Source organism: Arachis ipaensis, chromosome B3 (genome assembly GCF_059453495.1).
Source record: "Arachis ipaensis isolate K30076 ecotype BB chromosome B3, ASM5945349v1, whole genome shotgun sequence".
In the NCBI taxonomy this organism is placed as follows: domain Eukaryota; kingdom Viridiplantae; phylum Streptophyta; class Magnoliopsida; order Fabales; family Fabaceae; genus Arachis; species Arachis ipaensis.
The window spans coordinates 18,398,064-18,460,011 of record NC_142438.1 but is presented as its reverse complement, the minus strand read 5'-3'; the positions used below and the strand labels follow the sequence as shown (position 1 = coordinate 18,460,011).

Below are 61,948 nucleotides of genomic sequence, written 5' to 3'. Positions count from 1 at the left end.
AAATTTATTGCAAAACGTCAGTGACGTTTTGTGCTACTACCACAACCCTGTAGAACACCAAAATCATCAAATATTTTTGTATTTCACATTAAAATTATTCATATATAAAAATTTTAGCCCTGAATTCCCTTAATTATAAAGGGTTCCCTATATTTGCAAGTAAAAACTGGCATTTCACAATCATCATTACACAAACTTGCAAATTTGGCACTCGTTGCATTTTCCTTTAAGAAGAAGAGGCCCCATTCTATTTCACTAGTAGCATTACATCACAGTCATTTCGGAAATAAATGAATGAAAATGAAACAATGTATTCTACAAGAAACCATCAATGCGATTCAGCGATTGGATTGGTGCTTATTGCTGCCTTCGCTAATCTGATCCCTGTTATCAATCCCCTTCAGAACTCAACAAATCATATACGACTACGATAAACGCCAAGTACCCTACATAATAATAATAATAATAATAATAATAATAATAATAATAATAATAATAATAATGATGATGATGATTATATTAAAAACTATTGTTTACATAAAAATTTAACAATCAAATTAGTTATTATGTATTTATGTTATATATTTTTTTAACTAAATAATTAATTATCAGAATAATCATTTTTTTTTTATAATAGAACAATAAAATTTGTTTACAGAATAATATAATAAATGTTTTTTATAAAATGCTAAATATATATTTTATAGGAGGTAACTGATGTTTTTTTATATACATGTAATACATTGATGATGACATAGAGCTTTATAAACAAATGACATTCGTATAACTAAACTAAAATGTTTTATTTTTATAAGTTTCATTTATAGGTATTAGTTAGATTATAGTCTCCATTTATTGATAAAAATACATTCCAAATTAAAGGACACATAATGTTTCATTAATTTAATAAATTATGTGTACGTACAAAATTAGTCACCAAATAAATTTTATGTAATACATTTTAAAATATAAAATATATATTAAAAATAAATTAAATAATATATATTAATATCTTATATATAAATACATAATAATTAATTTAATAGTTAAATTTTTATATATATGTGATTTTTTTATTTTATTTGAACTATTTTGGTGAATTGGAGCCACAGAGCGACAACCTAGAAGAGTTCAACAATGGGTACTATTCCGGCAAGAGTTCTGGTGTTGTGCCGCCATGCCTTGCGTACAAATGGTGTCCGGACGCTTGTCAGCTTGCCCATGTGTCCTAAGCTTAATAATTTAATTTGAATTTTTTTCTTTTTTTAATTAAATATTAGCTTGTTTTATATAATTTTATTTTAAATATGAGTTTAATTTTAATACTGTAAAATCATTGAGTCATGGAATTATGTTATTGTAAAATATAATTATATTTGTCTTTTGTTGACGCATTATATAATTAAATGCACATATAAAATTATTTTAAATTAAAATTAAATTTTTTAAATATTTTAAAACCAAAAATATATATATACAAAAAATTAATTATAAAATTAATTATTGTATATTTATATATAAAGATATTTATTATTTAATTTATTTTTTATTTATATTTTAATATATATTTTTTATTAATAATTAATTTAATAGCTAATTTTTATCTACAATTAGTGTGGTTTATTTTGAAAACATATCCAAAGGCTGCGCTGTATTCGAATATTGCAAATCTTCTGACGTTAATAATTTTAAAATTTATTTGAGATCTAAAATTCGTAAAAATATAAATATTTACTCCTTATTTTTTTGTTCACCTAAGATGAAGAGTACACATTCATAATTGAAAAACCAACAACCATTTAGCCATAACTCTCAGCCTGGTCATTATTAACTTTCTTGTTAGCCAATAAACATAAAATTTGCTTTTGCGTCCAAAATATATTGAGTTAAATTCTAAAGTAGCTTTTGAGTTTACGAATTACACTAATTTAATCTTTAATTTATTAATTGTATTATTTATAATTTTAAAATTATAAAAAATATATTTAGTTAGTCCTTTATTTTATTTTTAGTTATTTAATTTTGTCACCAGTAGTGACAAAACAAATGAGTATTACGTTGGAGTTTGTTTGTCTCTGCCATTCTTGAACCCGAATTTCGTCGGAATTTGTCTCTATCATTGTTCAAATAAGAGTCATTTTCACCAAATACATGCCTTTATACTTACTACAGGTCTTGTTGAAGATGACATACTCCTCTCGCAATTCATACACGCCTCTTCGTCGCTTGATTTTTCCTCTTATACCTACTCCGTATTTTTCAATACCCACATGCACTGTCCCGGTATTTTTGTCTACAACAACATTATATGAGCTCTCTTTTCCTCCAATGTCCCTCTTGACCAGTGGAGCTATCGAATTGGCCTTTTTAGCGGCACTGTCGATCTTCCGGAACTTTTTGGAATCAAGCTGGAGCCATCTCAATCGGACTCTAATTCCTCATCGGCAAATACTGTGGCGTTGGGCTCAAACATAGTGGTGCAGTTATCGAGTTAGAAATTGTCAGAAGAAAAGGTTTGAGAGGTGTCGCCGCGAATTATGAAGATGAGATGGTGTCCTACGAAGTGCGGTTGACGTAGAAAAGAATCTAGAAGAGCTCCAAGGAGATGCTAAAGGCGGAGACAAACTCCGACGGAATCAGAATTCCAGAGCGGCCGAGACAAGTTCCAGCATGGTACTCATTTTTTACGTGATTGCCGACAACATAATTAAATGGCCAAAAATAAGATAAAAGACTAGTTAAATACATCCTTTACAACTTTAAAAACGCAAATAATACAATTAATAAGTCAGAAATTAATTCAATACATTTTATAAATTTCAAAAACTACTTTAAAATTTAACTCAAAATATATTTGCATATTTTGCCAAGGCCGTCTCAAATCACGTGGAAGGTGAAAGGTGTCCTTGAAATGGTAAGAAGTGAAGCGTGGATAAATAAATAGGCAACTATTCAAATGAAATATGCTAAAAACATCTTTTTATGAAGATTTTTGAATTAAAAGTGTACTTTGTTTGTTTAGCCACACTTTAAAAAAAATAACACTTTTATAACACATCAAAATTAAACTATACATTTTATCATTAATAGTACAAAAGAAGCATCTTCATATGAAGACCATAATAAAATCTTCGTGGTAGTATCCACCAAATAAATATCTTATGCCACATTGCAGAATCTGTACAAAAACTTTTACATGATTTATTAACCCAAAAAAAAAAAAAAAGTTAAAGTGATAGAATCATATTTTATGGGTCTGCGCAGCTCACGGCTTTCAGCCTTTCAGTGCCTCATCATGAAAAAGGCTTCAACTACGACCCGTACAATAATTGTACAATACGGCCTAAGCCAAATCGCACATGTTAGTATGTATTTTACCAAACTCGTATTGCCGTTATGGGATAATGGGATAAATCGGAAAAAAAAAAAGATTTTCAATAATCCTGTTTTTCTTTTTCGTTTTTTTTTTCAATTCCCATGTAGTTTATTTAGGTCTAATAGTTGAAAAATAGGTGTTTTTTTTTTTTTTTTTGCATAAGAGTAAAGTTGAAATATGTTTTAAAGATACAATTGTGAGATTCATCTTTTCATAAATTAGATAATAATATAGGAAGAATTTCAGGTATGCTATGTATTTTTTTAGAAGTCTGAAATTTCAGTTGTGATCATCATTGAGATATAATATTAAAGAAAACATAAAGTTCAGATTTGTTGATAAAATATACTATGGACATAAAAATTTAGAGTGCTTGTAGATCATATAACCGTTTCTTCCTTTATCAAATTTTTTTTAGGTTAAAATTCTCAATTTGTCCTCCACTCCTCCCTCCTGCAAGTTTGAAAAGCCACCCCAACCATATGGTTTCGGCTGAAATGTAGTCGTGTTAGAAGTTTTTTGTTTATTCTTTTTTTTTTTAATGTGTCTCATGTTAATGTTTAATCATGTTGTTCATATACCAAAAATTAGATATTGTGTAGAAAAATTATATATTTAGTATTTGATAAAAAAAATATTGTTATATTATTATAAACAGATTTTAATTAGACGAATACTAATATTTTTAGATGAAAATCGCATATTAATCAAAGATACTACAAAAGAAAAAAATATAAAAAATCCAAAAAATATCTTCAAATGAAAAATTTATATACAAAGATAAAAAAAAGAATAGTACAAAATTCAAACAAGTTAATATTATAAAACATTTAATTTCTACAAAAATATATGAGAGAAAGAACAAATAAATAACTTTAATAGAAAGCAAAAAAAAAAACAAATACCACATAAAAAAATTAATAAATCTGTTAACTACAAATAATATAAAATAAAAACAAAAAATTAATATGTAATTTTCTACTATTACAATATCAAACACCTATATCTTTTTTTTAAATACATAATATTTCACTTTATATTCTCTTCTAATTGAATAACTATATTAAATTATATACAAATCACAAAATTAATACTTTATACAGTATTTTTAAATTTAATATTAATTTATATATTATTTAATCAATTTATAAATAATTAACATTTTTAAATTTATATTATAAATTGTTTTTTTTTTTGCACATCGTACAAATTTTAGTCTAGTTATTATAATGTCATTTAATAATATTATAAAATTTTTATTATTCATTAATATCATGATTAATTTAATTCATTATCAATGTATCTATTTCACTTAGCAGTAGAAGAGATTCTAATAACAAAAAATTAAAAACTTATTTTTAACGAAAATAAATAAACATTGTTCACGTTGATGATTATAGATAGAGTAAGTTCACCTTAGTGAAACATAACCTTTGTTTCAACAAAATTTTATTAAACTTATTTTATTTAGGATGCAAAATTATTCGTCATCATGCCTTAGATTAAACAAAATTATTAGTCTTAATTATAGTAAGTTAGTGCTAATTAATTTATGACTGGATTGAGATTTAAGAAAAGTTTTATGTAACATTATTTTAGTTTTCTAATAAATTTTAATTGGATAAAATACTATAATAAGCCAAGGAGAATGAAATTTTACACAAATAAGCCAAATGGAAAACTAGTTCATGAATCTACCAATGCACATTACTATATAGTTCGAATCAGGATCATTCGAACTCTATTCACACATAATTTGAATCATGTTGATTCGAATTATACACAAACGCGCACACACACTAATTCGAATCATGTTGATTCGAATTACACTCACACACGCTGCAGATAGTAATTCGAATTGACCAGATTCGAATTACTCATGATTTAATTCTGCCCATTTTTTATTAAAAAATTAATAATTGATTAAAAAAATTAATAATTTAAAAATAAAAAAATATATATTTTATTTTAAGCATTAAAAAAAAGCTAACAAAATATTTTATTTTATACAAAATAATTTTAAAAAATGGTTTAAAAGATATTAGGAGTACTATACAAATTTGTAATGTCCTAATAATTTAGGATATTAAAGAAATACTCTACATAGTCAATAATAATTTAGAAATTAAAAAAAATATAGTTATAACCAATATTTACCTAAATTACTAGAATATTACAAACTTTTATAGTACTCTTAACATTTTTTAAGCTATTTTTTAAAATTATTTTGTATAGAAAATTGCTTAAAATGGCTTAAAATTCCCTTTGTTCTAGGCAAAACAATTTTTAAAAAATGGCTTAAAAAAATGTTAGGAGTACTATAAAAATTTGTAATGTGCTAGTAATTTAGGTAAATATCGGTTGTAACTATATTTTTTTTAATTTCTAAATTATTATTGACTATGTAGAGTATTTCTTTAATGTCCTAAGTCATTAGGACATTACAAATTTTTATAGTACTCCTAACATTTTTTTTAAATTGTTTTGCCTAGAATAAAGGGCATTTTAAGCCATTTTAAACCATTTTCAATGCAAAACAATTTAAAAAAATAGCTTAAAAAATGTTAGGAGTACTATAAAAGTTTGTAATATTCTAGTAATTTAGGTAAATACTGGTTATAACTATATTTTTTTTAATTTCTAAATTATTATTGACTATGTAGAGTATTTCTTTAATGTCCTAAGTCATTAGGACATTGCAAATTTTTATAGTGCTCCTAACATCTTTTAAGCCATTTTTTAAAATTATTTTGTATAGAATAAAATATTTTTTTGGTATAATTTAAATAAATTTATTTAAAAAATTTATAAAAAAATATTCATGAGCTATTAAAAATGCGCAAAAGAGTATTGTATGAAATTCGAATTGATAGCTCATTAATATTTTAAAAAAGTCTCATAATAAAATATTTTGTTAGCTTTTTTTTAATGCATGAAATAAAATATATATTTTTTAATTTTAAATTATTAATTTTTTTAATCAATTATTAATTTTTTAATAAAAAATGGGCAGAATTAAATCATGAGTAATTCGAATCTGGTCAATTCGAATTACTATGTGCAACTTGTGTTAGTGTAATTCGAATCAACATGATTCGAATGAATGTGTGTGCGTTTGTGTATAATTCGAATCAAGATTATTCGAATTTTGTGTGAATAGAGTTCGAATGAACCTGATTCGAACTATATAGTAATGCGCATTGGTGGATTCATGAACCAGTTTTCTATTTGGCTTATTTGTGTAAAATTTCATTCTCCTTGGCTTATTATAGTGTTTTACCCATTTTAATTATCAAATCATTCTTTAAACATTTATTTTGTTAAAAAATTAATTTTTATATTAAATTATTTGCTCTCTATAGATATTCAAATTTTTATTAAATAATAAAAAAAATACTAAAAGATGATCATAATTTATTATTTTTGGTCATCACTTAGTTATTAATGTTTGAAAGTATGGGATAAAGTATGTTCTTGAATTATTAGATTAAAAAGATTATACTAAAAAAATTAAACTAATAGTTAAATAATGATAAAAAATCATAAATTTTGATAGCTTTCTAACATTTTCCTAAATAATAATAAAGGTTGATTTGTCTATTTATTACAGAGTTTAACATGAGAAAAAAATTAATTTGTGCAATAAGTTTAGTAACTAATTTAATAATTAAAATTTGCTGAAAATTAAACTTTTCGACTAAAAAAATTTAAAAACGAATTTACTAGTAAATAATTAATTATTGTTTCCTTCAGAATAGGTAAATAATTAATTATATAACCTATATATGTATTCGGGTAAAAAACTGAAATGAGTCAAGGGTAGCTCATATTTATCCAAATCCGCCAAATTAAATTTTGCTACAAGAATCTACCAGATCAAATTTTTATGTAATTCGAATCGAAAGGATTCGAAATAGCTTTGCAAGTAATTCGAGTTGATTGAATTCGAATTAATCCCTATCACTCTTACCAAGTAATTCGAATAAAGTTGTACTGAATTATGCATGGAAAATTGTCACGTAATTCGAGTGGAGTTCATTCGAATTATAAAGGAGTAGTTCGAGTTATATTAATTCGAATTACATGGAGAAGGACACACGAGTGTAGTTCGAATCATATTGATTCGAATTACTTGATTTTGGCTACACTTAGTAATTCGAGTCGAGTTGTTTCGAATTACAATGGATTCGCCTATATAAGGAGTTCAAACCAAGTTCATTCGAATCACTATCTCATTCTCATACCCCACCAAATCCCAGAGAGAACGACCAACATTCGGGCCGAGTAAGACCGGAGCGGCATATTCAGGCGATGGGGGACGATCCGGGGAGGCTTTATCGTTTGGATGGAATTGCTCATATCGCCGGGGTGATCAACGACGAGGTTAGTGGTCGCTGATGTTGCGCTGTTTATAGTGTTTTCTGTTAAGATAGTGGTTTTATGATAGTGGTTATATGATAGTAGTTTTATGATATTGGTTTTATGATAGTGGTTTTATGATAGTGGTTTTTGTTAACAGTTTTTTATAGTGGTTTATGTTATTGTTAGTGGTTTAGGATAGTGGTTTGAAAATAGTGGTTTAGGAAAGTGGAGTTGGCCAGTGGTTTTTGTTAATGGTTTTTGATAGTGGTTTATGTTATTGTTAGTGGTTTAGGATAGTGGTTTGAAAATAGTGGTTTAGGAAAGTGGTGTTGGCCAGCGATTTTTGTTAATGGTTTTTGACAGTGGGTTATGTTAGTGTTAGCGGTTTAGGATAGTGGTATAGGCTAGTGGTTTTTGTCATCGGTTTTTGTTAGTAGTTTTTGTTAATGGTTTTTGATAGTGGTTTTAGTGTTTGTTAGCGGTTTAGGGAAGTGGTTTAGGGTAGAGGAATAGGCTAGCGGTTTTTGTTAACTTTTTTTAGTGGTTAATGTTTGTTGTTTTTTGTTAATGGTTTTTGCATCGAACGATAAAAATTTTTTTCTTTATGAAATGAATTGTATATGTTAGTGGTTTGTGAAAATATTCTAATTATGCGGTTCATCTACTGTCCAGCCTCGGCGTTGCATATCCAGCGTTAGGCGGCAGCAGGGGATGCGTCTTGATGAGAGGTACGTTCCGTACTTGCAAATGGCCAGCTTGTACCATCTTGCGAGACTGAACGACAGATGGTTCCGACTAGACGAGCCGCTAGTCAGTGCATTCGTGGAGAGGTGGCGGCTTGAGACGCACACCTTTCACATGCCGTTCGGAGAGTGCACCATCACACTTCAGGACATCGCATACCAGCTGGGGTTGCCGGTGGACGGTCATTACTTCAGTGGTTGCCTCACAGACTTCCACCTATACATTGAGGGTGGGAGGCCTGCTTGGACGTGGTTCCATGAGTTGCTTGGTGTCTTACCACCTGAAAACCAAATTCAAAAATTTGCAGTCAACTGCACATGGTTCCAGGAGACATTTGGAGAGTGTCCCGACGGGGCCGACGATGAGACAGTTAGGCGCTTTACCCGTGCCTATATCATGATGTTGTTGGGGACGCAGCTGTTTGCCGACAAGTCCGGCAATCCTATACACATCAGATGGCTACCCTTTATTGCTAGACTTGAGGAGATGGGTGGCTACAGTTGGGGGTCGGCGGCACTAGCATGGTTGTACCGATGCATATGCCGAGTCGCCAACAAACATGTAGTGAAGTTAGCTGGGCCTCTACAGTTACTGCAGTCTTGGATCTTTTGGAGGTTTCCTTCCTTTAGGCCTCCTGGGTATGATGCATTTAGCTGGCCCCTTGCCTCGAGGTACCTTTATTGTTTTGTATTATGTATCGTTATGGTATTCACTTTCAATTATGCAAGCAATTTGATGTCCGTTAGAATGACTCACGAATGCATTAACAAGTTTAACTTGTTACGCAGGTGGTCTGGTTACAATCCTGGGATTAGCAACAAGGGACCTCGGGTGCAGATGGCTCGCCTGAAGATCGACTTGTTACAGCCTCGGGATGTAAGTACACTGAGCTCATATCTATATCTAGTCGTTCTTTCAGTTTATATTTTCTAAAAGAGACCTCTTATTGATTTTATATGGTTTTTTCAGTTCATATGGATGCCCTATAGCGCACTCGACGTCATCCAAGTTGTCCATCCGGAGGTCTTGGAGCCTCGGCATACGATGTTATGGCGGTGTGTGATGTCCCTAATATATTTTGCGGTTGTTGAGTGGCATCAGGTTGATAGAGTGTTACCCCAGTTTGGTGGCGTACAGGCCCCACCGCATCCCCCCTGAACATCGACTTCTTGATGTCGAAGGACAGGAGAGGAGGTGACCGTTGGTTCCCGGCGCACTTACCTGACTGGCATCTTCACTGGCAGCATCGTGCGGAGCACATTTTACAGTTCGACATTGTGGCCGACCCTGGTCCCTCGCATGATTTCTTGGCATGGTGGCATCAGCATGGGAAGAGATTCCTGTCGCAAGAGATGTACTTGGGGGATCCACGAGGTATTCCTATTCCGGAGGAGGCGACTCAGAGGGGGTGCAGGCCGAGTTCTTGAGATGGACCGAGTCCACGATGTTCCTGATAGACGTCGTGTAGAGAGGAGAGCTCGAGTCGGGACACGTCGTAGCCAGCGTGAGCATGCCTGGCTCGATCATGCTATGGAGGAGGTTGAGGACGCAGGTAGGGGTCGCGGGAGACGACGTGGGCGTGGAGGCAGGAGGAGGGGGGCTGATGCTAGAGATGATGCACATCAGGCTGGGAGGGTTGCAGCTGGAGGAGGTGAGGCAGTTGGGGTTGAAAGGCCCCATCAGGGGGGCATGATGGTGAGTGGTATGGATCAGGTATGGGAGATCCCTCTACTCACACTGACGCTGGGCTTGGAGATTATTTCGTCGGTGTTCCCGGTGACGATCAGACACTTCAGAACAGTACTCCATGGGTGAGTTCGGACTCCATGTTTCCAGACTTCCTTGGTAGTGACGGGATTGTGGCAGAGTTCGGAGGACCGCATTTCCTTGAGGATATCCAAACCATCATGCAGGAGGATGATGCTGCACGAGGACGGGCTCAGCCGACGGCGACACAGGCACCGTTAGATGTAGATCTGAACGAGCTTGCCACGGTGCCTCCTGTGCAGACTTTTGCACTGGGTGGGACGCCAGCATCCGCACATACTCTAGGGTCACATTCAGTTGCCGGCCCATCATCATCCAGACCGGTACATGTCTCGCCCAGGACACCGACAGAGGATGCTGAGGATGATGACCACGACTCGATTGAGGATGAGGAGCCGATGATTCGGAGAGGTCATAGGACACGGGTTCCACGCCGTTGTTTCACGGGTTCTCACCTCCTTAGATGATTCGGGGATCGTCATGTATTTCTTGTAGTCATGTTTTTATTTTGTTTCTTCTTAGTTGGTTATCGGTGTTATGTATGAGCTACTTTATGTTTTTGTGCATCCAGCAGTTACTTTGATGTTATTCAGTGTTTTATCAGACACCTAGTTAGAAGGTGTACTTTGGTTATGTAACTTAACTCCATAATTATAAAGACATTCAACAAACATATTTGGTACGAAATACAACTTTCATGAATTATAAAACAGAACTTAGTTTCACCTAGAACATTGGTTGCTAAGTTAAATAAAATACACGTGCTGAAGTTAATACAATTAAAAACAGAGAAACCAACGTTCCTATTCATTCCCCCCTGTGCCTGTGGGTCATCCGGCCTGCGGACAACTATGACGAGTGTGTCCAGGTTGCCTGCAGAGGCCACACCTCTTTGGTCGGTTTGGATCTGCATCATCCATGTTGGTGCGTATGCGAGTAGACCTCGGCCGACCCTCCCTCGCACGCCTCATGTTCGGATCAGGTATAACGGTGGGCCCGACATATGGTGGCCAGAAACCCTCCGGAATGAGAGGTGTGAATCCCATCTGATAGACACCGAAAACAGAACTCAGGCGATATACTTCGTGGACGTAAGGCTGCCAAGTTAGACGTGAATAAGCACAGCATGCAAGTGCGTGAGGACACGGCAAATGAAGTGCTTGGAAGTATCCACAATCACAAGTCTGAGACCCTAGTGAGACCCTGTAGGTACCAAGTGAGAAGGGACCTGTCGGAGTCGTTTCAGCCACGGTGTACTCCGAGTTATCCCTGTCATAAACAGTCACCTTGAAGCACCTGGCCGTCTTCAGGTTTGCCTCGATACACTTTACCAGGTATTGACTGAATTGTTGTCCGGTACCCATCTGAGCCTGGGCCTCCCTCCCCTTACGGACAAATAGTTCCGCAAGCCTTCCGTATGTGGCCTTCACCAGCGAGCACACAGGGAGGTTCCTTACCCCCTTCAGGATTGAATTCACACACTCAGATATGTTGGTCGTCATGTGCCCAAATCTCCGACCCTCATCATAGTACTGTGTCCACAACGAGTACTCAATCCGGTTCGCCCAGTCACACATTGCCGGATTCTCAGACCGCAGAATGTCAAACCAGTAGTCAAACTCCACCTCGGTCTTCGCATATGCAGCGTTCACAAGAAGCCTCCGGGCATCTTTGCCCTTGAAGGTGAGGGCGAAATTTGCTGCAACGTGTCGAATGCAGAATGCTCGGTATGCAGCCGGAGGTAGCCATCCCCCATCGGGTGCCTCGAGTGCTGCCTTGATGTCGTTATGCCTATCTGAAATAACTAACAGACCTGGCTGAGGTGTCACGTGCTGACGGAGGTAGGAGAGAAAGAAGGACCATGACTCAGCATTCTCACCCTCAACTAGTGCGAATGCCACAGGGAGTATGTTGGAATTCCCGTCCTGTGCAATCGCCACAAGCAACGTTCTACCATACTTGCCATATAGATGGGTGCCGTCGATACTCACCAATGGCTTGCAGTGACGAAATGTCTCGATACAAGGGGAAAAGTCCAGAACATCCTATGAAAATAAGCCTGGGACTCGTCCACCTGTCCCCCAACTCGAACAGGGCAAGTCCTGATGACTGCTACAGTACCAGGCATCGTCAACTGAACTCCTAACACCCACCGAGGGAGCTCGTTGTACGACTCATCCCAGTCCCCATAGATGATTGCAACCGCCTTCTCCTTCGCCATCTACACCCTCCTATATGTAGGCCTGAAGCCAAAGTGTTCAGCCGTGGCATTTAGAAGCACCTTGATGTTGATGGATGCGTCAGCCCTAACCATTGGCATAATGAATGTCGCTATCACATGGTAGTCCAAACTCCTATGGTCGCTGGAGATGGAATTGGCGAGACAGGTATGCGGTCCGTTGTACCGCTTGACTTTCCAAATGCCCTTGCGTTGCCGGAGACTCAACCGAATCAACCATGTGCACCCATTCCCAAACTCAGAACACTTTCCCACGTACCTGCGATAGTCAGACTCAACTACCTTGTACTGTACCCCTCAGCGGATGCTGTACGTCTTCACACTCAACAGCGCCTCATCTTTATCCTTAAATTGTTGACCAACCTGGAACTCTATCATACCGGTAGACCCTTCCGTATCTCTAGCGCCAAATCCAGCAAGCTGGCCAGGATATTCGTCCTGCCTCATGGCATCCAGGTCCAAAGATGAAAAATGGGGTGGGTACTGCTGTGTGCCAGAACTTGATCCACCAGTAGCCCTTATCGGATCACTCACTCCAACATCATCGCCGCTTTCATCAGCGATCATATCCGGCTCGACATCATCGTCATCTGGATCATCAAACAATCCCTCTCCAACACCAGCCGGTGTAGGACACTGTACTTCGGTCGGAAGATGTTCCCCATGTCCAACCTCGTCTCCAACGTTGCCGCTGAGATCAACAGCAAACGATGGGGAGGCGGCAAGTTGGATCGCTGGCTCATACACTGGGACGGAGGATGAAGCAACCACAGGTCTCGAGCTCGAACCGGCCACCGCGGCTATAGTGTTGGCATTCCGGTTCGACCCACCCGAGCTGGATACGACGTCAACCAACTTTACCAACAGCTCTGGTGTCCTGACCTCGGGAAACTGCCTACGAGAAATAAACATGACCTGCAAGTCCTCATCACTCCCGATCGTGAAACAATCATACTTCACCGTATCATGGAGCACCGTGATTGGAATGCGATAGAAAAACTTCTTAACCCTTTTCACTCCTTCCAGACCAAGCTTCACCAGCACGGAGCTAACGAGAGCATCGTAGCTGGTCGTTGGGCTCACGATAATACATAGAATATCCTTATCAGTGAACTTCACGCCAGACCGAGTTTTTCTCTTAATCGATCCTCTGTGGTGTACTAGCACTAAAAAACTATCCTCACTAGCCATCTCACCTCTTTGTTGGTTGCAACATGAGTTCACAGCATATATATAGAGCTCCGCTCCATACTAATTCGAATCAACTTCATTTGCACCATATATATATAATTCGAATAAATTCCATTCGAATTACCATGTATTAGTAATTCGAATCTATATGTCTCGAAATATGCAATTCATCACCATTTCATACTAATTCGAATTAACATAGTTCGATTTATATTTGTATAATCGATTCTTATTGATTTGAATTACGTGACAATTTTCCATGCATAATTCGGTACAACTTGATTCGAATTACGTGGTAAGAGTGATAGGGAGTAATTCGAATTCAATCAACTCGAATTACTTGCAAAGCTATTTCGAATCCTTTCGATTCGAATTACATAAAAATTTGATTTGGTGGATTGGTGTAGCAAAATTTAATTTGGCGGATTTGGGTAAATATGAGCTACCCTTGGCTCATTTCAGTTTTTTACCTTATGTATTCTGTTGGGGTCATTATAACATATTAGAACACTAATTAAAAAATTATCTATTCCTTTTGGACATACATCAGTATTAAAAAATAATTATCTATTTATCCATCTTAATTTCATAATAAATGTTATCTTTTATCTGCAATAATAATTGAATTGCTTTTATCAATTGAAAGTTATTAAAAAATTTAACTTATTTTAATTATTCTTTTAATTTTTAAATTAAAAACTTTAAATTTCTTATCGTTTTGTTTTTTTTTTAAATATATATTGAAACTTAACTTATTAAATATTAAAAAGACAATTAAAAAATATATTAAAACCCTTAATTTTCTTTTAGGTGTTCTCATAACAATTCCATACAATACTCGTGTTTTATTTTATTAATTGCCTTTCATATTACTATATATAGTGGATTCATTATTATTTTTTATTTTTATTTAAAAAGATTAATAAACAAAACCTACAAAAAATATTAGATGAAAAATTTATTTTTGTAATAATCAAATTTTAATCGAATCGTGTTAGTTATATGCACATATACGTAAGTATCTTTTTTCTTTTTTTTTTTCATCCTCTTTCTCTAGTCTTTTTCTCTTTCTCTGTTTTTACCTCCTTTTTTAAATTTGTAAAATTTAAAATATTTTTATAATTTTCAAATAAATTTATGTATTTTATTATGTTATTTTTTATTATATCTTTATATAATTTAACTTAAAAACTAATTTATTTGAATAAAATTTACTATTTTTAAGAGAAATATATGAAGACACATAAATTGTTTTATGTCAATAATAAAACATATAAAAGAGAAAAAAAAAGATATAAAAAAGTATTTGCACTATTTAAAATAATTTTTTGTGTTATGAAACTAAATTTTTGTATTTTTTTATTGTTATTCAACAAAAAATTACACAATTTAAAATAAATTTATTTTATATAACTAAAATTCTTGGGTTTTTTTTTATTAAAAAAAAACTTTGTACTTTTCTATTTTATTTCCTTTTCTTGTTTTATATTTCTTGGCACTTTTTACATGATAATATTTAATAGGTTCATTTTTTACATGTTCTAAAATGTCACTTACTTTTTTTTATAATTAAATTCATAATACACTCTGAATAATTTTAGTTTTTTTCTTACTTAATATTATTTATATTTTTTAATAAAAATATAAGATTTTAAAATTAAATTGAGTTTGTTTTCGTATACATATTATAACTTTTTAAAAATATATTGGTATTTAAAATTTTTTCTATTTCATAAATATGATTTGGAATAGATTAACTTAGCATAATTTTACTATGTATACATAATGACTTGAGAATTTTATTAAAAATAATAGTATATATAATTTTAATATTTAATAATATTTATCAATTACTATCAATGTTAGAAAATACACATATAACGAATTAAAGTTATGCCAAATGGAACTTCATAGCATGATTGGATTTGCACTAGACTTGGGTTCAAGCCTTCAACTTTGTGCTCATTGTTCAGCATCGACTGCAACATAATTACCAAATCTTGAGGGATGTTTATAGTAATTTATTGCACACAATATGACAAAATTTTTAACTTTTACCGGACCGTACTTGGCATATCAGTGTTACAATAAAGTGAATGGCACATTTAAAAGTTTTCCAATAATATATAGTATAAATTATTTTATGATATGTTATTATTTAATTTATGAAATGATTATTTTAGTTTACTATTATTTTTAAATTATAATTTTTAAATTATAAATTTTCAATCTTAAATTATATAACTCTAAATTTGGAGTAGTTTAAAAATTTTGAATAATTTTGTAATGAAGTTAGTAAAAGTTTATAAACTAGATCCCATTTTTATAAGTATGATTTCATTTTTTTTTCGAAAATAAATTGTTTAGATTTAAAACATTTGTGAAAAGAAATAGTAGTTTAATCTATAAGTTAGTTTTTGAACAAAATAAAATTTTACACATTAAACATGAACCCGTATAACTTTCCTACTGTATACATATAAATAGGATTTTTTATTTTAATAAATAAATTAATTATAATAATTACTGAAATAAATAATTTAAAAAATATTTATCGAAATAAATATTCTTCTTGCCAATGAGTAATAGCTCAAATGGCATAGTCTCCCCATACTCAATTAAGAGGTTGCGGGTTCGAGTCTCCTATCTTTAGTAAAAAAAATAAAATAAATATTCTTCTTTAATTTTGTTTACACTGTAAACGAGATAATTTTGTATGTATCTTACTTATATATGTATTTATAAATAATTAAATATAATTTTTGAAAATAATAAAAAATATTAATGATTTAAATTGGACCAAACTCTTAAAAATGAAATGTTTCAAATAATAGAAAAGATTGACGATTTTAAATAATAAAAAAGATAAACAGTCAATCTTAAATAATAGAAAAAATAAACTGTCATTTAAAATAAACACGTTAACTAGTTTACTGGGATGGACTCTTATTCATGAATGGAAATTATCTAACCAATCAATCCATATCCATTGAATTCTTTTTGGGATAAGATTATTTAAATTATATTTTAAATTTTATATATTTCTATACAACAAATGAAATTTTTATGTACTCCCATATAACAAATAAAATTTTAAATTTTTATATAAATCCTAATAAAAAGCCGTCCATGGAGGTAAGTAAGTGAATGGAAAAAACACTAATGAGTTATAGTTCAAATGACATAGTCTCCTCATACTTATTTAAGAGGTTGCCGGTTCGAGTCTCTATATCTTTGTAAAAATTTAAACTGTAAATGAGATAAGAAAAGGGTAAATATTTTTTAAATTATTTATTTCAATAATTATTATAATTAATTTATTTATTAAAATAAAAAATCCCATATAAATAACAAACAATAGAAAATGTAAATATCTTTAGTCATACATATATCAATAAATAATAAAATCACCAAAAAATATAAATAATATGATATTTATTTTATTTATGTTAAAAATATTCGTTGAAGCTGTTGTCTTTAAATAAATAGTAAATAACAGGTTAAATTATTTTATTAATTTTATTAAATTTATAATAAAAATTTTTATATTTTGTTCAGTTGAGTCTCTAAACCAATTTAATTTTTGTAATTAAATTCTTATTATAATAAATATTAAAAAATATTTATAAAGTGTTAATTTATTATTATATTTATTTTTTATTACGATTGATAAAAATAAAAGAGTGTGCTAAATGGATAGACCTAATTATAAAATTTAAAATAATTTAAAATTTTAACTTAAAATATATATACATATATAAATTTAATTATAAATTTGATAAAATTAATAAAACTAACAGAATAATTAAATCTAAATAAAGTTAAAATTTAAAATAAGAAATATCATAAAATTAACATTAAATTGTGAGAAGAAGAAAAAAACTTAGAAAGAGAGACAGAAATGAAATGAGAACATTAGAATTCGAAGAAAGATAACCCCACGGCATGGTGAATCCTCATCTTTCATGAAATTCAGAAACAATGAATGAAGGGGATAGGGCCACAGAGCCATACATTGCGAGACACGCGTCTCCGTACCCGCGCAATGATGCCGTGAAATGAAATGTCTCACAACCACCCACTGTCCTCGGTGTCTTCAACATCCATCCATTGCTAATTTGCTACATTTCTATTTTCCATTTTTTCCTGCAACTAATTTTTCCTCTAAATTTTTAAATTCCAATTTTGTTTCACAAACTAAAATTATTGTTAAGTTTATTAATATTAAAAATGTTAAATTTTTGTTTTGACAAATGATTTATATGGTATTGAAAATTTTAGTTGTTTTATAATTTTTTTTTCTATTAAACATTTAACCAGCGCTATAAAACAATTGAATAAGAGTTTATCATTTTTTAAGATAATTTACGCTAATAGAATAAATAGAGTTTAAAATTACACAGATGTGTTAAATTAGAATTGGTTACATATTTTGTTTTAAACATTTTTATACGGGCAATTTACACTATAATAAACTGAATGAGATTTAAAATTATGCAGATGTCCTAAATCAATTTTTATTACATGTATGTCCTAAATTAATTTTGCATAATTTTAAACCCTATTTAATTTATTAGTATAAATTACCCTTTTTATATAAATCGAATCAAGTTTTAACTTTTATACCATCTTAAAAGGTGATATTTTATAATAATTTCTCAACATTAAAAATTTTGGTAATAATTCTTTAGATGCTAATGAGTCAAATGATAATTTTTAATAAATTTTTAGAAATTATTTATTATTCCATTTTAAATTCATAAGTTTGTAAAATTGTAGATCTTTTGAAATTTGAACTAAAACACAAAAGTTATATTTCTATTCTTATTCGTTTTAATTTTTTTATATTATACACTACAATAAAAACTTTGAGTATTGTCGGATTCCTCAAATATATCTGATGGTAATCAATTTACTGTCAAAAACAATCTGACGGTATAAACCTCACCAGTAAATGTTTACCATTGGATTTATTTCGTACCGTCAGATTTTGTGACAGATTACCAGCTCAGGAGCCCCAGTTGGTTACCGTCGAATGTTTTCGATGGTAATGTTGGTGCCAAAGCATATTTTTACGCGTCATGTTATCGTCGGATTATTCCTACGGTAATTCTGATGGTAATGCCATTTTATTTTATTTTTAAAATTTGAAATAAATGGCAATTTTAAATTGAATTTTTTTTCACATAATTAGTGATCAATTATAATAAAAATTTTATTTAAAATAATATAATGTGCAAATTAAATAAAAGTCAAGTGCACCAAATAAATGTATCAAACAATAAAACAAAAACCTAATATTTACAGATTCAGATAGTCGTCGTTGTCGTTGTCGTCAATCCCGTGGCCCTGAGTCGGCGGTGCAGGAGGCGATGACGATGTCCGTGTGCCACCAATGCTACCGCTATCACCTGCAACAGGACCGCTACCATCAGCAGGGTCGATGCCAGCGGCATGCATTTGGGCCTGGTACACTTTCATCTGAGCCTCCATACGTTGCATCCGCTCCAGCGACTCCCTAAATTTTAGCCTGAGCTCATTCGTAGACGTCACGCAGGTGAGGATCTTCTGATACCTCTTCCGATAATTGTTAAGCTCCTGAGCTTGCTGGTGAAGGCTGCAGTGGAGCTCCTGCACCTGGAGCCTCAAATCCACGCCTTCCTCGGACTGGACGGCTGGACTGGTGGTGGAGCCTGACAACGGCCTCAACATCGAGGTGCGAAGGCTGCTGGCGAGGAACGGTCCCATCCCGTATACGAGATTCTTGTACAGGGCTGAGGCGATCTCGCGCCAAACTGCATCGGGGTCCACAATTGAGGCCATAGCTCCATCAGTGACGTCCTTCCCACTTTGCTGAGATTGCTGAATCACGGACGCTAATCTCTGTGTGTAGGACTCTTGTGCAATTAACACAAGTTACTGTGTGATTAGTAAACTAAGATAAATATACAGTTAATATCTAATAAGAAAATAGCAGAAGATAATCAAACGTATATTTATTCACATAATGGTCATGAGACCACTGATCAACAAATCTCGTTTTGTTCTTGTGGGTGTACTTGAAGGTCTCCACCAATGTGGCCTCGCGGTCCAACGACTTTGACTATAGAAATTACATTGAGATACAAAATTATTAGAATGCTTAGTAATGATATGCAAAACATATAACATAACGAACTTGTTAAAAATATTAAAGGAACTACATACCAGCCTAACCTTCATCTTCATGAAGGTCGCCGAACTGCTGGTGTACTTTGACAATATCTCTGATGCCCTGTTCGCTTGGTTGGTGAGATGCTGATGCCTGAACCCCGCATCATTCTCCTAATGAGTGAACAAGCCCTTCTTTACCTCTGGTCCGAGCCAGCACGTCTGCTGGTCCTGGCCGTTACGAACATCATTCAGCATCTGCTGGAGCCGCCTACCCATCTTATAGTCGAAGATCTTTCGGATCGCCAGGTCGTGTTCAGCATCCCAAATGAAGTATAACTGCAACAAAGAAGCTTTAAATTCAGTTAAACAAGATAGATAGAGGATATAAACTAGCAAAAAAGAATTAAAATAGAAATAATGAAAGTAATTACCACCCATTTTTCAAACCAGCGTTAACTAGTCTTAGCGGAAATCTTCGTGTAGTTGGGTCAAGAATCAACCATTTGTCATCTCCTGAGTACACGTGTTTGGGTTCGGCAAAAATCTAACAACAATCCATAAACAAGAATCAACCTAAATCTACTAAATAGGAATAAGATTTTCAGGAAATCTCAGCAATAACAGGAATCATAACCAACAAAATTAGAAAACAATAACTAGCAGCATTCCAAATCAACCTAAATCCACTAAATAGGAATCAATTTTTTAGGAAATCTCGGCAACAACAGGAATTGTAATCAACAAAACTAGAAGATAATAAACAGAAAATTTCCAAATGAACCTATCTACTAAACAGGAATCAATTTTTCAGGAAAGCTCAGCAACAACAGGAATCATAATCAACAAAAATAAAAAATAATAAACAAAAAATTTTCAAATCAACCTAAATCCACTAAACAAGAATCAATTTTTCAGAAAATCTCAGCAACAACTGGGATCAGAAAAAAAAAACTAGAAAACAATAAACAGGAAATACATGAGCATTGAACATGATACTTACCCCATGCCGCCATCAGGCCAAATGCGCAACTATGCGATGGTAGGTGGTGGAGGGGCATCAACTGCTGCATCACTGACGTGGCTGGACTCCGGCACCGCGGCATCCGTCGTTGGACCTGGCATCGCCGTGGATGCGAGCTGTTAAATGGTGGGAAGCAATGTTGTCGCCATGGACGACGGCACGTAGTTGGTGTTAGGGACCATGATGAACGGTTGTTCCGCTAAACCCGCAACATGTGGTGTGACTGGGGTGGTCGGAGTAGAGGGAGTGGATCCAGAAGTCCCGGGGATACCGGAGAAAACCCTCCTTCTGCCTCGACCATGGCTGCGACCACGACTGGTAGCCTGATCTGCAGCACCTCTTCCTGTCGTCATGTCTGCATAAATCAAAATTAGCCGTAACACAGTAAATCAACATATTTCAGACAATGTCAAACAACTCCAACAACAATATTCAATAATTCAGTTTAGTAATCGAAACACTTTTCAAAGTTGAAATTCAAAGTTCAAAATCAAAATCAAAATAAGAAAAACCAATTCAACAATCAACAAAACCTCAGCATATTCATAAACTCAAATTCAGCCATCTTCAAACACGTATAAAAATGGACAGCTCAATATAACTTAATTTCTCAATCTTTTTTTATCTATTAAAATAGACAGCTCAGCAATAATTTTTTTGATTTAAAAAAAATATTTTAGCCAAATATAGAGATTTAATTAACTTAATATAGAGATTTCAATTAAAAAAACAAACAAAAACAAAATATAGAGATTTCAATTAACTCAATATAGAGATTTTAATTAAAAAAAACAAATAGAGGCACAACATAAAAATTTCAATTAACAATATAGAGATTTCAATGTAACCTATTGTTATAGAGGTAGAATCGAATCAAAGAGAAGAAGCTGGGTAGCGGCGGTGGTAGTAGCGGTGACGAGTAGACACCAGAGAATGGAGGCTGGGGAACAATGGTGGTGGCTCTATGGTGCTCGCCGGCGGTTCGGAGGATGGAAAAGAGGGAGAGTAGAGGGAGAAGAAGAAGAATGAACAGGTCTCGAGGGTGGGTTGAGCGATTGCGATGGAGAGGGGGCTGTGGTGGTGGCGGTGTAGGCGGCGGCAGATGGTGGTTTTGGGGAGAAGGAAGGAGGGCGATGGCGGTTTAGTGAGAGTGGGAGTGAATCCAATGAGAGAAAAGAGGGTTCTCATTTTGAATTTACGTCTATTTACCGTCGAATTTATCGTTTAAATTTTTTTATGGTAAACTTTTGCAGGTCACCAAAACACATCATTCCACCCTCCTTTGCCCCTCATGTTCCTATATTCTCTCTCTGTTTTTTCTTTTCTTTTTCTTTGTGTCGATGAGTGAGTGTAAAAAAGAGTGTGTCTAATTTTAGAGATTTAGAGTTAGGGTTGGATAAAAATGAGTTAAGATTATTGAGGATGTAATAGTGATAGCATAGAGATGTGACCTGTATGCAATGATAAAGTGTGGATTGAGTTTGAAAATGCACAGATTTGTGAGAAGAGGGTGAAAGAGAGATGTTATTTTGATTTTATTTTAATAGGAGCAATTTGGTCCAAAAGTTAAGAAAGAATGATTTTAATTTGAAATATAATGTTGAGGACCATTTTGAATAATAAAAGATTAAGAATGATTTTGATTTTGATCCCAAATTTTAGGGACCAAAACAACACTTATTTCTATAGAAATTTTGTACACAACACAAAAATTTTTGCTGCAAATATATTTTGTTGAGTCAATGTTCTGAGCATGTCGTTCTTCAAATATATTTGTGTTTTGTATGTTTTGTTAGTTGGGTCTCAATATTTTGGATATGTTACCTTTCAAAAATTTCTATGATGTGCACCAAAATTTTTATGTTGTACTTGTGCCCCATATTTTCTATGCTGTATATATTTTGTTAGTTGAGTATCAATATTTTAGATATGTAGTCCTTCAAAAATTTGTGTAATGTGTATTAAAATGTCTGTACTCAATATTTTTGCTAAACATATATAGAAAAAGAAGAAGATGACCACAACAATGTTAAAAAAATGCGCGTACAATAAGTCAAACTTGATTGGACTTGGTTTGAGAATTACTTGGCCGTTTAGGTTTGTTGATGTGTGTTATAGGTCCACACATAATAAATTGAAAGTGTACTTCTTTCTTCTTGTTTCAGGTATATAGCTGTCATAATAATTTTCAACTAAATTACCAAAAAAAAAAAATACTATTCGTACAATAAAATTAGTTATTAGTGTATTTGTATATAAATACATGTGTGATTTAATTTATTTTTAATGTGTATTTATATTCTAACATGTATTTTATACTAGTGACTAATTTTGGTGGCTAATATTAGTGTACACGTAATTCTTACTAAAATAGTATCTAAAAGTCTACATCGCTAATAAAAATAATTCCAAAAGATACTAACAACAAATAAGTCCCGAAAATATTTAAAAACGCAGCAAAAAAAATAAATATTAAATATATATTCTAAAATAATACTTTAGAGATTCGATTATGGTACAAGTTCTTGCAAAAATTATTAGAAAAATAAGATATTTTCATTTCTTAAAAAAAATTGTAAATGGCTAAATTGTTTTGAAAATTTGTATCAAATGATAGTCGTTTGCAAAATACGAAAGTTTTTTTTGTAACTTATAAAAAATAATATTTATTAACTCTTTTTATCACATTTTCAAATTATACATGAATTAATTTGTTGATAATATTTTTTAAGATTTTTTTTGTCAGTGTTTGAATCTTTTCGATACCGAATTAATAATTAACTCAGTCAAATTATTTAGAGATAAATATTGTTTTGGTCCTAAGATCTGAAGTCAAAATAAGAATCATCCTAACCTTTTTTTGTTTGAAATAGTCCTCAATGTTCTATTTAGTATTAAAATTGTTCTTTTAAAAACAATAATTTTTTAAAAGACAAAAATACTTTCACTACACCCTACCATCACCACCCCAGACTTCCTTTTCATAGTCACTACTACCACCACCAATACCTCATAATTTTGTTTTTTTTTAATCAATAACATCAAATTCTTCAAATTCAACAAAGTTCTGAGAATCGGATCAGTCATCGAACCGCTCTAGTCACTGATTTACTGGTCCAACCAGTGCAACCATTGTTCAACCAAAAAAACTGTTTTAAAATAAAATAATAAATAAATTATAAATAAACATTCTAAAATATAATTATAGCCTAATATAAATCTTAAAATATCTTCTAAATTTAAAACACTATATGAAATATCATCAACCAAAAATAAAAAACAGCAGCATAAGTAGTGCATAACAATGCAGAGACAAGCAAAGTACATGGTATGACTTGTTAATTTCAAGCACATTAATTTTAGAAATTATTAATATCATAGTTGATTAATCAACATTCATCAATCTCCAACAAATATCCATCCCACAGTAGTTAAAAATTATCAATAGCAGATGGAATTTTCTCTGCTTGGTCATAATAGGAAGGTACCTTCCATAAGAGAAAAGAATATTCCTCTTGAACACTTCCTTTTGAATAACTGGAACATGGTGAAATTAGATACGAATATTATGTTAAAGTTCTTTCCTGGTAAAATAACCAGCAAACAACCTTCTTTGGCATCCTAAATATTTATCCTCAAGAATTTACAATTTCATGCCAAGGAAGCTCCAAATTCCAAATCCAACGAAGAAAGAGCAGAAACCACCAAAGAAGCTCCTAATTCACAATTAATCATCTTAAACCAGAAATCAATAAATATATCAATTAAAATTCAAAAACAGCATATTCACTTTTTTCAGAAATTAAAAAGAACAGTAGCAGAATAAAAAATCCATTTTTAACAACACAAAATCAATAATTTAATTTTAATCCACATTCAGAAATCAATAAATCACTAAACGAGCAAAAAAGCAAGACTCGAAGAAGTGAAAAATCGTGTAAGCCTGTAAGGAATCCCATTAACCTCCGACAAAGAGCAGAGCGACAAACAAACGACGGCGAGCAGGGAGACGACGGCAACAAACAGACGGCGAGCAAATCCAACCCTCAACCAAACGACGTGCCGAGCCACAAGAGAGTGGCTGAGTTCTAGATTGTAACAGCCCAGATCACCCGCTAGCACGATATTGTCCGCTTTGGCACACAAGGCCTCACAGTTTTGTCTTTGACGATAGGGATGATAGCCGAAGTCCTCCACACTCACTCGTCAAAACACGTCATGCTAGGGAGATGTATCCACACTCTTATAAGGCATGCTTCGTTTCCTTTTTCAACCGATGTGGGACCTTACAATCCACCCCCTAAGGGAGTCCAGTGCCCTCGCTGGCACATCAATCCGGACTCCGGCTCTGATACCATCTGTAACAGTGCAGACCACCCGCTAGCACGATATTGTCCGCTTTGGCACGCAAGACCTCACGGTTTTGCCTTTGACGATAGGGATGATAGCCGAAGCCCCCCACACTCACTCGTCAAAATGCCTCATGCTAGGAAGAGATATCCACACCCATATAAGACATGCTTCGTTCTCCTCCCCAACCGATGTGGGACCTTACAATCCACCCCCTAAGGGAGCCCAGTGCCCTCGCTGGCACATCGATATGGGTTTCGGCTCTGATACCATTTGTAACAGCCCAGATCACCCACTAGCACGATATTGTCCGCTTTGGCACACAAGGCCTCACAGTTTTGCTTTGACGATAGGGATGATAGCCAAAGCCCCCCACACTCACTCGTTAAAACACGTCATGCTAGGGAGAGATATCCACACCCTTATAAGCCATGCTTTGTTCCCCTCCCCAACCGATGTGGAACCTTACAATCTACCCCCCTAAGGGAGCCCAGCGCCCTCGCTGGCACATTGATCTGGACTCCGGCTCTGATACCATCTGTAACAACCCAGACCACCCGCTAGTACGATATTGTCCGCTTTGGCACACAAGGCCTCACGGTTTTGCCTTTGACGATAGGGATGATAGCCGAAGCCCCCCCACACTCACTCGTTAAAACACGTCATGCTAGGGAGAGGTATCCACACCCTTATAAGGCATGCTTCATTCCCCTCCCCAACCGATTTGGGACCTTACATAGATAGGGGGAAGGAGGAGGCCGTGGAGGCGTCGACAACAACGGGCGGCAGTGACAGAACCCTAATTTTTTGTTAGAATTTAGAACCCTAATTTTTAAACTTTCAAGCTTTGCTTTTCAATTATGAATGTCACGAAGGGGGTGTTGGGGCGAAAGGGTGGGTGAGGGTGACGCGTTTACGCATTGATTCCTTTTTTTTAAGCTCAAAATGACGGCGTTTATAAGAATCGATCAGTTCTCGATCCTGTCCAACTGGCTGGTTCAGCAGTTTTCAAACGGTTTTGATTGGACAGTTTTTACATTGGATCAGACTGTTTCTTCTCCAGTTTCTGGTTGAACCGGTTTGACCGACCGTCCGATTTTTGGAACATTCAATCTAACAGTAACGGCAAAAGATTCTAATTTAAAAAAAAGAATGAAAAAAATTCATCAATTAGGGACAAAGACGAGCTAGATACAAAGAGAAGCAAAGGAAGTAAGGTCCATACTTCATCACTGTTATCGCTAGAGAAGGCTGTCTCCTTGACAGACGCTGCTACTGTTAGACCCGACAACCTTGCTCCTACTAGACCCAGCAACAAGCACCAGCGGTGATGGCAACGGCCTTCAACAACTTTGAGGGTGAGCTCCAACGTTGCAAGAAGGACACAATGAAGGCATAGTCGTGGCAAAGCATGGCAAAAATAGTGGTTGTAGCATCAGCGACGTAGAGAGGGGAGCAGCTTGGCGGCGACCTCCATCAGCCGAATGGAAACCATTGCAGGAGCGCCTCTGTTGTCGCCATCTCCTTGCGATCTTCAGCCCCCCTCTCTCTCTGTTCAACACCTCTACATCAATTTCTCGTCAACTTGCGACAACAGTGACTTTCCGCGCCTTCGCCTCTTCCTTCCCTCTCTTCTTTCGATTTTTCTCCTTACTCTCAGTGGAAAATGAATTGTAAGAGTGTGGTGGCTATAGTTGGAATTGAATTGAAGTGAATGATTGAAAAACGAATTAAGACAAAAGATTTTAGCTTTGGGTGCCACAAAAAAAGAACTATAGTTGAAGGAGATAAGACTCTTCAAAAGTAAATTTGTCAAAATGATGATTTTAATTTTAAATAGAATATTAAGGATCATTTGAATAAAGAAAGTGAAAAATAATTTTGATTTTAAATTTTATAAACCAAAACAATAGTTATCCCAATTATATATTTATAGGAGAGTTCTATAATGTCTAAAGAATGAGCGCCTAATTTACCTAAAAGATAAAAGAAGAAAATGTGGATCTTATTTTTTGTATTTATATTATATAATGTAAAGGAAAAATTACCATTTGTACCCATGAACTTTACGAACGCTGACAAAAGTACCCATAGAAAAAGAAAAGTGACTTTGTACCCATGAAAGGCTGGATCCGTCCGTCGATAGTACCCGAACGTCATTAAAACGTTAGCTCCGTTAACTTAAAGGCCGACATGGCACGTTAAGTGCTTACCTGGCTTTTGATTTTTAATTTTTATTTTTTTAAGAACCTTCCATGTGGATATAGAAGAGAGAGAGAGAAACATTAGAGGCACTTCGCGCCATTCCATCTTCTTCATCACCACCTTTCTGCCTGCCCTAGCAGAGAGAGAGACATGAACCACGTACTGGGCTCCAACAAAACTGATCGGAAGGTTGAAGGCGGCGACTCTAAACTCCACAATCGTGGTCTGGTGGCGATCCTTTCGTGGCGTGGGTGTGGGAAGACGATTGAAAGACAGTCGTCACTCCCACAGTGAGGGGTAAGTCAGCTTCATATAGTGCTAGCCCCTAATTTCTCATTTTAGTTACTAATTTTTTCTGTCTCTGAGATCGTACACCATGAAATTGTTAACTGAAGTTAGGATTTTTTTCGTTTCACTGATCGTATATAATTTGTCACTGTGGGGACTGTGGGGGTTGTGTTTTAGTTTAAAAAAATATAAAAAAAATAGTAGGTGTATTGATATGGACTGTTCATTTTTTGATGTTTTATTCATGTCTTAATGTTGAAAAAAATTGGGTGTTGGGTAATGTTATAAACTGATTATGTTTATTGATGGTTCATTCAATTTTTGATGATTCATTCATTTGGGTGTTGGGTAATATTAGAAGATATGAATTTTTTTTGTTATTGACAGAAATGGCTACCACGACGCATATCATGTTAGTAATACACCATAGAGGTAGACTTGAAAGGGGGTCGGATGGCAAGTTGTGTTATGCAGAAGGTGAAATTACTAAGGTGGAGAGAGTTAACGTGGATACTCTAAATGGCTTCTTCATTAGTGATCTACTAAAAGACATTGGGTATCCAATCATCTTCGATTTCTACTGGCGACAGCCTAGAATGGAAATTGACAGTGGTTTGAGGCTTCTGCAACTTGACATGGATGTTGTTAAGATGTATGAAGCTGCTGTGGAAAATGGGCATAAGATTGAATTATACACAGAGCACCCTATTAGCCAAGAAGATGTTATAGATACGAATGAAGAAACTGGTGTAGAGGCAGCTGGTGAGGTTAATGTTACTCCATCAAGGAGGAGGAGGAGAGTTTGTGTTAGGAGGACTCCAACTCCAAAGAAGCCAAAAGGTCCTAGAAGAATTCTTCAACTAGAAGGGGTACAAACTGAAGCCCAAATTACAGAGGAGACCCATGGTACAGAAAATGCCCAAGCAGATGCCAGCCCAAATCCATCAGTTCCAGCTACACCAAACACAGTTCCTCTATCTGAAGAATCTGCTACACCAAACACAGTTTCAGCAACATCTATTCATCTTGATCATGAAAACTTGGGAGACATATCTGTCCAGCTTAACATTGACAACAATGCCCAACCAAAGTCATCAATATAGACAGAGCCACCCTCTACCTCTAATGATCCACAAGACGAATTGCTTACCCAATATATTCCTTTACCACAGAATCAACCCTCCTCCTAAGATGCCTGAACCACATCCAACCCCCCCCCCCCAACCAACACCCATTCTACCAATCCATCTGTCATAGTAAATGCTCCAGAAACACAAAATAACAACACAGAAGAGGGTACTGGAGGTAGTAGGAGAAAACAGATAAGGAGATCTACTAAGAGATCCCTTCCAATTGGACAAACATTTATCCCTAATATAGATCCGAATCAACATCCATCAGTATTTATTCCGGTGGATGGTGGAGAATATTCAGATGATGAACCTGGTGTTCATTGCTATGAGTCAGAGGGCCTCCACAACATTGGAAGTGATGAAGATGACCAGGGAAGGTCATTTCCACAGGGCAATGCCGATGCACCTGTTAAGGAGGTGAGGCTGGAGCTTGAAATGGAGTTTGAGACTCTGCAACAGTTCAAGAAAGCTATAAAAAAGTTTAATATTAACCTTGGAAGAAGTATTTTTTTCCAAGGATTGATTCAACAAGATGCAAAGCTATTTGCTATGATGAAAATTGCCCGTGGCAAATTTACTGTGCCAAGAGGTCATATCCGGTGAGTTATCAAGTCAAAACCTTTGTGAATGAGCATACTTGCCCACGAAACTTGCATTGTAAATCTGCCAATGGAAAATGGGTAGTTGATGAGTTGGAAGACAGAATAAGGAATCAACCTGATATGACAGTAAAGGATGCTGAGAACTACTTCAGAAATGAGTTTGATGTGCTTGTAAACAAAAGAAAAATTTATAGGTCAATGGCAACAGCAAGAGAAAGGATTGAGGGTTCTGAGGACCGAGGCTGCACAATATCTTAGGCTTCGTGACTACTCCAATGAGATACTGAAAACAAATCCAAGAAGTACATTAAGGATACACACGTCTCCTATGCCTGGGTTGGAGAGTTTCTTATTTAAGAGAATTTATGTTTGTCTGAATGCATGCAAGAGAGCATTCGTTGAGGGTTGTCGACCTTTTATAGGACTAGATGGCACATTTATAAGAGGATACTATGGAGGCCAGTTACTTACTGCAATTGGAGCCGATGCAAATAATCATATCTTCTCAATAGCATATGCAATTGTTGAGTCAGAGAACAAGGACAGTTGAAAATGGTTCTTGGAGCTCCTACAGGATGATGTTGGTGACCATGCAACAAATGGCTTTAACCTGATGTCGGACATGCAAAAGGTAAATATATTGTATTTATTGGAAACTGTTTTAACTGAGTAATTGATTAAAGCTTAGTCAGGTTAATTGCTTGTTGTTATTCCCTAAACTCAGTCATAAGTCTATTTTAATTGATCTGATTTTAGTTTAGTTGGTTCAATTGATGGTATTTAGTAGTCTTTGTCTGATTTGTATATATTTTAATTGATCTAGTTTACATTTAGTTACTTTAATTGATTTCAATACCAAATTTTAGTTTAAATCTCACTTAGTAAAGGGCTTTATTTATATGTATTCAGTACTCTTACTCATTCATCTATTCCAAGAACAGGGACTAATTCCAGTAGTAAAGGATATCATGCCAGGTGCACATCATAGATTCTGCGCCATGCATATCTATCAGAACTTTCAAAAACAATGGCCAGACTTGAAAATGAAGGCTGCAATGTGGGCATGCACAAAGGCTACTACACCACAAGAATTTGAAGTTGCAATGGGGAGGGTCAAGAGAATAAACTAGCACGCTTGGGAGTATCTTAACAAAATTTCACCGCAACAGTGGTCAAGGTATCACTTCAGTGAGTACCCTAAGGTGGACTTCTATACAAATAACAACTGCGAGATATTCAATGGCAAAATTAAAAAGATGCGAGGAAAGCCAATTATTACAATGTTAGAGGAAGTGAGAGGTTATGTCATGAGGATTTTGGCAAGAAACAAGAAGGCACTTGTCGGATATCATGGTAGAATAACCCCTGTACAACAAAGCCGTTTGGAAAGGAAGAAAAAAGAGAGCAACTATTGGAGGCCCTTTCCATCCGGTGATGAAGATGGGAATGTCTATGAGGTTCAAAGATTACCTGTGAAGGTGAGTGTAGACTTGGGGAGAAGGACCTGTTCATGCAGTTTATGGCTGCTTACTGGACTTCCATGTAGGCATGCCTGTGCTGCCATTGCATACCAAAATTGCAGGGCCGAGGACTTTGCTCACAACTGGCTTACTATGAGAGCATACAACCTAGCATATCAGTGGACAGTTCAACCTGTCCCAAGCCAAGAATACTGGGAGAAGGTAAATCACTATCCATTGTTGCCTCCTGTGTATAGGAAACCTATTGGGAGACCTACTAAAAAGAGAGACAGTCGTAGAGATGGTCCGAGAGAGAATCCTGATCCCCATAGAGCAAAGAGGAGATATGACCCCATTAAATGTAAATATTGTCTGAAGGTATAACCTAACATTCAATGTCTCGTTCGTTTACTTATGTATATTGATTGTCTTATAAAAAAATTAAAATTGCAATTATTGCTGCTGTGGTTTCAGACTGGTCATAACAGCAGAGGATGTGACAAGAAGAAAGAAGCTATGGCTAGCGGAAGAGCTGCAGCAGGTAGTGGTAGTCAGCATCAGGGTGCAGCAACAATAACTGAAGGTATGGCTGTTGATGATCTTGATGAGGATGCTGCCAGAGAGCAAGAGATGTATTGGAAAGAGACTTTAGAGGTAGCAGATGCTGAAGCATCAGCTTCAGATTCACCCAATGTAAGTTATTTATATGCACTCTCTTCTTCTACTTATTGGCATGAAGATAAATTTATCTTGCATTAAACATTTGACTTAATGCAATTATCCATTTATAGGTGAATGTTGATGATCTGAACTGTGTGAATCCTTCTGAAGAACCTATGGCAATAAGACCTCCACCTTCTAACTCCTCAACTGCATATATACCACCTAGACCTATCATGAATCCAACCATGTCCAATAGACCAATTAGGAGGAGAAACGTTAAGAGGCCACCACCATCACAACCTTCTCCCCTCAGACCTCCCCCACCATAACCTACTCCCATAACGCCTACCACACCACAACCTTCTGTTGTTAGGCCTACATTACTAATTGTCCAACCTCCTCCAAAAGTTACCAGACAAACAATGCATGGTGCAAGTCGAGGGACCACTATAAGATTTATGCGATTCATGCCAACTCCACGATCCACAATTCAAACAGTAGGTAGATGGCCAGCACCTGGGTTCCGCCCACCAACAAGAGCATCTTCAAGTGGCAACAACAACATGGTTTCTAGTGGCAGCAGCAACTCCACACCCAACAAATAGGATTTTCTAGTGTGACTTTATTTTTTGATCAAGGACTTACTGTAACGAGAGCTCTATCAACTCTGATACTATGGTTTTTTTGTAACTTATGCGTAGTGCTTATTAGGTACTATTAGGTATATTTGATTTGCTACTACTACATCAAACTCATACACTTGTTTTGAGGCTTTTGTTGCTAAAAGCTTGTGTTAAAATTATGTCAAGGTTTATTATAGCTTATGGAATGAATATTTAGTTCCATTTCCAGGTTACAATTTTGCTATTTAGTATACAATACCAGGTTTTCGGCTAGATTTGTCAAATCACGACATTTATATGTCTTTTTTTGTCAAAATTATGTTAACTCCAATATCACAGATATCAAATACATTAACAACCATGGACATTAATGTCATAACACAACTTGACTTTTTTCACAACAACTGAATATATTAACAGAGTTTTGAAGTTCATCATCATCGAAACCAAACAGCTTTGAAGTTCATTATCATTGAAACCAAATAGCTGCACAAAAAGACCCCAGGACAACATACACCATACGCACAGTTACATATTGATTAATTGGAGTAGATTCAGGCCTACACAAATCAATAAACTCAATAAAATTGTTATAATCCATGACCTAATAGTTCTAATTTCACCCTAGAGCTTCCCTATCTTTAACAAGATCTTCACACTATTCTCTTGAATCTCTCTTCTTTGCCCAGTGACATTGACCTCATGGTTACCATATGAGCTATCTTGATTTTTTCTAACAAGGACTCTTGCCAGTCCCTCCCATCCTCCGTTAATCTCATCCACCCATACAAAATACTTGCAATCCATCGTCTGTAGCGTGAAAATGGAGGAATAAGGAATCGTTCACAAATAAATTAATCTGAACAGAACCACAAAAACAAAAAAGACTTATCTTCCATAGAGGATACCTTACGAACCATCTCCCAGGATTTGTTAAGGTTCCAGATTGTAGCAACACCATACCTTGTCCACAAAAGCATCTCCCAGACAAAGTCTTCTCTTCACCCCTCTAGGAAGACGAAGTCCCTTCTTCACTGAATCTTCCATTCGAACCTCTGCTTCTCCTAGACATTCTAGGGTTTTCAAATTGAAATTGGGGAAACAGTTGACGATAATGAGTCATGTTATAATGGTAACAACATGCTTGGACACATCAGACTGCTGATTCAAAGCTAGGTAAGCATTTAATGTGCCATGTTGGCCTTTAAGTTAACGGAGCTAACGTTTTAATGACGTTCGGGTACTATCGACAGATGGATCCAGCCTTTCATGGGTATAAAGTCATTTTTATTTTTCTTTGAGTACTTTTGTCAGCGTTCGCAAAGTTCATAGGTAGAAATGGTAATTTTTCCTAATGTAAAAATTAGGTAGACAACACCTTATTTATAAAGCATTTCTTTTTTTCTAAAAAAAGCAGATTATTTTGGAGTAACAAAAACAATCTAAACTTGTTAGATACTACTCCTACTGTAGTACAGTACTAGCAGCAGTAGGGAAAGTAGGGTGAGTGAAGAAGAGTGAAGAGTTAACAGCTCTGGCCAGCTGTCACCGTGCACCAATCTCCATTCCACATCATCTTTCTGTCCTTTTCTTGGTATTTGAAATGCAATCTGGCATCTGATTTGGCACGCTTCATTATACCCATTACCATCTTGCCTCAAAAGCCAACATAGCTATTGAAATTCAAATCAATATTAAATTAGGATCAAATTTTCAAATTTGTTGCTTGTATCTTTTTTTTTTTTTTTTAGATTTATTTATCATGTGTTTTGGAGGGTATATTTTAATAATATAATAAGATTTTTAAAGTTTTAGTATATTAAAAGTAAGTATTACAATGAGTATCAGTTTGTAATCTGACATAATTTCGTATTTAAGCATATTCTTAAACTGTATATTATAATATTGTTTTATATTAAAAGAATTTGAAACTGAAAATATATTTATTTATCTGCTTATTATCTCACTTCAGCTATATAAACCCCAACATACCAAGTGATCAATCAGTGTAGAACCTTTCATTCACTCATCACTCTCTCTTACTCCCTCTTTTGTTCTCTCCTCATTCTCATAAGATCCTTTTCTCCTGCTTATAAAGCATTTATAATGTCTAAGGAGGTGTCGTTGTTTTTGGGATTGGTTATGGGGTTTGTGTTTGTTGGAGTGGCTTTTGCTGCTGCCACTGCCAAGTTTGAAGAACTCTTCCAACCAAGTTGGGCTTTAGACCATTTCATTCATGAAGGAGACCTTCTCAAACTCAAGCTTGATAACTATTCCGGTATTATTTATTCAATCTAATACCATTTCATATAGTGTATGTAACGCTAAGATAATGTTTTTATAAAAATGTAAAATGGGTTGTTTATTTCAGGTGCTGGGTTTGTATCCAAAAGCAAGTATATGTTTGGGAAAGTTACCGTCCAACTTAAACTTGTTGAAGGTGATTCTGCCGGAACAGTTACTGCTTTCTATGTAAGTCAAAATTATATTAATTTTTTCTTGTTTATTAATAATAATCTTAATATATATTGTTTATTTTCATGTACATAGATAGCATTTAAATGTATGTGCGGTTCAGTTCAATGCATCAGACATTTTCTTTATTGCACAAGATAATTTCTTGCTTCAGATTTATTGAAACACACGAAGAAAAAGAGTAGTACCACACTCATTAGTGGCAGTTACCTACTACTCCATTTATCCCATCAATTACTTTGGTGTATGCATTTATCAACTTTGTCACTAAACTTTCAATCAAGTTAAAGAACCATAACATATCTTCAATTAAATTTAATAGGAGGGGCCCTCCCTTGTTTTTCATCACCTCGAATCAAACCTAATAATGCAATGGGAATCATGTTGAATTGACCTTGTTCTGTTTCAATTATTGTGGCATCTAATTTATGTATTTTTGTGTAGATGTCATCGGAGGGTCCAAATCACAACGAGTTTGATTTTGAGTTCCTGGGGAACACCACAGGGGAACCTTACTCTGTTCAAACAAATGTGTATGTGAATGGAGTGGGAAATAGAGAGCAAAGGCTAAACCTTTGGTTTGACCCTACTAAAGACTTTCATTCTTACTCTTTCTTTTGGAACCAACGTCAAGTTATGTAAGCACCCATTACCCTATCTTCTCTTAATTAATTAAAAGTAAATGGGTATTTTAATACATAATATTAAATATTAATGAATGAAAGTAAGAAACTGTTTTTTATTAATTAATTAATTAGTAATCATGAAAGACAAATGGGAATCTGCTTCCATGGAGTGATGGGTCTGAAAAGTAGTAAAAAAAAAAAAACTCAAAAAAAATTTCATGCTTTTTTACCACTGGTGGTTGAGCCATCATATGCTTTGTGTCATTATGTCCCCATTGGGTTACACAAAAAACAAAGAGAATTCATCGGTTAATATATATATATAGAAAAAAGTATCATCCATCCATCAATCATCATAATTCATATGACATCTATCCATGATCAAAATAAGTTAATTTTTAATACCAAAAAAAAAAAGGTAAGTTAATTTTTGTTGTAAAATGTTTCATATCTACTTATCATTTTTAATAATGAATTGTATGGTTCTAATAGTATTTAGGGGAAGACAATCATCAATAAAATGTAAATAAAAATCTTAAATTTAAAATTAAATTAGTTACATGAATGAAATAAATAAAAGGCAAAAATCTTTATTCTTTACCTAAAACAAAAGCATATACAAAGAAAATGGAATCTTGGGTAAAATTTATCCCAGTACCTTCTAATGGTCCTTTTGCAGAAGTTGCACAGGTCTAATTTCGTCAAATAATTTCTGACATTTGTTTTGGACACACATTGACATTTTACATATTCCTTGGCCAATAATTCAATTTGACTTTAATAATTTCATTTCATATGTGTCAGATTTCTAGTGGATGAAACACCAATAAGGGTGCACACAAACATGGAACACAGGGGTATTCCATTTCCAAAGGACCAAGCAATGGGTGTTTATAGCTCAATTTGGAACGCTGATGATTGGGCCACACAAGGTGGAAGAGTGAAAACTAATTGGAGCCATGCACCTTTCATTGCAACATATAAGGCCTTTGAGATCAATGCTTGCGAGTGTCCAATAGTGTCATCAAAATCAGTGGAAAATTTGAAGAGGTGTAGTAGTAATGAGAAGAAGTATTGGTGGGATGAGCCTAATTTGGGTGTGTTAAGTTTGCATCAAAGTCACCAACTTATGTGGGTTAGGGCCAAACATATGGTTTATGATTATTGTGCTGATACTGCTAGGTTCCCTGTTATGCCTGCTGAGTGTGTTCATCATAGTCACCACAAACTAGTGCTCAAAAATTAGTAAAAAAAAAAAGGGTATTTTGGGGAATTTGTGATGAAATGAAGTAGTAGGAACAAGTTGTGGTGGGCATGTTTCATATTGTAATATATATTGCAACAGCATAATGTGAATTACTATTTACTTTTTCTCTTGTATAATAAAATCTGTGTAAAACTAAGGAGTAAGGACACTACTTACTTAATATGCATAAAAAGAATATGTATATAAAAATTAATTAAAAACCTACTAATTAAGGATTGGTTATATCCTAATATATCTAGGATAAATTACATTGATCCATCATTTTTTGAAGTTAGGCATCCTATATACAAAAATGTTTAGTAAGCAATAAAAAATCACTTCAAAAAAGTCTAAAGTTATTTATCGCATAACGGTGGAGAGTGAAAATTACTTTTTATTTAAAGAGAAAATAAAATTCACTAAAAAAAAAGCACATTACTCTTTTTAAATTAAATAAAAATCTTTACTTTTTATATTATTTTTTATTTTACATTTCATAATTATGTTTGAAGTGATTGAGTAATTTTAAATATGATAAATGTGTAATTATATATTATATTCATAAAATTATAAAATTATCAATATTAAATCAAATAAGATAATTTAAATTATTATCTTCCGATCATTAAATTTTGTTTCCTTTTATGTGATATTAATCTTTTCTCAGAAGTGGTAGTAAGTTAGACCCTAAAAATCATTGGATGTTGTATGTATCTAATTTAAGTGGAAGCAAAAATTAATGTTTATATTTATAAGATATAACCGTGTGTATGAGAGTGAGGAGCATAGATAGTTACCCTACAAGGGGAACTTAATTAAACAAATATAGACATGACTACTTATTTGGCAGTGGCTTACTGGCTTCTAGAATCTAGCTATAGTACCACAAGCTCACGAGTTGGATAAATAGATATAGATATATATTATTTGCCTTGGGGGGGACCAATAAAACAACTTAAAAAACGTTTCATGAATGGAGTCAGGCTTGTACTATTATAGAAGCAAATAAATTTAAAAAAGAAAAAGAAATTGTTATTTCTGCAAAGACATGAAAGTAATATGCATTTATCACTTGTTTAATTAACCTACCCCACAATAACAATTTATCAATATATTTTCTTAGGAATGGAGGACCTTTTTCATTGCCTTGTGGGGTAATACATTTTTTCTTCTTTGGTGGGGACTATATATCTTTACCTAAGGGCTCAACATTATGTCTTGCAGCACAAAAATACCTAATCACTTGAAATTCCTTCATGCCTGTTTTATCGCTTGTTTTGATACTTGCCTCAGATATATAATAATGCAAGAAGGAATCGGATGCTTGCATTGATATGATCAGCAAAAGAGGGAGGAAAAAGAAAAAGAAAAGGAAAAAGAAAAGGGGCTTGGAATTTTAAACACTCCATTTAATAAGCTAGCTTGTTTTCACCAATATAATATATAATTTGGATTTTAATTATTACTAAATATATGATCGGTTATTAATATATCGGTATTGCTACATGACCAACTAATTTTTTAATCAAATTCTCTAAAATAATTTTTTTTCTTTTTTTGATACCACATTGTTTCTTCTCATTCTGCTTCTCTTCTCATTTTCTCATTTCTCATTTCTTCTATTTTTCTCTTGTTGATTTTCTTTTCTTGTTTTTTTTCTTCTTCTATCTCATTCCTAAATTCTTTTCTTTAATTTCTTTCGTTCATCTCTTTCAAATTTTTTGTTTTGTTCAAATCTTCCATTAATGGAAATTTTCATTCAAACAAATCATTTTTGAAGTTGAAGTGTACAATATAATATAACAGAAAAAAATATAGAAATTCTAGTTAAAAATATGAAAATTATTTTAAAATGTGCAAATTTTTTAGTTAAATGATACAAAAAAATAGCACAAAATATAAATTGAATAACATATAAATTACTTTGAATTTTACGGATTTTTTAATTGAATAACACAAAAGTTGGTTAAACTTAATTAATAAAACGAAAATGTTTGATAACCAAAGAAAATCAGTCAAAAACAGTCATAACTTGCTTTATTTAGCATTCATTAATTGTTGTGATAATTAATTAATGCTAAATAAGGCAAATTCTATCTGTTTTTTTTTGTCTACCTAGCATTACCCAAATTTTTATACTTCCTCACTTTTATATGTTTGTGTTGCTTCATTTAAAGCAATTTCCTATTTTTATTAGGGCATCTAAACTAATCATGCAGCAGTTGTGAATGTTTTGAGCTAGGAATCTATACTAGTGGAATAATTTCTTTTTTCTTCAGGTAATTTCTATAGCCTGTCCTCATTTGTTCCTTCGGTCTTCAATTATTTCTCTTCATCTAAGTTGAGCATAAAATAATCTTAGTAAAATAAACATTTATTTCCAAATTGAAACATTAAATAATGGTAAATTATATATGCCAAACTAATAAACATCTGGAATGCTAAAATTCATTAAAATTTAAAAAGCCAAAACAATTTTATATGTGCTTTAGCAACCGAACAATTGAGTGTAATATATAAAGCTAGAGTTTAGGGCTACACCATAATTATAGTGATACAAAAGGAGTATTTGCATATTGCGACACCATAAATATTATTAAAATTATTAATACCAGATTTTTTTTTTCTTTAGGCAATAGAGAGGTAGAAGAATTAATTGTTTTTATGATATTAATGAGAATTTTAATTCATTTTACTTTTATTTATTAAATGTTCATAATAGAATTAGATGTAAAAATTAGTTAGGGTGATGTAAAAATTATATATATATATATATATATATATAACGTCCAGTAGATTTTCAATAATTTTCAGTACTTATATATATATATGATCTTTTAGAGAAAACCAAAATTGTATTTCCTAAACTTGAAAATTCTAATCTGATTATATAGTAGATTTTCAATAATTTCTAGTTTATAAGTTTATAACTATGAATAAAAATAGGTTTAATTAGGTCAAACTTTATTTTTGATAGGCCAGATTTGTAATAAAGTTTATTGACATGGGCCTTGCTTATAACTTGCTATAAGCTATTTATTGTGTATTAAGCTTGACTTATTGACAAATTTAACCTAAATTTTGATAATTTAAAAAAAGTGAAATAAATAATCAAGTAAAATCAAAGATATTAATATATTAAAAAATATATATTTAATTAAAGAATCAAATAGTCTAATAGATAAAAATATTTAAATAAAATAAATAATATAGGTTGAAACTCTCACTATTATATTTTTTAATATAATAAAATTATGTATTTATATATCTTATCTAGACTAACATTACAGACAAAACAAAATATTTCACAAACTTAAGTCTGGTCTATAAAAAACTTAGGCTTTTAAAATAATTTGGATAAATTTAAATTTATTTTCTCTCAAGCTGTCTGATCTTTTTCTATATATAAATTTAAATTTATATATCTTAATAGATCTTTTTCTATTTCTATTTGTTATTATATTATCACATTAAAAAAAGTAATAATATTATAATAATTGTACTCTACGATCAGAAACGGACCTACATTGATAGAAGAGGGGCATTTGCCCCCACAAGATTTTAAAGAAAAACTAATATATATATATATATATATATAATATTTGTTTTAAAATAAAATATAAATAATTTTTTATGTTATATGTTAAAAAAATATTTTGTTAAACTTAACATTTAATAATAATTATATTGTTAAATTTGATTTAGCATAAAATAAAAAATTAAATAAATAAATAAACTCAAAAAAAGTGATAATTAATTTTATTATATTAGTTAATTAGCTGATAATTAAATGAAATTAAATTAGTTTAGTCGTCCACTTAAGCAAGTGTTGTGAGTTTGAATTTCATCTCGCATATATAGTAACTCATTAGCCCTGTTAAATAAAATTCAAATTTTTGATAATTAATCCTTAATTTGTTGGGTATCGTAGGAAAAAAAATATATCTATACCTAAATTTTATTATATTTTTGTCCCCATAACTAAATTTTTCTGCGTCCGTCACTGTCTACGATAATATTTGATCATTTGTTATATCCAAAAAATTTAAATTAATAAAAAAATATATAAATAATTTTATTTTTAACATTTTTTTAAATAAAAGTCTTTTTTAGATTTATTTAAATTTTTAGATAAATCTTTTTCTTTTATTTATCTTATATCTTTTTAATTTTTTTTAAAAGGTAACAAAGATCAACTCTAATTTTTTTATTATAAAAATCTTAATATCATGCCATAATATTATCTTTCTAAAAAATTTAAATGAATAAGAAAAAGACATATTTCTAACAAGTTGTAAAGAGCTAAAAACGGAGAATCCTTCCTTCATGAGAAGGTTCCCAAGGTGGACTTAGTTACAAAATTATAAACTTCCTTAACTCAGCTCCTACACTATAAGTCTGAATTCTTCACAGACAAGTAGACAACCTTGTTCTTCCATTCGCCAATTCTCCTCAAATTTTTTACTCAAAACCCGCATTATCATTATTTTAAACTTAGAGGGCCCTCCAACGAATAATTTGAATATGGCCCATGCCATAACTACTCTCCCTTTTCAAACTTAAGAAACCATCATCATCATCCTCCTTTTGAGTCTATCTATCCTCTCTCAAAGGCAAAATCTCCATTGTACAAGCAAGCAATAAGCTGTTATATACTCAATATACAACGAATTATTATTATTTAAACTATATATATAGTCAACTATATACACTAAAAATATAGAAACATGCCAAACTTTATCGTTAATAGGTAGATATGTATTATAATTATTCAGTTTGAATTTAACTTATGGTGTACTAGAAAATTTTTAGATAGTTGAGTTTGATATATTCGAAAGTCTAATCTAATATGAAGTTTGTTAACAAATAAACAATTTAAATTAGGTTAAAAATTTAAATGACCCTAAAAACTATATAATAAAATAATAAAATTTATTATATTTATTAAAAAATCTTGATAAATAGGCGATAAGTAATAGAGATTTTAATATAAAAATTTGGTGTTCAAATCTCACTCAGAACATGTAAAAGTTATAAAAACATCGAACCTGGACAGCCTAGCACGATTTTCCACCCCTTCCTACACTAATTGCTCCAATCCATATGTTTCACATGTTTAATATCAAGTTACATTATCTATACTATATTACATACCTATATAGAGGTCATCATGTTAAAGGATATGCCTAGCTACCAAGCAATTAATTAAGGATCACGATTAATATTTTGTCCCCATTACTACTTTCCAAGCTATGCTCAAAAGAAAGGATAATGTTATATTAATATATATAATTTTGTATAGTAAAGTTTTGAATTAAAAAAGTTACACATATGTAAATGCAAATAATTAATCATTGTGCCTTTTTTTCTGTTTAATTTGTTCCCTTTATAATTGATACAATTATATCATGTCATCATATTCCTTATAAAGTATGGTATTCTATTACTCAATTTAGTTATACAATAGTTTAATTAGCAGCATACACTAAAACAATGTTACAGGATAATGATAGAACTATTACCAATTAATTTAGTTATATGCAATAATGCGCGCGCACACACATATATATTAATTAGGGATAATATATGTGTATGTAATGTACACACAAAATTTGTAATATAATACTAACCAATTTGAGTATTAAAATATCTTTTAAATATACACAAGAGATAGTGAGACTGAGGAGAGATGTGGAAGCAAAGGCACGACAGACAGAGAAAGGGAGAAAAGAGAAAAGAGAGATAGGGGAATAACAGGACTAGGATAAGGAACAAAAATGAAATTTTAAAAAATAAATAGAAACAAAAATAAAATAATTCGTGTTTCATAAATTATATCTTAGTGTTTCAACTTAAAAAAAATAACGAACACACACATATATTTATATGTCACTATATCCATAAAAAAATATGTATCCTAATAACAGAACGATAAATACTAAACACAAACATATTTCACACACTACTATAAAGTATGAACCATGGGATTCATAATGGCTTTTGGCACAAATGACCTCTAACGGTCCAACCTTAATTAACAAGAATGACTCCCTAAAATCACATTATTGTTATTGTTTTATTTTTTCACGATATTGTTCAGTTCGACAGGATAATGACTAATCCGTCCCAAATTTGGGCTTCATTATTTAAAAGTTTATTGCTAGTTAATAAGTTGCTACATGCATATGATGAAATTCGAATTTTCAATATTTATTTAAACAGACAAAAATACTAACAACTCGATTAATTTAAGTTAGTTTTATTATTGTTATTATTATTATTATCATCATTATTATTGTGGTTGTTGTGGTTTAATAATATATGATAGATGCATGATATGTGAAGGAGCATGGTTTTCATCCGTTTGGTGTTAGGCTGTTGGCCATTCCATACTCCTTCTGTCGGCAATGTCCATTAGGTCATATCTGCTTTGCCTATAGATAAAAGGCTCCTCTCAAAGGAAATTAAAGGAATAGGGATCATGAATTGGACTTATCAGAGAAAGGAAGGAAACAAAATCCGAAAATGAGTTACATGACAAAATAAAAAATGGGAAATATAAGATTTTTATGAACATTAATATTATTATATTTTGTATTAATATTCATTTTATTTTTCTTAAACTTTTTACAATAATAATCTTCCTTTCAACTCTCAATTATTGGGAGTATTTCTTTTGTTAAATCATTTAAAACATCCAATTAGTACTTATTTTTAAACACTCAAGTAGTAGTAGTAGACTACTATTACTGAATTAATCAATTGAGAATTGATGTGAACACCAATCAAGTGACAACCACCACCGACATATTACATGAATGGACTTTGGGAATTCAATCAAGTCTAGAAAAGCAATTGAATATCAACATCCAGAAATTGACTATATGATAATAGGGATAGGGTTAATGTTTTGTTGGAATTAGAAAACCAAAGAACACAAAGTTTTAAAAGGGGTGGTGGCCATGAGAAGAGAGCCAATGGAGTGATGATGAGTAATCAATTGACATGGACATTGGACCCCCACAATATTCATTCTCAATAATGCATGACCCAATCATCCATATATATACATCAATAATATTTGATATTTGATTAGCACTTAGCGTCCTAGCTAGGGATCAAATTATATATATTATTTTGCTAATTTTACAAATAATCATATTAAAAATAAGAGAAATATGTTTTTTCTTTTAAATGGTACGAGAAATATGTATTTTATGAAACTTATAAAAGAGTCATATTTTTTGGGTATAATTATTAAAATTAGTTGTTTAAATTGATTTTTTTTTTCAAATTTTATATGCTCATACCTATGCTAAAGATTGATAATGTACTCCTTTTTCGAGTGGCCAGAGTGTACTAATCGATTGCTAAGTTTTATTCACGACGACAGTGTAAACGTGGACACTAAATTAAACAATTGAACTATAAAGTAATATCACCATCTTCATGTTAAATTGCTAATGAGTTATACCTAACAGTGGTGTTGAAATTATTAGAGAAGTGTAACTGTGTAATAATGATTATGTGGCCGTGTAATGCGATGCCACTATATATATATTTTGAGCTATTTTTTAGGGATGTTAATGTAAGAGTGTTCTGGAAAACAACTTATATATAGTTCTCTATCTCACTTTACACTCTGGAAGTTTGTTTTTTAAATCTACATTTCATTTATTTTCTTATGGCAGGATATAAAAAGTACATGAAATTAGTTTTTAATTAATTAATATTAATAATTTTTAAAATTTAAAATTTAAAATTTATGATTTTTAATTTATAATTTAAGATAAATAGAATATTTTAAAAAAATCAATTGATATTTACTGAAAAAATTATTTTTCTAGTATTACTCGACAGGATAATATCTTTTTCCATTCCATTTCTACTTCCCGTGGAAAGAAATATAGCTCTAGAGAATTTTAAAAAGAATTATTTAATTTAACAAAAATTATATCAATTCTAATATAGTTAAGATAACATAAATGTAATATTCTTTAACTATATATCATGTAATAAAAATAATTAAATGCCAAATTTTCAAATGTAAAATATAGTATGTGATTCGAGTGTAGTTTTGTGGGAATAGATTAAATAAAAAAAAATTAAGAATAGGTAAATTTGTAAGAAAATATTTTTATTATTGACAAGTAAGTAATACAAGAATTAAAGATGTGAAATGGTAGTGAAGAATAAATATTTAGACTTTTACTAATATCACAAGAGGATAAATGAGTTCTTTTAAAATAAACAAGAGTTAAATAGAATTTGCTATTAAATAACACCCAAATGCTAATTTTATAAATATTTTTGTTTGAAGTTAATAAACAAAAGAGTAAACTACCGAAATGATATCCAAAAGTTCACATGGCTGATAAAACGAACCCCAACAAGTGCTAACGACAAATAAGCCACCGAAAGATTTAAAAATATGACAAAAAGAAAAAAAAAAAATATATATATATATATATATATATATATTCTAAAGAATAACTCTAGAGATCAAAATTTGATGCAAATTTTTATAATTATTATTAGAAAAATAAGATATTTTCATTCTTAAAATTTGGTAATTTTTTATCAAGTGAATTTTAAAAAAATTATTATGAATGGTCACATTTTTTTGAAAAATAAAAAAAATTAGAGATTAAATTTTATTCCGAATTTTTTTGTGCATCTTCTAAATATTTATTCAAATGTTACCACAAAAATTTAAATCTAATGATGGATAAACTATTTGTTAAATATAAAAATTTTTTTATTATTTAAAAAAATTATAATATTTATTAATTCTTTTTGTCGTATTTTTAAATTATTTATGGACTATTTTATCAATAACATTTTTTAAGGACTTTTTTGTCAGCGACTGAATTTTTCGGATATTAAATTAGTAGTTAAACCATGAAGAAAATGAAGAACAATGAGATAATTAGAGAAGAGCAAAGGAAATAGATCATCTCTAGAGTTTTAGAGAAGAAAAAAATCCTCTGGTGAGGTGGGTTATGTTGAAACCTTTTTATAGTCTCAAGTCATTTTTAAAAGGAAAGAAGGTCATATCCAATATACTTCTTTTATCTAAAAGTTAGTTATTAATTAAATAGAGTAATGGACACAAGATATTTTTTGGTGTTCCTATTATTATAAGTCTTTTTAACTCAAAATAAGAATGAAGTTGATCTCTATAAGTTAAAGTAGTAATTTTTGATACTGTTTTGGTGTTCGTGACAAAGAGATATCCAAATAAAATAGTATTAATAACATGTGACATTAATAAAAGAACATCTAATTTGATTCATTATAACTAAATGATATTTTTTATATTTTAAATTCAATTAATTCACTTCTACTAATTTAATTTTTACTTAGGGGTTGTTTAGATTTATGGAATATGAAGGGAAAGAAAATGTCAAAAAAATAAAAAATAAAAAAATAAATTTTGTTGTTTAGATGAGAAGTAAAAACTAAATAGAAAAAAAAAAGTGTGAAATCCATATAAATTTTTTCCGTCTAAAAATGAGATGAAAATAAAAAATAGATAAAATTATTAATTTATCTTTTGATTAATAAAAAAATAAATTATTTAAAGATATTAATATAATTTTATTTTATTATAATTTTTTTATTTTTTTATTTTTTTTATTCAAACAATACATAAAAAATTTATTTTTTTTATTTTTTTATTTTATTTTCCATCATTTATTCAAACAATGTTTAAAGAGAAATCAGTTAGCTTTTTGGCCTTATGATAGAAATTTTTAGAAATGTCGTTGGGAAACTAGTTCATTTATTAGTGTAACCCCCTTGGTTAAAGAACTCTTGGATTTTGTCGATGTGGTGAATTGTGTTATATGTATTTGTTTTTTAATGTTGGATTAATTTACTTCTCTTCCTTTTGGATACAAGATTTCAATTAATTACATCTTACATTCATCTAATGATTAAAGAGAGTGAATTGATTAGGGATAAAATAAAATATTAAAATAAATAAAAAAAATTAGTTAATTTGTATCTTAAACATACATTTTAAAAGTAATATTTTTTTTGAAAATATATATTTAATGTATTAAAAATATAAAATATCTTTTAATAATTTTGGTGAAATATTTTTTTACGTACATTTAAAATATATAAGGGAAAAAAAATCTCTATATTAGTTTTGAGCTTGGATTTTTTTCCAAATATTCAAGTCACACGTAAATAGGGGTGACAATAGGGTGAGTCGGGACGAATTTTTGTCCTATTTAATTCTGTCCAACTTTACAATAACCTGCATCGAATTTGTTCTTTTTTTATTGGTAAGTAGTAAAATTTTAAATCCTAACTCGCTCTTGCTAGTATGCACTCCACCTTTATCTGCCTCTATAATTATTAAAATTCAATAAATAAAATTAAATTTTAAAATTTATACTATCATTATATTTATAACATAAATTAAAGTGAAAATTTAAATATGATACACTATTATTAATAATTTTACTAATTATTTTATATATATTATATATACTGGGAAGGGTTTAACCTAAATCCGACTCCGTCCCACCCCACTTAAAAATTCGTTCCGTTAAAAGTCTGTCCTAATATAAGAATAGATAATTATCTACCTCAAACGAATAGAGACAGAATAAGTGTAACACCCCAATTATCCTAAGCCTTACCTCTAGCCGTAAGGCAAAGGTTAATCAAAAGTTACGACAATTCTAAGGCTTATACATATTTATATAGAAGGAAATAATATATTCTAGAAGCCTGAAGAAGGATTGAGCTCAAAAATAGGATTACAAAAGCGCGAAATGTTCACACGAAGCTAACGCATAAGATACACAATATAGATGCAAAGGAATGGAATATATATAGATATAATAGTGTAATAATCATAGAGGACTAGTCGCGACTTCCGGAGTTTAAGCCGACTAGTATATACAGACATACAGAGTTTGGAGTTAAAAACAATTTATACAACTATTCTCTCAAATAAGCCTCTAAGGCCATAAAGATAAATATACAAAAGATGTGAGAGCAACTATAACAAAGAAAAACATAAATAAACCAAGGAGGAACCATACTCTGCTCTGTCACCATATCCGCAATCTCACTGAGGTGGACTACGACCTGTATCTGAAAAACAACAACAAAGTATGGAATGAGAACCGGAGGTTCTTAGTATGGTAACAATGCCCAATGATGTAAGATGTAAGGTTTCGGGACGCCGAAGGCAATCCTAGAACTTCACATCACATACAGATATTCAAGCTTAGAACAAAATAAATAAAAATATAAAGAACTTAAACCATAAACCGGGTTATCCAAACTTAGGAGAATTCTAACTAATACTAATCACACCGCTGTATCCCACAGCCTTCGCCAACCTAACCTCCGTGCGATCCCATCGCCACCGCCTACCTAACCTCCTCAGCACCGGACAATCACAATTAATGCAAACAAGTAAAACACAGATAATATTCATATACAACAAGTAGTTCAAGAAGCAGGTAGGCATGTTATACAATTAGGCAAACTCAAGTAAATAAAGCAAGCAAGTATATAGGAGATGCACATGATGAATGTCTGCCCTATTGGCTGTGATATCACATGTCGGTTAATGCCAAACCCGACAGAAAATCCGGTTGACAACTCCCGGATTAGTCTCTCTATTGCGCATAAGGAGGAATAATTCCGAGGGATGAGTGCCCTACCACCTTCTCCTTTCAGAGGGAAACATTCCGAGGGAGCGTGCCCTACCACCTTTCTCTGGTTGCCGCATGATTCCGTGATGGGTTAGTGCCTTACCACCTTGCAATCAGAGAGAAGTCGCATTTTCATGAGGAATAATTTCGAGGAATAAGTGCCCTACCACCTTCTCCTTTCAGAGGGAAATATTCTGAGGGAGCGTGCCCTGCCACCTTCCTCTGGTTGCGAGAAATATGAGTGAGAAGTCCAGCTTCAACCCTCACATCCAAACATAGGCGGGAGACTGCCATAGCCCCTACGACGGAGAACAATACATATCATAATCACATAGGTCACTGCTCATAGCACACTTCCACTCATACTCATTCCATTAACCATATTCATTTTTTTCCAAGTTCTCATCTCATCACAACCATCATCAATTCATATCTTTCCATTCCGAACTCACTAGTTTGTCAATCTCTCAATTTATATACCCTCCTTCCTTCTCACTCTACCAAACCCATCCTCACTACACCAGAAACCTAAGCCTCCGTTCTCTAACTTTCCAAAATACTACCAACTCAAACCTCCTAGGACCTTTTCCATGTTCTAATGCCCAAAAATAAGCCCAAGAGTCTCAAAATGGTGTCACAGAAGCTTACAAGCTTGTTGGGAAGGTGAAACAATTGAAAACAAAGTTTAAGTTTGAGAAATAGGGCGTGTGCGTACGCACAGGAGTGTGCGTGCGCACGCCCAGGAAGTTTCAAAACGTGTGCGTACGCACAGGGGTGTGCGTACGCACAGGTACCAAAATTCACAATATCTGTTCACTCGCACAACCTGTGCTAGCACCCCCAACAGACTGACCTTCCCAACGTGTGCGTTCGCACAGGGCTGTGCGTACGCACAGGTTGTAATTCCATATTTGGTATGCACGCGCACAAGCTGTGCTAACACTGCGAACATGGAGCCTTCCCCTGCGTGTGCGTGCGCACAGGTCTGTGCGTTCGCACAGATCAAGATTTTCGCAGGGTTGTGCATGCGCACATACCATAAATCCCAAAATTCTGCAACTTTGCAAAATTTCAGATTTTTAACACCAACTTTGAATGATCATAACTTCCTCTACAAAAACCCAAATCTTACAAACTTTATATCAAATTGAAGGGTTTTCAATAAGCTTTACTTCTAAATAAGTTTCAACGAATTTGAAAAACTGAGGCAAAATTTATGATCAGACAAAGTTTATCAAAACCCACTTTTACCAAAAGTCTCAAAACCTCAACATTACCAACATTTCCAACCAAAACCAAATCAAAACCTACCCAATCATTATAAACCACTACCACACTCAACATCTTACCTCTTCATATCATTCTCCTCCATTTCACACTTAAATTACTCAACCATTATACCATATCTCACCACCAATCCATAACTTTCCATTCAATCATAATTCCACACTCATAATCATCATCATTCAACAACAACCTCAACAACCAAAACAAATCCTCATCAATTCCAATAATCATTACCAGAAAAAATCTAACATTAAACAAGTCCATCATAAAACTCATCAACACCAATTACACTCATCAATCATCATCAATTACACTAACCAACCATATAAAATCATCATCAACATCCATCTTCAAATGTTAACACCCACCAACATAATTTATCAATATTCATCATCTATCAATACCAAGCATCACACCCAATCTCATTTCATCTCAATCTAATTATTTCACACCATATTTATCATTACAACATCATAATTCATCAATACACTCAAAAATCATCAACTCATCATAATTCATCATAAATTATCATTCAACAACTCAAATCCTCAAATCATTATACATCATCATCATACAACAATTCCAACATCCAATTTAATTCAATCATATCCTATGGGTCACTAGCCTAAGTGTCCAGAAACATTACATATTAGATAAATGAAACCGAAACCATACCTTGACCAATTTCCAAACGCGTCAAACACCAAACGAAGCCACCAAACTTGATCCAAAGCCTCAACCAACTCCAACAAACACCAAAGCTCAAACTAACAACACATATATCACCAAAATCAAAACCTAAGATATACAAAACAACTAAACACAAGGGTTTAGTGAAACCTTACCTTACCCAACAAGGTTAGGGATAAAATCCAACAATTACCCGCTACTAGAGATCACCTAAACAACCAAAACCATAAAATCTACTCAAAAACCAAACATAAAAATGCACAGAATCTAGGGATGGAAACTGGGGATGGAGTTTCAAGTTCTTGCCAAAAAAAACTTAGATAGAATGGAAGATCTCGTCAAGAGCTTTGCGTGGCCGCAAACGACTCATCAATCGGAGCTCCAGATCAAAAGTTAAGGTTTCCGGAAGTGGAGGATGAATAATGTCATCTCTCTTCTCCTCTCCTCTCTAAAACCGCGGCCCTCTCTCTCTTAGGGCTGGAAAATGAGCTCAAAGCTCATTACATGAGCTTATATATGTTGGACCTTGGACCCAACTTGGGTCCGGTCCAACTCGTTAGCGTTTTTAGCTCGTTCGGCCCAACTTTGGGCCAAACCTTTAACACTGACGCCCGATTTTCTATTTCTAATATTTTTCTAAGGTTTCGACTGTTTCCACTTTTTCTCGCACAATACCCGGCAGACTTAAACCGGTTCGACCGGTTCAACTACCGGTTTGCGGTCAGTTTTTCACAGAAAACCAAGGTTGGGAAAACTGAACCGGTCAACAAACCGGTAAGGTGACTGGTTCACTGGTTTAACGGTTCGACCGAAGTTCGACTAGGATTCAACCGGTTTAATTAAATATTAAATAAAATTATTAAAAATTCAATATACAATTTCAAATAATTAAATTTAATAATTTTAAATATTAAATAACATTGAGTAAGCTCCATATTTTTTTCACATTACTGCTTGAATCTCCCAAAGTAACAGCAAAGACAACATCAAATCCTCCTGCTTCTGGAACTCCAGCCAACAACACTCCTTCCAAGTTCAGTGTAGCATCTAAAAGTTTTGTTTGTGATTCTGGTTCAATCTGCATGAAATGCAAAGAAACAGTAGTTACTAGCAGCAGATACCATTTATAATCAACATCATTCAGACAGAAGAAGCATAATAATAAGTGTAAAATCAATGAAAAGAACTTACAGGAACACCTGCAGTCTCATCTAATCCCAAGCATAGCTTCTTTTGCACCTAACAATGCTTTATTAACTGCTTTCTTATTGGGTTTAGAAACTTACTCTATCCACTGTGAGAATTACATTTTCAACATCAACACAAAAGAAAAGTGATGAGCGGATAATTTATACGCTTTTTGGCATTGTTTTTAGGTAGTTTTCAGTGTGTTTTAATTATTTTTTAGTATATTTTTATTAGTTTTTATTCAAAATTCACATTTCTGGACTTTACTATGAGTTTGTGTGTTTTTCTGTGATTTCAGGTAATTTCTGGCTAAAATTGAGGGACCTGAGCAAAATCTGATTCAGAGGCTGAAAAAGGACTGCAAATGTTGTTGGATTCTGACCTCTCTGCACTCGAAATGAATTTTCTGGAGCTACAAGAGCCAAATGGCGCGCTCTCAATTGCATTGGAAAGTAGACATCCAGGGCTTTCCAGCAATATTAATAGTTCATACTTTTCTCGAGTTTAGATGACACAAACTGACGTTCAACGCCAGTTCTCTGCCCTATTATGGCGTTAAACGCCAGAAACAAGTTACAAGGTAGAGTTAAACGCCCAAAACAGGTTACAACCTGGCGTTTAACTCTAGAAACAGCCTAGGCATGTGTAAAGCTCAATTCTCAGCCTCAGCACACACCAAGTGGGTCCCAGAAGTGGATTTATGCACTATCTATCATAGTTTACTCATTTTCTGTAAACCTAGGTTACTAGTTTAGTATTTAAACAACTTTTAGAGATTTATTTTGGACCGGATGACATTTTCACGTTTTACATTGTATCTCTACGGCATGAGTCTTTAAACTCCATGATTGGGGGTGAGGAGCTCTGCTGTGTCTCGATGAATTAATGCAATTACTTCTGTTTTCTATTCAAACACGCTTGTTTCTATTCTAAGATATTCACTCGTACTTAACCATGATGAATGTGATGATCCGTGACACTCATCATCATTCTCAACCTATGAATGCGTTCCTGACAACCACTTCCGTTTTACCTTAGATTGAGTGTGTATCTCTTAGCCTCTTGGTTCATGATCAGAGTCTTCGTGGTATAGGCTAGAATTATTGGCGGCCATTCCTGAGATCCAAAAAGTCTAAACCTTGTCTGTGGTATTCCGAGTAGGATCAGGGAAGGGATGACTGTGACGAGCTTCAAACTCACGAGTGTTGGGCGTAGTGACAGACGCAAAAAAATCAACGGATTCTATTCCAACATGAGTGAGAACCGACAGATGATTAGCCGTGCGGTGACAGCGCATTTGGACCATTTTTACTGAGACGATGGATGGTAGCCATTGACAACGGTGATCCACCAACATACAGCTTGCCATGGAAGGAGACCTGCGTGCGTGAAGAAGAAGATAGTAGGAAAGCAGAGGTTCAGAAGGCAGAGCATCTCTAAAACCTCAATCTGTTCTCCATTACTGCATACAAGTACTATTTAATTTATGTTTTTTTTACTCTTCATAAATATAAGCACTCTTATTATTGATCTCCTGACTAAGAATTACAAAATAACCATAGCTTGCTTCAAGCCGACAATCTCCGTGGGATCGACCCTTACTCACGTAAGGTATTACTTGGACGACCCAGTGCACTTGCTGGTTAGTGGTACGAGTTGTGAAAAGTGTGATTTACAATTCGTGCACCAAGTTTTTGGTGCCGTTGCCGAGGATTGTTCGAGTTTGGACAACTGACGGTTTATTTTGTTGGTTAGATTAGGAAAAAATTTTCTTTTTGGTTTAGAGTCTTCTATTATAGTTTTTGGTTAAAATTTTAAAATCCTTATTTTATTTTTCTAAATTATTTTCGAAAATTTTTAAAACCAATAACTTCATGATTTAGTCTCCTGTTTGAGTTTAGTTTCATATTTTAAGTTTGGTGTCAATTGCATGTTTTTATTTTCCTTTAAATTTTTGAATTTGTGTTCATTGTTCTTTCTTGATCTTCAAGTTGTTCTTGCTATTTTTCTTGTTTGATCTTTAGTTTTTCCTGTTCTGTGTCTTTTCTTGTTTTTCTTGTGTGTTTTCAATTTATCAGTATTCAAAAAATTTATATACATTAAATACCTTTTTTAAAACACGTTAAATTTATAGTTCAGTTGGCTAGAGCGTTGTGCTTATGTTCTTGGTAATTGGGTATCTTTCTTTTAAAACTTTTTCAAAAATAATTTTTCTTTGATTAAATCTTGTGTCAAACTTTTAAGTTTGGTGTTCTCTTGTTACTTTTCTTTAATTTTCGAAAATTTATTTTTATTTTTCTAAAAATTTTAAGTTTGGTGTTCTTTTTATGTTCTTGAGTCTTTGAATTTTATTCTTGTTGTTCTTGTGAGTCTTCAAGGTGTTCTTGAGTCTTCTTTGTATTTTGATCTTAAAATTTTTAAGTTTGGTGTTCGTCCTTGGAGTTTTCCCTCCAAAATTTTTGAAAAACAAGGAGCATTAGATCTAAAAATTTTAAGTCTTGTGTCTTTTGTGTGTTCTTCTCTTTCCTCATTAAATTAAAAAAAAATATCTTTTCTCTTTATTTTAAGTTAATTTTCGAAATTTACAAAAGAATTTCAAATTTTTATTTTAAAATTTCTATTTTATCTTATCTTAGTTTTAAAAATTTCAAAATTCAAAATTTTTTTTTCAAAAAAATCATATCTTTTTCAAAATCTTATCTTATCTGATTTCAAATTTCAAATTTCAACTTCCAAAATTCAAAATTCAAATTTCAAAATTCAAATTTCAAAATTTAAATTTTAAAATTTAAAATTCAAAATTTAATTTTCAAATTTAAAAATCAAATCTCTTCAAAATTTAAATCTTTTTCAAATCCTTATCTTATATTGTTGACTTTTTCGAAAATTCAAATTTCAATTTTCAAATTTAAATTTCAAAACTTTTTAATTTAAATTCCTTATATTCTCTTACCTAGCTTATCTTATCTTTTCTAATCTCAAATCTTAAAATCAAATCTTTTTCATATCTTTTTTATTTATTTATTTATTTTATTTTCTTACAAATATCTTTAATTTTAAGACATATCTTTTTTCAGAACTTCCTAACCAATTTTTCTCTCTTCATTTTTCGAAAATCCTCACCCACATCTTTTTCAAATCTTTTTAATTAATTAATTTAGTTTTCAATTTTCTTTTATTTCTTTTTCTTCTAATTTTCGAAATTATACTCAATTTTTCATTTATTTTATTTTAATTTCGGTTTAAAAAAAATTTTATTTGCAATCCGCATAATCTCCCTTTCTCTATCATGGACCTAAGTGGAAATGAACAGTCCAGAAGGACTCTGGGGTCATATGCTAACCCCACTACTACTGCATATGGGAGCAGTATCTGTATACCCCCATAAGAGCCAACAGTTTTGAGCTAAACCCTCAGTTCATTATCATGGTGCAGCAAAATTGCCAGTATTCTGGTCTTCCACCGGAAGAACCTACTGAGTTTCTGGCACAGTTCTTACAATTTGCTGACACAGTACGTGATAAGGAAGTAGATCAAGATGTCTACAGATTATTACTGTTTTCATTTGCTGTAAAAGATCAAGCTAAGAGGTGGTTAAATAACCAACCCACAGCAAGCATAAGGACATGGAAACAGTTATCAGACAAATTCTTGAATCAATATTTTCCTCCAAAAAGGATGACACAGCTAAGGCTGGACATCCAAGGCTTTAAACAAGAGGGTAATGAATCTCTTTATAATGCCTGGGAGAGGTACAGAGGGATGCTAAGGAAATGCCCCTCTGAAATATTTTCAGAGTGGGTGCAGTTAGACATCTTTTACTATGGGCTTACAGAAAAGGCCCAGATGTCTCTAGACCACTCAGCTGGTGGGTCTATACACATGAGAAAGACAATTGAAGAGGCTCAAGATCTCATTAATACGGTTGCTAGAAATCAATATCTATACTTGAGTAGTGAGTCCTCCATGAAGGAAGAAGCTAAAGTAGTATCCACTGAACTTAGTCCTCAGGAACAAGTTGCTGAACTCAATCAGCAACTATCTTCTATAACAAGGCAGTTAGCAGAAGTTAAGGAGATGCTACAAGAAACCAAAAATGCAAACAAGGATATGGAATCACAATTGAATCAGACAAAACAGTAGTTATAAAAATAGATAACAGAGGAGTGCCAAGCAGTTCAATTAAGAAGTGGAAAAATATTAAATACCTCAACTCAAAGCAGCAGAAATCTAAGAAAAGAACAGTTGACAGAGGATGAGCAACCTGCTACCCAAAATCCCTCTGAGGACAATAAGAGCCCAGAGAGGAATAAGTCTGGCGTTCAAACACCAGAAAAGGGTGAGAATCTGGCGTTCAACGCCCAATCTATGTTCAGTTCTGGCGTTTAAATGCCAATGAGGGATCAGACACTTGCAAGTGCTGATAATAACTCCCTCAAGAAGGCTTCTCAACCTACCTCTATAGGAAATAAACCTGCAACAACTAAGGTTGAAGAATATAAAGACAAAATGCCTTATCCTCAGAAACTCCACCAAGCGGAACAGGATAAACAATTTGCCCGCTTTGCAGACTATCTCAGGACTCTTGAAATAAAGATTCCATTTGCAGAGGAACTTGAGAAAATACCCTCTTATGCTAAGTTCATGAAAGAGATCTTAAGTCATAAGAAGGATTGGAGAGAAACAGAAAAAGTTTTTCTCACTGAAGAATGCAGTGCAGTCATCCTAACAAGCTTACCAGAAAAGCTTAAGGATCCTGGAAGCTTTATGATACCATGCACATTAGAGGGTGCTTGTACCAAGACAGCTCTATGAGATCTTGGGACAAGCATCAACCTAATCCTTGCATCCACTATCAGAAAATTTGGCTTGACTGAAGAGGTCAAACCAACCCGGATCTGTCTTCAACTTGCTGATGGCTCTATTAAATACCCATCAGGCATAATTGAGGACATGATTGTCAAGGTTGGGCCATTTGCCTTCCCTACTAACTTTGTAGTGCTGGAAATAGAGGAGCACAAGAGTGCAACTCTCATTCTAGGAAGACCATTCCTAGCAACTGGACGAACCCTCATTGACGTCCAAAAAGGGGAGATAACCCTGAGAGTCAATGAGGATGAGTTTAAGTTGAATGTTGTCAAAGCTATGCAACATCCAGACACATCAGAAGACTGCCTGAGCGTTGATATTATTGACTCCCTGGTGGAAGAGGTCAATATGACTAAGAGTCTTGAATCAGAACTAGAGGACATTTTTAAAGATGTTCAGCCTGATCTGGAGGAACCAGAGGAAATAAAAGAACCTATGAAAACTCCTCAGGAAGAGGAGAAACCTCCTAAATCCGAGCTCAAACCACTACCACAATCCCTAAAATATGCATTTCTGGGAGAAGGTGACACTTTTCCTGTAATCATAAGCTCTGCTTTAGAGCCACAGGAAGAGAAAGCACTAATTCAGGTGCTAAGGACACACAAGACAGCTCTTGGGTGGTCCATAAGTGATCTTAAGGGCATTAGCCTAGCCAGATGCATGCACAAGATCCTATTGGAGAATGATGCTAAGCCAGTGGTTCAACCACAGAGGCGGCTAAATCCCGCCATGAAGGAGGTGGTGCAGAAAGAGGTCACTAAGTTACTAGAGGCTGGGATTATTTATCCTATTTCTGATAGTCCCTGGGTGAGCCCTGTCCATGTTGTCCCTAAGAAGGGAGGTATGACAGTGATTCATAATGAAAAAAATGAACTGGTTCCTACAAGAACAGTTACAAGGTGGCGTATGTGTATTGACTACAGAAGGCTCAATACAGCCACCAGGAAGGATCACTTTCCTTTACCATTCATAGATCAGATGCTAGAGAGACTAGCAGGTCATGAATATTACTGCTTTTTGAATGGCTATTCAGGCTACAACCAAATTACAGTGGATCCTCAGGACCAAGAGAAAACAGTATTCACATGTCCTTCTGGAGTGTTTGCCTACAGAAGGATGCCTTTTGGTCTGTGCAATGCACCTGCAACCTTTCAGAGGTGCATGCTCTCTATCTTCTTTGATATGGTAGAAAAATTCTTGGAAGTCTTTGTGGATGACTTTTCGGTATTTGGAGACTCATTCAGCTCCTGCCTTGACCATTTAGCACTTGTTCTGAAAAGATGCCAAGAGACCAACCTAGTTTTAAACTGGGAAAAATGTCACTTTATGGTGACTGAAGGAATTATCCTTGGACATAAAATTTCGAACAAGGGAATAGAGGTGGATCAAGCTAAGGTAGAGGTAATTGAAAAATTACCACCACCCACCAATGTTAATACAATCAGAAGCTTTCTGGGGCATACAGAATTCTATAGGAGATTTATAAAGGATTTTTCAAAAATCGCAAAACCTCTGAGCAATCTGCTAACTGCTGACACGCCATTTGTGTTTGACACAGAGTGTCTGTAGGCGTTTGAAACTCTGAAAGCTAAGCTGGTCACAGCACCTGTTATTTCTGCACCAGATTGGACAGTACCTTTGGAACTAATGTGTGATGCCAGTGACCATGCCATTGGTGTAGTATTGGGACAGAGGCATAACAAGCTTCTGCATGTCATTTATTATGCTAGCCGTGTTTTAAATGATGCCCAGAAAAATTACACAACCACAAAAAAAGAGCTGCTTGCAGTGGTTTATGCCATTGACAAGTTTAGATCATACTTAGTAGGATCAAAAGTGATTGTGTACACTGACCATGCTGCTCTTAAGTATCTACTCACAAAGCAGGATTCAAAGCCCAGGCTCATAAGATGGGTGTTGCTTCTGCTAGAGTTTGATATAGAAATAAGAGACAGAAAAGGGACAGAGAATCAAGTAGCTGATCACCTGTCCCGGATAGAACTAGTAGCAGGAGCATCCTTCCCTCCTACTGAGATCTCTGAAACCTTTTCAGATGAGCAATTGTTTGCTATTCAGGAAGCTCTGTGGTTTGCAGACATTGCAAACTATAAGACTCAAGGTTCTCCTTCTGTAACTATGGAGAGGAAGCATGAAAAGCTTCTCTCAATACAGAGTCAAACAAAACTCCCACTTTCATACTCTAAGTTTGGTGTTGGGAGGCCACAACTAAATTCTAAGTTTGGTGTTGAGAGGCCCCAACCCTGCTCTGATTATCTGTGAGGCTCCATGAGAGCTCACTGTCAAGCTATTGACATTAAAGAAGCACTTGTTGGGAGGCAAACCAATGTTATTTAATTATATCTATTTATTTTCCATTGCTATTTTATGTTTTCTTTAGGTTGATGATCATGTGAAGTCACAAAAACAACTGAAAAATCAAAAACAGAATGAAAAACAGCATTAAAAACAGCTCACCCTGGAGGAAGAGCTTACTGGCGTTTAAACGCCCGTAAGAAGCATCAGAATGGCGTTTAACGCCAGAAAGAAGCATCAAGCTGGCGTTAAACGCCAGAAACAAGCACTAGACTGGCGTTTAATGCCAGAACAGAGCATTAAGTTGGCGTTTAACGCCAAGAAAGGGAGAAAAGCTGGCGTTTAACGCCAGAAACAAGCAGCAGTCTGGCGTTAAACGCCAGGATTGCACACTAAGGGCATTTTTGCATGCCTCAATGGAGCAGGGATGATAAGTCCTTGACCCCTCAGGATCCCCACCTGCCACACCTTTTCATACACACTTCCCCCACCCTTGGCCGAACCCACCACACACCTCCTTCTCCTCATTTCCTCCTTCTTTTGCTCGAGGACGAGCAAACATTTTAAGTTTGGTGTGGAAAAAGCATTGCTTTTTTGTTTTTCCATAACCACTAATGCCTCAAGGGATGCACTTTCCTCCACAAAACTATTGGGAGTAGATTAACACCTCCCTAGGAGAATTAAGTTCCAACATGGGACAACTAAGGGTGGAGCACCAAGAGCATTCCATCCTCCTCCATGAAATTATAGAAGATCAAAGAGCTATGAGGGAGGAGCAACAAAGGCAAGGAAGAGACATAGAGAAGCTCAAGAGCACTATTGGTTCTTCAAAAGGAAGAAGACGCCACCCTCACTAAGGTGGACCCGTTCCTTAATCTCTTTGTCTATTTACTTTTTCTGTTTTCATTCTCTATGCTTTATTTATGTTTGTGTCTTTATTACATGATCATTAGTGTCTAGTGTCTATGCCTTAAAGCTATGAATGTCCTATGAATCCATCACCCTTCTTAAATGAAAAATGTTTTAATCACAAAAGAACAAGAAGTACATAATTTTGAATTCATCCTTGAAATTAGTTTAATTATATTAATGTGGTGACAATACTTTTTGTTTTCTGAATGAATGCTTGAACAATGCATATTTTTGAATTTGTTGTTTATGAATGTTAAATTTGCTGGCTCTTGAAAGAATGATGAAAAAGGAGAAATGTTATCTGATAATCTGAAAAATCTTAAAATTGATTCTTGAAGTAAGAAAAAGCAGTGAATAACAAATCTTGCGAAAAAAAAAAAAGAAAAAAAAAAGAAAGAAAAAGAAAAAGTAAGCAGAAAAAGCCAATAGCTCTTTAAACCAAAAGGCAAGAGCAAAAAGCCAATAACCCTTTAAACCAAAAGGTGAGGGTAAAAAGGATCCAAGGCTTTGAGCATTAATGGATAGGAGGGTCCGAAGGAATAAAATCATGGCCTAAGCGGCTAAACCAAGCTGTCCCTAACCGTGTGCTTGTGGCGTGAAGGTGTCAAGTGAAAAGCTTGAGACAGAGTGGTTAAAGTCGAGGTCCAAAGCAAAAAGAGTGTGCTTAAGAACTCTGGACACCTCTAATTGGGGACTTTAGCAAAGCTGAGTCACAATCTGAAAAGGTTCACCCAGTTATGTGTCTGTGGCATTTATGTATCCGGTGGTAATACTGGAAAACAAAGTGCTTAGGGCCACGGCCAAGACTCATAAAGTAGCTGTGTTCAAGAATCAACATATTGAACTAGGAGAATTAATAACACTATCTAAATTCTGAGTTCCTATAGATGCCAGTCATCCTGAGCTTCAAAGGATAAAGTGAGATGCCAAAACTGTTCAGAGGCAAAAAGCTACTAGTCCCGCTCATCTAATTGGAGCTAAGTTTCATTGATATTTTGGAATTTATAGTATATTCTCTTCTTTTTATCCTATTTGATTTTCAGTTTCTTGGGGACAAAAAACAATTTAAGTTTGGTGTTGTGATGAGCAGATAATTTATACGCATTTTGGCATTGTTTTTAGGTAGTTTTCAGTGTATTTTAATTACTTTTTAGTATATTTTTATTAGTTTTTATTCAAAATTCACATTTCTGGACTTTACTATGAGTTTGTGTGTTTTTTTGTGATTTCAGGTAATTTCTGGCTGAAATTGAGGGACCTGAGCAAAATCTGATTCAGAGGCTGAAAAAGGGCTGCAAATGCTGTTGGATTCTGACCTTCCTGCACTCGAAATGGATTTTCTGGAGCTACAGAAGTCCAAATAGCGCGCTCTTAATTGCATTAGAAAGTAGACATCCAGGGCTTTTCAGAAATATATAATAGTCCATATTTTTCCCGAGTTTAGACGATGCAAACTAGCGTTCAACGCCAGTTCTCTGCCCTATTCTGGCGTTAAACGCCAGAAACAGGTTACAAGTTGGAGTTAAACGCCCAAAACAGGTTACAACCTGGCGTTTAACTCCAGAAACAGCCTAGGCACGTGTAAAGCTCAAGTCTCAGTCCCAGAACACACCAAGTGGGCCCCGAAAGTAGATTTCTGCACTATCTATCATAGTTTACTCATTTTCTGTAAACATAGGTTACTAGTTTAGTATTTAAACAACTTTTAGAGATTTATTTTGGACCGGATGACATTTTCACGTTTTACATTGTATCTCTACGGCATGAGTCTCTAAACTCTATGATTGGGGGTGAGGAGCTCTGCTGTGTCTCGATGAATTAATGCAATTACTTCTATTTTCTATTCAAACACGCTTGTTTCTATTCTAAGATATTCACTCGTACTTAACCATGATGAATGTGATGATCTGTGACACTCATCATCATTCTCAACCTATGAACGCGTGCCTGACAACCACTTCCATTCTACCTTAGATTGAGTGTGTATCTCTTAGCCTCTTGCTTCATGATCAGAGTCTTCGTGGTATAGGCTAGAATTATTGGCGGCCATTCCTAAGATCCGGAAAGTCTAAACCTTGTCTATTGTATTCCGAGTAGGATCAGGGAAGGGATGACTGTGACGAGCTTCAAACTCATGAGTGTTGGGCGTAGTGACAGACGCAAAAGAATCAACGGATTCTATTCCAACATGAGTGAGAACCGACAGATGATTAGCCTTGCGGTGACAGCGTATTTGGACCATTTTCACTGAGAGGATGGATGGTAGCCATTGACAACGGTGATCCACCAACATACAGCTTGCCATGGAAGGAGACCTGCGTGCGTGAAGAAGAAGACAGTAGGAAAGCAGAAGTTCAGAAGGCAGAGCATCTCTAAAACCTCAATATGTTCTCCATTACTGCATACAAGTACTATTTAATTTATGTTTTTTTACTCTTCATAAATATAAGCACTCTTATTATTGATATCCTGACTAAGAAT

At 33.6% G+C, this 61,948-nt stretch overlaps 4 protein-coding genes across 4 annotated transcripts; 2 read left to right on the top strand and 2 right to left on the bottom strand.

Annotated features, from left to right (window-relative positions):
* Positions 1-11,079: 11,079 nt before the first annotated feature.
* On the bottom strand, positions 11,080-12,470 carry LOC107632686 (uncharacterized). Its single transcript, XM_016336353.2, has 2 exons — positions 12,324-12,470; positions 11,080-12,174 (listed from the first exon to the last, which is right to left on the bottom strand). Exons 1-2 carry the CDS (start codon positions 12,468-12,470, stop codon positions 11,080-11,082), a joined length of 1,242 nt encoding a protein of 413 aa, XP_016191839.2.
* On the bottom strand, positions 12,471-13,400 carry LOC107632688 (uncharacterized). Its single transcript, XM_088506755.1, has 2 exons — positions 12,802-13,400; positions 12,471-12,747 (listed from the first exon to the last, which is right to left on the bottom strand). Exons 1-2 carry the CDS (start codon positions 13,398-13,400, stop codon positions 12,471-12,473), a joined length of 876 nt encoding a protein of 291 aa, XP_088362881.1.
* Positions 13,401-30,687: 17,287 nt separating this feature from the next.
* On the top strand, positions 30,688-31,650 carry LOC107632689 (uncharacterized). Its single transcript, XM_016336355.3, has 2 exons — positions 30,688-31,269; positions 31,366-31,650. Exons 1-2 carry the CDS (start codon positions 30,688-30,690, stop codon positions 31,648-31,650), a joined length of 867 nt encoding a protein of 288 aa, XP_016191841.3.
* A 2,202-nt stretch (positions 31,651-33,852) lies between these two features.
* On the top strand, positions 33,853-36,666 carry LOC107629944 (xyloglucan endotransglucosylase protein 6). Its single transcript, XM_016332908.3, has 4 exons — positions 33,853-34,455; positions 34,549-34,649; positions 35,097-35,290; positions 36,083-36,666. The coding sequence occupies exons 1-4, from the start codon at positions 34,284-34,286 to the stop codon at positions 36,522-36,524; spliced, it is 909 nt and encodes a 302-aa protein (XP_016188394.1). The 5' UTR covers positions 33,853-34,283; the 3' UTR covers positions 36,525-36,666.
* The last annotated feature ends 25,282 nt before the right edge of the window (positions 36,667-61,948 follow it).

Excerpts from the sequence above, each read along its gene's own strand:
- LOC107632686 (XM_016336353.2), bottom strand. The coding sequence starts at position 12,470 with ATGGCGAAGGAGAAGGCGGTTGCAATCATCTATGGGGACTGGGATGAG. Across the intron at positions 12,175-12,323 it reads CTGTTCGAGTTGGGGGACAG|GACGGGAATTCCAACATACT; the intron begins GTGGACGAGTCC and ends GCGATTGCACAG.
- LOC107632688 (XM_088506755.1), bottom strand. The coding sequence starts at position 13,400 with ATGTTTATTTCTCGTAGGCAGTTTCCCGAGGTCAGGACACCAGAGCTG. Across the intron at positions 12,748-12,801 it reads GCGCTGTTGAGTGTGAAGAC|GTACGTGGGAAAGTGTTCTG; the intron begins GTACAGCATCCG and ends TGACTATCGCAG.
- LOC107632689 (XM_016336355.3), top strand. The coding sequence starts at position 30,688 with ATGCGAGGAAAGCCAATTATTACAATGTTAGAGGAAGTGAGAGGTTAT. Across the intron at positions 31,270-31,365 it reads AATGTAAATATTGTCTGAAG|ACTGGTCATAACAGCAGAGG; the intron begins GTATAACCTAAC and ends CTGTGGTTTCAG.
- LOC107629944 (XM_016332908.3), top strand. The coding sequence starts at position 34,284 with ATGTCTAAGGAGGTGTCGTTGTTTTTGGGATTGGTTATGGGGTTTGTG. Across the intron at positions 34,456-34,548 it reads CAAGCTTGATAACTATTCCG|GTGCTGGGTTTGTATCCAAA; the intron begins GTATTATTTATT and ends TGTTTATTTCAG. Across the intron at positions 35,291-36,082 it reads TGGAACCAACGTCAAGTTAT|ATTTCTAGTGGATGAAACAC; the intron begins GTAAGCACCCAT and ends CATATGTGTCAG.